The sequence below is a fragment of the Rhipicephalus sanguineus genome, chromosome 4 (assembly GCF_013339695.2).
Source record: "Rhipicephalus sanguineus isolate Rsan-2018 chromosome 4, BIME_Rsan_1.4, whole genome shotgun sequence".
Classification (NCBI taxonomy): domain Eukaryota; kingdom Metazoa; phylum Arthropoda; class Arachnida; order Ixodida; family Ixodidae; genus Rhipicephalus; species Rhipicephalus sanguineus.
The window spans coordinates 42,454,708-42,526,562 of record NC_051179.1 but is presented as its reverse complement, the minus strand read 5'-3'; the positions used below and the strand labels follow the sequence as shown (position 1 = coordinate 42,526,562).

The 71,855-nt window shown below is 47.4% G+C and overlaps 3 protein-coding genes across 4 annotated transcripts in view; 2 read left to right on the top strand and 1 right to left on the bottom strand.

Annotated features, from left to right (window-relative positions):
• Positions 1–4,762: 4,762 nt before the first annotated feature.
• Positions 4,763–35,638, top strand: LOC119389828 (lysosomal acid lipase/cholesteryl ester hydrolase). The gene is made up of 11 exons (XM_037657222.1): positions 4,763–4,783; positions 8,684–8,920; positions 14,720–14,921; positions 18,984–19,095; positions 20,110–20,260; positions 23,726–23,818; positions 28,368–28,523; positions 29,357–29,428; positions 30,913–30,981; positions 32,822–32,959; positions 35,514–35,638. Exons 1-11 carry the CDS (start codon positions 4,778–4,780, stop codon positions 35,631–35,633), a joined length of 1,356 nt encoding a protein of 451 aa, XP_037513150.1. The 5' UTR covers positions 4,763–4,777; the 3' UTR covers positions 35,634–35,638.
• A 1,057-nt stretch (positions 35,639–36,695) lies between these two features.
• LOC119389829 (uncharacterized) lies at positions 36,696–61,984 on the bottom strand. 2 transcript variants are annotated; one of them, XM_037657224.2, is made up of 6 exons: positions 61,767–61,984; positions 49,499–49,897; positions 47,684–47,731; positions 46,817–46,950; positions 45,466–45,758; positions 36,697–38,770 (listed from the first exon to the last, which is right to left on the bottom strand). In XM_037657224.2, the coding sequence occupies exons 2-6, from the start codon at positions 49,770–49,772 to the stop codon at positions 38,314–38,316; spliced, it is 1,206 nt and encodes a 401-aa protein (XP_037513152.1). In that variant the 5' UTR covers positions 49,773–49,897; positions 61,767–61,984; the 3' UTR covers positions 36,697–38,313. The 2 variants fall into 2 exon arrangements, with proteins under 2 accessions (XP_037513155.1, XP_037513152.1); XM_037657227.2 differs by lacking the exon at positions 47,684–47,731 and having other exon boundaries at positions 36,696–38,770; positions 61,767–61,983.
• A 9,539-nt stretch (positions 61,985–71,523) lies between these two features.
• Positions 71,524–71,855, top strand: part of LOC119391158 (uncharacterized) — a 1,581-nt gene continuing 1,249 nt past the window's right edge. The window contains exon 1 of the mRNA XM_037658833.1: positions 71,524–71,855. This exon is cut by the window's right edge and continues 1,249 nt beyond it. Coding sequence (XP_037514761.1) covers positions 71,524–71,855 — 332 coding nt within the window.

Genomic DNA, 71,855 nt, shown 5'->3' with positions numbered 1-71,855 from the left:
GCGATGGTTATATATGCTGAGGAATTTTTTCTGGACTCGTTCAATGGTGTTACCGCTGGATTGAGCAATGCCATTCCATATCACGGACGCATACTCAAGTTGCGGAAGACATATTGCCGTGTACAATTTGTGTAGGGCCATGGGAGACCTGAATTCTCGAGATATTCTACAAACACATCCGAGAGAACGAAGGCCCCGCATAGCAGCACGCTTAACGTGAGAAGAAAAGTTTAACGCGCTGTCAACAACAACACCAAGATCACTGATTTCATAAACCTTGCATAACGGCACAGAATTGACAGAGTATTGAAATGACACGCTAGATGTTTTGCGAGTGATAGACATGAATTTTGTCTTCGAGGTATTCAGAGAAAGGTTATTACCGTCGCACCATTCGGAAAAAGAGCGCAAATCTGACTGCAGCAAGCGACAGTCGTTAACTGAATGAATTTCCTTAAAAATCTTGATGTCATCGGCATACAAGAGGAAAGAAGAATTACGAATGGCAAAAGAAATTTCATTAACGTAAATTAAAAATAGGAGTGGGCCTAATACCGACCCTTGAGGGACCCCACTAGTCACTTTATACAAAGAAGACGTTTGGCCATTTACGGCAACATAACAATATCTATTGAGCAGATAGCTCTGCAGGAGATTCACAACTTACAAGTCAACATCAAAGTGCGCAAGTTTAACCATAATCAGCGGGTGGCTGACTACGTCAAAAGCCTTGCTCAGGTCACAGTAAATTACGTCAACCTGTCCTCTCTGAGAAATAGGTGTGGAGATCTGCGTCATGAAACTAGCAAGATTTGTGGTAGTTGAGCGGCCAGCGAGAAAACCATGTTGATGCACGCCGTAGTGAAGAGCTCCGGAAATTGCGACCGTGCACTTTAACGTTCACTCACACCGCACAGTTCACGGGCCTCTAACATTTCGCCTCCATCGAAACGCTATACCGCTGCAGCCTGGATCGAACCCGCGACCTTTGGGTCAGCCGGCGAGCGCTGTAACCACTGTACCACCGTGGCGGGCAAGATACGCATCGAAGCGTAGTCATTCGGATAAACCCGATATCGTGGAGAGGGCGCCGATCGAATGCGGTGGACCGGACCGCTACAAGCTGAAACGTCACATATACTATACTACTCCATATCGCCAACTCTTGTTCCTATAGGTTTGATCGAGTGCTGCGCATACGATGCTATCATCACATTATCTTTATTTGTTGCATCTCGTTGTTGGTCACTCCTGTTGTCCACTCGTGCCCGACTATTGTGTAAAGGAGTGTAGATATTGCGCCTACTCGGCCATCCAGTCTCTCGGTGACATGTGAACGGAACAAGTACTCATTAACCGAGAAAAACATTTATGACTCAGACTGAAAATGTTACACCGGCGATTAATGTCCCGAGAAGCCGGGGGCTTAGCGAATAAGAAGCATTTCGCATGATTGCTGAGTGCATGGCCTGTGTTATGGCGTGATCTGTCTATGACATGAATTTGCGCGCGGCACGCCGTGTATAAGATTCCGTTCTTTATCGCAAACATGTAGAGTAGCGTGCCATGTGAGCATGCTATACAGTATACCGGCCGCTATCAGCATGATACTAGGGCACAGGCCCGTCGTCAGGAATATCCTTCGGGAGGGGGAGGGGGGGGGGGAGAGTGGCACTTGCTGAAGACCTTGACTATTTTAGGAAAACAGCTATTTTCATTATTTATTTTCGGTAAAACACCCCGTCCATCAGAATTTCAATACTTATTTTTTTGTCATACTAGTAGTTAAAAAAGGAGCAAGGGGGGGGGGGGGGTGCCCTAGGGGCCGGGCCCCTAGGGTACCCCCCCTTGCTAAGCAGTGCAGCATGCTAAACATTGCGTGGCTTGATTGCTATTGCCTTTGCGGCTTTGATATATGTTGCTTGATTACTGAAAATAAGTAAAATCAAAACCACACACCTTAATTGTTTTCTGTTTATTTTTAAAGAGTTACCGTAACTTGCTGGGAGATGTTGAACCTACTCAATGTTCACTGAACAACGAGGCAACATGGCATGATACAAATTTAGTAGAGTAGCATGAGTAGCAGATTAGGAGCATCCAGCAATTCTTTTGGCAACAGCAGTGATTTGCGCAAATATCAGTAGCGCAAAGGTCGAACAAAATTGAGCGACGTAGTCTCAGCTTACATCTTTCGTAGCACGATCTGTCTATGACAACACAAGTGAGTGAGTGAGTGAGTGAGTGAGTGAGTGAGTGAGTGAGTGAGTGAGTGAGTGAGTGAGTGAGTGAGTGAGTGAGTGAGTGAGTGAGTGAGTGAGTGAGTGAGTGAGTGAGTGAGTGAGTGAGTGAGTGAGTGAGTGAGTGAGTGAGTGAGTGAGTGAGTGAGTGAGCATGTGTGTGTGTGTGCCCGCGTGCGCGTGCATGAATGTGTGTGCGTGTGAATCAAGAAATTTTCTTCTCAGTCGATATATTGATTCCTCCCCCCCCCTCCTCGAAAGCTTTCTGCGCCATATGTAATTTTCAGTATCGGAGGCAATTTAAGCTTTCTGCACATCACCTGGTTTTGCACTGCCTCTGTGATCGGCCCACCTTTAACCAAGCGACGGTGTTAAGTGATGAAGTCACGTTATGTGACGGCATAGTGACGCCATAATGGCGGCACAAATTTTTGTTGTCTGTGACGTCATGATGACGTCATCACGTGATGATGATTTTTTTTACATCACTCCTGTTGACGCTGACGTCGTTGACGCCACCGACGGTCAGTTTTCGGTTTTGATAAGGCATCTAAGGCTTTCGCCTGCATAAACCGACGTCTCTTTTGTCGACTACTGCAAGTAGGTCTCTAGTGTGCGCTTCTGTAGACACAGGTTTGCTTGTTTTTTTCGATCTCTTGATTTGTCCGTACACAGGCTCGCGCGCTTGCCTACTGTCGATGTCCTTGACAACTTTTACTGCTTGGTTTGCGTAACGGCGCGTCGGTTTCCTCCTCTCTTTCTCTCAGGCACGCGCGAACGCGTGCGCTGACACAATCCGGAGCGTGCCCGCGGCGACCCAGAGACTGCGTCAGACGTATGTTTATAACCGTCCAGCGAAAGGACACGCGAGTAGTGTTTCGAAGGCCGAGCCACACATCTCTGCGAGGATAACGCGGCAAGTGAAGAGGAAAGATGGCGGCCGCGTGGTACTGCCAGAACAACTATATACACCGTTTCCTACATAAGTCTCTCCCTCTCTCACTCTCGCCCTCTCCTTCCGTACAAGAAACGTGAGGGACACCCGGCTCCACTGAACGAGGGGGGGAAAAGGACTGATATGCAGTTGGTGGTCTGACACCCCTCTTTTAAGCGACGACCGATTCCGGGATAGCGGCAGCGTCTAGGCGAGTGTTTTGTTTTTCCCCTCAAAATAGCGATTGCTGTCACCGAATCGTCTCACTCGCACAGGACGCGAAATCGAGTGTTTGCCGTCGTCGTCGTCGTTGTCAGTGGAGGGGCGCGTCAGGTGAGAGCACTTGACTTTTTTTTTTAGATTGATTTGACAAAATTTGTGTGCATAGGCGTGAAGTGTTCGGCGCGTTCAGTATCTCCTGTTTACCGGCTCTCTAATACCGTCACCTTAACGCTGCACAGGAGAACTGCAGGTTTACCAATACAGGCACGTTAACATTGTGTCAACATTTCTGAGTCGTTAATTCCTTTATACCAAGCTCCCTTTTGCTGGTATCTCGTAACTTTTACACAGAACCTGTACTGTGATCATGACAGTTCCGTCATGACCACAGCGATCCTCAGATTCGAATGCTGCATGGTTACACGATAGTCGCGAGGTTCTCAGCACATCCTAGCAATATAATTCAATTTAATTCACAACATGTTCTTATAGGGTTGAGCTTGCTGCGTGCTCGTTATATCTAAAATCCCGCAGGGTAGGTTTTGTTCGTGCCGAACCGAAACCAGTACAAAGCGAAACAAAACGCGCATTAACTGTATTGCTTTACCTGCCGCGTACAAGTGAACGCCACATCATGGTGAATTAACTGTCATCCCTACGTACTATATTCTGCATTATGCGTACATTTAAACAAGAACGCCATAGAGACACCGCCGTATTGAAAGCCGAGCAGATTATGACGTATACAAAAAAATAGGAACGAATTCATGCTTACTGCCGCGGGCACTTTGCTAAGAATTTCGATGTTTAATAATAATAATCTCTGAGGTTTTACGAGCCAAAACCACTACACTATTGTAAAGCGCACCGTAATGAGGGGACTCCGGATATGTAGGTGCACCTACACATCTAAATACCCGGGTGTTCTTCGCGCTTCGCCCCCACTGAATTGCGGTCACCGTGTCCGGGATCGAACCCACGACCTCGAGCTTTGCAGCAAAACACCTCAGCCTGCCAAGCTACCACGGTGGGTTCGATGTTTACTTCTCCGTAGGAAATCAGCAGAGGCAAAGTGTCAAGATTTTGACTAAGTGGCGGTCACGAGCCCGCAGATATAACGTGAAACGCAGCGCGCACGAGCTTATGCGTAGGCCAATGCGTCATCCGTTGCCACCGCACTCGGCTTTCGTTCTCGGGCCGAGCGTGTTTATTATCGCCCCAAGCGCGGCTGCTCGCAGTTTCCTCTTTCTAAAATATAACTGGCGCAGTAGCGCAAGGGCTGAACATGAGTCTTCGCAACGCCTCACCACGCTGAATGTGTGTAAGGAGCAGATTCTACCAAGAGAAGCTTTTGTGCGACCGCAGCAGTCGACAACTGACCATGCGAGTATGTGCCTTTGAATTTCTATAGTATAAAGACCAGGCAGGGGTTCAGGAGACGATAGAGGCTTGAAGAGATGAAGAGAAGAAATAATAGAGAAGGAAAGGCAGGGAGGTTAACCAGTATAGGACAACTGGTTTGCTACCCTACACATGGGGACAGGGTGGGGGAGATTAAAGATGGAGAGGAAAGAGAGAAAGAAAGATAGCACATGACACTGCACACACAGAATCAGTCGGTCACTCTTGCGTGGTACGAGACATTTCTGTCACAGCCACTTGTCCAAGTTCGTCTCCCTTAAAAACCTCAGCGGTGCCTTCGTCGCCTTCAGCTGTGATGTCTTCTGTTGACGGCATGCAAGAACTGTTTCAACAGACATTTGTCCACTGTCAAGGCGCGCTAGAACGGACGCCAGTGACTGTCTCTGAACATTATATGCCGGACAGTCGCACAGGACGTGGTGTAGCGTCTCCTCGCAACGACAGGCATCGCAAAGAGCGTTGTCGGCCATTCCAATCCGAAAGGAATAGGACTTCGTAAACGCCACGCCTAGCCATAAGCGATAAAGCAGTGTGGCCTCTCTTCGGCGGAGTCCAGTTGGCATACAGAGATGCATTAAAGAGGACAGGTGGCGTTGACGATGAATGTTTAGTGAACACCCGGTGTGGCTGGAGCCACAGTTTCAACAAGTGGTCCTGTCTTCTTCAAGGCTGCAAATGCCTCGAAGAAGTAATAATAATAATTGTAGGAGTTTTACGTCCCAAAAGCACGATATCATTATGAGGGACACCGTAGGGAGGGGGGGGGGGTTGCAAATTTCGACAACCTGGGGTTCATTAACGTGCACCTAAAATTAGGTACAAGGGCCTCAACACTTCTCGCCTACATCGAAAATGCGGCCGCCACGGCAGGGATTCGATCCCGCGACCTCCGCATCAGCCGTCGAGCGCCATAGCCACTAGACTACCGTGGCGGGTACCCCGTGTTCAGAAATATTGTACACAGGGCGATATAACTTTTATTTTTTTCATGGTTTTCTTGAAATTAGGCCGCGGGACGTATACTGTGCGGTCAGGCGGAGACGAAGTGTGATGATAATTATTGCACTGAGTTGCCCAATTAACTAAGACTGGATGGTGAACTTTTTAGTGACTACAGTAACTGGGCGTGCTTGCACTGAAAGGTTGCAGGCAGTCGCATTAGAGGAGCTTTTTGCCAATCCTTGCGACCTTGCATGTATAATCCTGCGAGCCACAATTAAACTTTCCAACCGGACACCTCGGAGCACGGACATGATAGAAGAATTCCGATAAGTGGAACTGTGCACAAGCACGACTGCCTCAAACTTTTCAGTACGAACACGCTTACTTACATTAGTCGCTACAAAGCTCGTTATTCAGCTTCAGTTGATTGGGCGCTAAGAGCGGTAATTATAATCTAGCTCTGTGTCCCCTTAAATGCATAACTTTTTTGCGGAGCTGGACTTCCCGTACCTCCCAGTGCTTGTATTAACGCGATACGCAACAGAAAGACTTTCTCTGAAGGCGGCTTTGCACCTTCAACAGGACTCGTGCTTAGAACTGCAGCACATTCTGGGCCCATGGCAAAACAGCACCTGTGCGTTACGCGCAACGAAAGCGCTGCTGACTTTCTTGCGGGCCACAAGCCTGACCGAAACTTTGTAAACAGTGTAGTCTATGTATGTATGTGTGGTTATCAGTGTATATATCATAATCATCACCCTGGAGCACCTGGAGTAGCATGTCAGGCGAATAGCCAGGCAAACATCTCCAGCTTTTCATTAAAACATTTCTCTCTCTCTCTCTCTAACGCGATAGCGTTAGAGAGCTCGTTTCGCAGAAATTCCGCCGTCGGTGTCGGCGTCGCTTGTGAGCGAAAAATCGTCCGCGACCGAAAAATCGAGAAAGATGCAAATAAAATAAACAACAAAGAACTACGGCCCCATTGAGGATCAAACCCGGGCCGTTTGCGTGGCAAGCAAGTGTCCTACCACAAAACCATGATGTTACTTGCAACTGCTTCGGCAAAAAACTACATAAATGCCATGTAGTGGAAGGAGTCTCGACGCATTTTGTTCGGCAGGTGTCACGACGAAAATGAGCCCATTTGGCGATTTGTAGGCGCATTGGCGAGGCCATCAAACAACGTTTTTTTGCGCGACGCCATGCTTCGAAAAAAGCCGGGATAGTGTAGCCATCGCCGCTAAAAACACACACAAACTTTCAAACAGCTCCAAAAATGGACAACTATGTCCATCTAGCGGAAAACATATCAAGGCAACGCCTCCTTTCTAGAGGAGGCGTTGATCAAGCAAACAGCAAACGTTAGATAATGTGCTGCCATCTGTGAGGCATTGTGAGAAATATGCCTCGACTCTAGCACAGGGAATTGCTTTAGATCGAAAACCTGTACCATTACTATAGATACATCGCGCGCGCGCGCGTGTGTGTGTCTGTTTGCGTGCGTGTGTAACAACACACATTAATAAGTATGCACTTAGTGGTTGAAGTGCGTACTAGGGGCCGGATTTCGCTATCGCGTTCAACTCTTAGAGGCGAAGCTTAAGAGTCCCCCAACTTTCTAATAAAAACGATAATGCTTAATTTTGATCACGCTTCAAAGCACTGAACGAAACAAGGGCAAGTGATAGAGAACCTGTGCTTCTTAGACACTGCCGTATGACAGCAAGCCGACTGGTAATGAAGCAAGGAAAGTGCGCGGTACGTTATGTGAAGTTTTTAATTGAAGTGTATTGATCATAATACAAAGGGAAATGAAAATGGACAAAAAGAAAAAAAAAGCACCTTTCGTCCTTGGATGCGTACCCACAACCTTCGCGTTGACTGCTGCAAAAATTGCACTTTGTGTACACGAGTTCTTCATGGGATGTTACCTTTGCGATTCGTGCGCTTCCGAGAACGCAGCTCTGATATCGAGCAAAAAAAAAAAAAAGAAAAGAAAAGAAAAATCACGAAACTGCAGCGGTATGCATGCACTGCTATGAATCCATTCGCACGTCAACAGGATGCGAACAATGTAGGTATTGTTTTATCTCTGCTGCATTCCTCTCCTTATCATGGCCGCCACTTATGATGAGCAGGTTCCAGGAAAGTTAAGTAAACGGAGTGTTCGGGTCAGACCACTGATACCGATTGAATAACAATCGAATAGCGGGAGAATGGAATTGTTGCCACACCGAAACCCTCTGGAGGAAGATATGGCCATCGTCATTGTTTTCTTTTAAGAGCGGTCCAGCTCTGCCTTTTAATCAGCCTTCGCGTCGTTAAATCAGTAGAAGCTGGGCATATGTATATTTTTAATCCGTATTTATTTATACCTGAAGTGGGCTTTCTCAAGAACAATTTATTTGCAATGCGCTGCTTGAGTCTGGGACGGCAAAGATATTGCGGTCCCAGAACACCCCCCCCCCCCCCCTCCCGCTGTTTTCCTGTGAATTCAAGCACGGAGCCCAGCCCACACCACACCGGTATTTCGCACAAAAGCGTGCTCATGCAAGAAGTTCGGCTGCAACTCTCACCCAACTTGCCGCTCGATTCATTCAAGTAACGAAAAGTTTAATCGCATACTTGCATCGTTTCTTTTTTTATCTCGTCAGCGTTCGGAATTAACTTCGCATGCGTGGCACGAAAACAAACAAACAAAACTGGAGTCACTCAAATTTCAGCGCGTCAGTTGACCTCCCTGCTTATAAGTGATCGATTATGAGCGATGTGAGCGCGTGCGCTGTTTCCGAAACGCGCACAACTGAAGTGCCGCGTAGCATCCCACGTTCCGAGTGTCACCGATAACATGCAAAAGCGTTTTGTCCGGCTTCAATTGTTCGGCGGAGTTTACTTTCTTTTTCTTTTTTTGTACCTCTTGCAGATAAGCGGCAAGGCTTGCACAACCTCTGTTGCAGCGCAGCGAGAGCGGCCAGTGTCGTGTCACACGCAGATCGTGACCATGGCGTTGATCGTGATCCAGGGCACATGTCTGATGGTGCTCACCGCTTCCCTGGCTGCTCTGCTGCTGCTTCTACCGTCGTCCGTCCGTGGTGATGTCTGTCGAGTGCGGGGTTTCGAAAACAAGGGTCCTATCGATCCGGATGCATGCAGGAATGTCGTGAGTGTCCCACTCGGAGTTCGCTTTCTGTATACCCAGCAGAGCTCTGTCATTTGTATAAAGGCTTATTCACACACTGCGACTGTATAGCACGGGTCACGCGACCATTTGCGACTGGCGACCGATGTTCACACCTGCGTGCGACTTACACCCGTCGCTACAGAGAATTCACGTCTGCTCGTATTGCTATTGCCCGTAAGATAAGCTGACGTCCTGGTCCTACGCGTCTGATTGGTTCAGAGGTTTGCGACTGCAGACGCGCGATTGAAAGATCGGGCAGCGAGCGACTGAGCCGAAGCAGTGGCTTTGCGAACAAAGTAACCATGTGCGACTATTTGCGGCCATTCGATTTACGCCTTGGTCGTGCGAACAGTGCTAACGCAGGTGCGACCGAGCTTTAGCCGTATTTTGTAGCTGCTTCTACACAACATCAAAACAGTATCAGATGTTGTCCACTTCTAAGTGGTGATGAATAAGGCGAAAGTGCTGACGAGAGAACAAATCCTAAAGCGCATTTCTGCCACATTTCTTTTTTATATTCGATCATTTTTTTTTCTATTACTACAAGCACCACTACGATTGCATCCGTATAAATATTGCCGCATGGCTATTTTCGCCGATAAGCCTATGATATGCTTCTTGTTGCAAATGTTGCATATACTCCAAAACAGCCATCTAGAAAATGTGCAACGATAATTTTAGTAACTAAGGTTCCAACAAGAGCTGACGAAGCTCGGACAGGAAAGCTCCCACTTACTCGGGATTTTACAGTGTTTGAATGTGATATGGATGAGCAGGTTTAACTCAGAGATACTGGAGACGTTAGGAGTCCAGTGGTTCTCTTAGAATCGATAACGTTCCCTATCGTCGTACGACCGCTGCGGAGTGGCTCAAGGCCAGCTGATAAGGCGAGCACTCAGACTTATTACAGTTGTTGAGCGGTGGCCAGGAAGGGAATCCGAGCTGTCTTGCGACGCGAACGCCTCTGCCACATTTTACTGTGCGATCTGTTCGCAAGCTTTTCATCAGAAGCCAATGCTTTCTTCACTTTGTTATTCGGGAGAAACGCCGCCGTCGGCGCTTGCCAGAAATTTCTTCGCGCGGAGGACTTGCTGGTCGCGTCTGCACCAAGCGGAAAGGTGGCGCCGATGTGTACAAACTGGTTGAAGAAGAACCCCCACAGTTTAAGCAGACTGGCACCACGGATTTTGTTTTTGTGTAAGCCAAGCATTACACCTCTGCAATGAATGTGTGTGCGCAACGCATCTAGTATCCCAGCATCTGTAAGCGAGCATGTTCAGGTTTTCCGAGGCTTCTAGTTACAGCTATAGGTATAGGCAGAAAATGAAGGCCCTCGAGAGAAAGCCAATTCTTATAATTTACAAAAATGTAGTAGTAGTCATGTAAATGAAAAGCGAGACAAGGAAAATTTTTCTGCGCAATACTAGGTCTAAATAATCATCTTCCTGTTTCACTTCACAGGCGAGACGACCAATACACTGTATATATTGCACTCTGCCTTTAGACGTATTATTTGTACATCATTGTACGTTTACATAGTCCTTCTTATCATATTTTTTTCTGTTATTCTTTCTAGCCGTTTCTTTCGTGCGTTTTTCATTATCCATATCATGACGTTGTGATAGCCGGCTCTGAACCCAGACAACGCAAAGGCATCCTAGGGACATCCAAACGACATCCCTTTTGGGAGTTCGGGACTTCCAAAAGACGTCCCACACAAGGTGGAAAAACATCCCAAGTGATACAAGAAAAGACCTTTTTGGGATGTCCCAAAACTGCATGTGTGTGGGATGTTATTGGGACATGTGGCCACTTTTTACTGCAGGATTATTTCGAAAGGGTGGGACATCTGCTCCCATAACATGTTAACTTGCTTCATCGCGCTCGACCACCCCCTACCTGAGAGAGCCAGTTGCCTCTCCAGGAAAGCATATTCCTCGTCCAACCAACCCACTTCTTTTTTTCACATAGATAACTAGATCACATAAAACCAAGTCAAGTGTTCAGAAACCAAGCAACATGCATGGAACATCAAGTGACCAGCAAAAATGATTTATTGCCTCACTATTATATGGCACTACAATCATGCCGAGAAGGACAAAGAACTTGGTATTGATGAGCGTGTAGTCTAAGGTGCACACTCTCGAGTGGAGGGCCTTCCATGGCGTCCAGAAAAAGGGCTTGCAGAGGCAGCTGAGGACAACAAAAACAAAGCCTGCATGTATGTATACGTACTGCACACAACATGCATGAAAATGGTGAACAACAGGAACATAGCATGACTATATTGTCTTATGTCTCCTGAGACAGGGTTAAACCTCATTCCAGGTGCACAAGTGCCTGCTTTTACTTATTGCTTTGTCAACACTAGAATCATGAGAACTCCGTATTTATGAGCATGACATCTGGGGTGCACGCTTTCAAACGCAGAGCGTTCCAGCTGGCGTCCAACAGCAGGGCTCGCAGAGGCAGCTGAGAACAAAAACAAAGCCTTAATGTACATGTCCATACTGCACACACAAACGCACAAAGATGGTGCACAACGGGGATATAGCATGCCTATTTTGTCCTGTGTGTGTGTTAAGAGGTTAAAGGGACCGACAACCAACTTTTATGGTACCTATTTTCTTTAGCGCGACAGAAAGCTTACCAGTCAGAGTGTATAATCAAGGAATGGTGATGTGGAAAATGCCGTGAAACATTTGTAATTCGAATTTTTCTATCTGCGACGGATATGTAGTCATATACACACGTGACAAGACATGCTGCAAACAGTGAGCGTGACAGCGGTTCGTGTTCGAGCGTGGCGGTTTACTGAGTGTGTGTGTACTCGTGCGCATGCGCCGCGGCTCGACATGGTCCACTGGCTACCGCGAAGGCAGCGCCGTTTCTTGTCACCATGCAGCTCCTTTTACCTCATAAGCAGCACAGAATAGAGCGGGGATGGATAGTGATATACATACTAATATTTTTAGGACCAATAATGGCACACATGACGGCATCAGACTGCGTAACTTTGTACAGCAAAGTGATCAACTCCGCAATCTAGCTTCAAGGCTCTTGCGATAGGTTGCACAACATACCTTTTTTTTGTTACTTTTAAACACAATTTAGAGATATAAATCCTACTAACAAGCGAAAAGGATGCTGGAATATGTCAGTATATAGCGCGGTCGTTTCATTTCTGACAGGATCTAATCACAAGTTCTGGCCAGTTGTCGGTCCCTTCTCCTTTAAGCCTGGTTCATACTGAAGTGTTTGTAAACAACAATGCACAATTTTACTTATTGCTTTACCAACGAAATTCATGCCAGGAATGACAAAGGAATTGGTATTTACGAGCATGACGTCCAAGGTGCACGCGTTTAAACACGGAGCCTCCCAGCTGTTGTCCAGGAGCGGGGTTCGCAGAGGCAGCTGAGGAAAACAAAAACAAATCCTTCATGTATGTGCATATCCACTGCAAGCACAAATATGCATGAAAATGGAGCACAAAACAGATAGCACAACTGTGTTGTTGCATGTCTGCTAGTTTAAGAGGATTAAAACCTGCTTCATAATTACTTGCTCATAAGCAGAAATTTCTCCTTTTAGCTTACTCTAATTATGTCGGTTACGACTTTCGCATTTACAAGCATGAAGTCTAAGCTGCACGTTTTCCGTCTCGTAACCTGCATGCCTATGTCCAGAAAGCTGAGCACTTTCTATGTCATTACCGGTAGGCAAAGGTGCAGACATTTGGGGTAAAGGTGCACACCAGGGGCACACTACTAGAAGCAACTGAAAAAAAGAAAAGAGATCATGTAATATGTGTACACAGCTAGCACATGCAAAAAGAATATAATTGAGCAACAGTGCATATCACAAATGTGCTACATTTGTTTGGAAGTAAAACCTACTTGACAAACAGAGTGGGCTAGTTGGTCATTTTGGTTGCGTGAAACTACTTGACTGCTGGTAAAGGATGAAAACAACATGCACTGAAAAAAGGCGGAGGTATAGGGAAGCCAGACAAGGTGCCAGTTGCTAATATGCACCAAGTGACCGAGCAACAGGTTCTGCTGCTTCATAGAGATGTAGCAGAAACACCAACATACATTTTTCAGTTTCTTGTTTCAGTAAGACAAAAGTCATGATCATATCACAAAAGATACGGTATATACCAGTACAAAACTGGGCTGTGCCCTTTTCTTCTGATAACCGGCTAACTGATGGCCAGCAGCAGGACTCACACATGCAACTGAATAAAAGAATAGCATGAATATGCGCTGTTTTGAACATAAGTTCTGGCTTTTCTTACAAATGGTGTCATAATGAAAGCAAAAAATTTGGTACTGGGCATAAACTGAGGGCAAGCCAGTCTTGTGTGCAGCAGTGCTTAATTCATGTCTACAGCCCACTACAAATGGTTAAACTTGACACATGCATTTGACCATTCCCATTTTTTTTTTACGTTTATGTCAGTTGCCGTGAAAAACATGTACAACAAACCTTTGAAGTTTTTTTCTTTGTCGTCCAGGGCTTCTGATTGTTCTCCACGGCACTACGCACGCGCCGGCTTGCAGTTATTCGAGGCAGATCAGCCATGTGTTCCACGATCGCGGTGTCAGTCTACACACGTGGCCGACAACAACAACATATCAGCATTGTGAGCTTAACAGTTTCTGCGGAAGATAAACCAAATCGCGTCACAAATAAAACTTACTCCCACGTGCCATTCTTGCTGCGAGGGTCCAGTTCAGCGTACGCCAACCTGCGCGCGATGGGGAGCCAAAGAAGAAAGTGCTAAGAACGTGCTGATTGCAGTAATCCGGGCATGTCAAGTACTTACCGAAGAGGTGGAAAAACGTTGAAATCGGCAAGATCTTGCAACCAGGCAAACACCTACGGCATGCGCGCTTGTGATTTTTCGACGAAACGTCACGGATCAAACACCTAAAAACGAGGCCAACGAAGAGTCTGATCTATCCGAAGTTCCGAACTCCAAACACGCCGGGCGCCATGATGGCGATGGCAATGTCTGCGCAGTGCTCGCAGCAAATCGTCCACTATTTGAGCAGGTGTTGGCTCGCAGTAAGCGCAATTAAAGAGCAATTGCGTATTAAACCTAAGAAAGAAAACAATAAAATAACAATATTTCATTCAATTCTTCTAAAGTTAATATGTCGGTGTTTTTAGAAATACGACACCACCACAGCACCGCTCGTGCGGCGCAGCCGCCGTTCTCTGATCTTTCACGAAAAGCACGGCGTGCGTGAGCACAGTGGCGCGAGTACATGCGTCGTACCGCCTCTACCAAGTGCAACACTTGCTCACGCAGTCAGCAATCGATCCCTCGTCCTCATAACGGCGCGACATTTAGAAAGAAACAAAAAAAAAAAAAACAAACGAACACTTTCATGTGCATGTAGATATGCTATTGTGCACGCGCGCCAACCATGCTCTCCGGCGGAGTTGCTGTTTCCGATTGTTTAGGATCGCCAATTTTCAACACGGTAGCTTATTTCACCGCTAACTTGAAGTCCCAATCAGATCCTACAAGGGATGTTTTAGGAATGATCCCTATGCACATGTCTAAAGGACATCCTAAAAACCACCTTGTTGGGATGTGGGACGTTTGGACTTTTTTTGGGACGTCCCTGGGATGTAGTGTGTTGTCTGGGAAGTTGCCTACCTTTCCATGTGTTCATATATAAATAGTGCATATAAATCTATTAAGCCTACTATTCCATACTTGTTTCTACTACTGCATATTTGTTTCCATCGCTTCTGCCTCAGACGGAAATCATCAGAGACAAGGGCTACCCCGTGGAAGAGCACAGGGTGACGACCAGCGATGGTTTCGTCATCAACATCCAGCGCATGCCGGACGGTCACAAGGCTCGGCACGCCAAGGGCCCGAAGCCGGTAGTCTTCCTCCAACATGGTCTGCTCAGCTCTTCCGCCGACTGGGTCATCAACTATCCTCCGGAGAGCCTCGGTAACTTGTAAACCAGCTATTATCTCAAGTTATTAGTCAGTAACAGTGGTCGAACGAGTGAGCAACGGTGGTCGAACAAACTATGTACCTCGCCCTACACCCAGCGCTTCTAAGGAGGAACATAGTTTCATCAAGAGATGTAGCCCTGATGGAGACACCTATAGGCTTGTCTAAACATTGACTTCAAGACGCAGGTTTCGTTTGCTATGCCATCGTTCATAACTCTATACTTCGTTTCATACGGTAGGTGTCACGCTGTGGGAGCTATGCAAGAAGTTCGGTCAGCGTTTTAGTCGTTGTAGTCGTTGTAAACGTAGCCTTCCGCGATTGGCTGCTGCTACGCGCTACCGGAACTAAGAGCGGAGGCCACGATACGAAAACAAAGAGACGCTAAGCGATTCAGCACAACGTATTGACAACCGTATAAACAACCGTGTGTGTTTATTTTCAAGGCACAAAGCACCTTCATTCATTACCCGGTTTAAAAACTAAAAAAGAAACACATTGCGGGTGGTGAACTTGTTGAACTATTTCTTGGTGCGAAGGCATCGACTGCAAGAAGCCTCGCCAGCTGCCATAGGGTTGCACCTGATGTACGAAACGGAGTACAAGTACACATGATTCGGGGACCTTCTCGTGTTGTTTACAAGTTGCCGTGGTGAACGGTCAAACAAGACAGGGACATATTACTGTTCATAATTATGTTTCGTGAGTGTAATCATTACATGCCGCTTCTAAACGAGATTAGATGTTCGTCGCGTAGAGTGATTGTAGTGGGCATTCAATCAGAAGTCGCAGACGACCAGCACAAATCGACCTTGATTCAAGGTTTATGCGGCACCGGATGTCGTGATTGGTAAACCATTTCCATACATTGATTAACTAATAAAGTTTTTCCTACATCCGCAGACCCCCACTGTTCCTATCGACATGATCTAATAAACGAGAGACAAAGAGAGAGAGAGAGAGAGAGAGAGATTTATAGAGAGAAAGAAATCAAAAATGTAAATGCAATGAGGTTAACATACTCAGTCCGGAATGAATTACTGGTGTGCTATGATGGAAACAAACAAGTACTAATAATAACTGTGGGGGTTTGACGTCCTGAAAACACGATATGATTATGAGGGACGCCGTAGTGCAGGGTTCCGGAAATTTTCGACTACTTCCATGGGGTTCTTCAACATGCACCTAAATCTATGTACACAGGCCTCAAGCATTTTCGCCTCCACTGAAAATGTGGCGGCAGCGGGCTGGATTCGATCCCGCGACCTTCAGGTCAGCAGTCTAGCACCACAAGCACTAGAACACCGTGGCGGGTAGAAACAAACAACAAAATTCACTCACATGCGTAACGAAGCGCACAATTACCGCCTCTATCTGTCGAGAGCGAAACGAACAGCTGTTTAACAGTTTTCCACGCGAATGTCGGAAAAAAATAATTTAGGGACTCAAAATTTTCCACCAAGAAAAAAAAACCCATCAAAACGATGTAATGTAATGTTTTTTTTACGTGTAATTAACTTACGCACCCGTTTCGGTTGTTGGTTTGGTTAGTTTTACATTTTTCTGCCTATTTCGTAAACTAAAGCTAATAATCGCGTACAGAGGGTCCCGGTATGGTCTTCTGACCTAAGGACCCTCTTGTGCGTGTCATTCACATTGCGATCTTACTTTGAAAAATAAATAAATGTTTGTTTGCTTGATGCGGCGCCACAATGGATGTCTCATTTTAACCTAAAAAAATCACAGCATATCCACGGAGTGAATGATGATGAGTGGGCGAAGCTGCGGAGGTTCATCGGTAAACCGTGAATCTTCCGTGAATTCTGCCCAGTACATCATCACCGACGTGAGATCGGGCGCGTTTATACTAAAGGTTCGATGAGTTATGACGACTTGCTGCTCACTTTAATTTTACATGTACGCTGTGAATTTTCATTGTTTAGAAAACCATTGCTTTAGAAAACATCTGGCGTTTTTCGTTAAGCAGCTGGCGTCTTTTCGTTTTGCTTTAGAAACATCTGGCGTTCTTTCGTTTTGCTTTTAGAAAACATCTGGCGTCTTTCGTTGGTTTATTTCATCAATCAACGGCGTTTTGAACACAATTTTTATTGCTTAATCACGCACAGGAGAAATCTCACCAGGCACTACCTTGGAGATAAACAATGGCTGCTAATGGGAATGAGAGACAGAAGAAGTCGGCTTTTAGCTAACACTTACACTTCTACTTCTACTAACGTTTCCTACTGGAACATGCCAATGGCTGCTAATGGGGAATGAGAGACAGAAGAATTCGGCTTTTAGTTAACGCGCACGCTGCGAATTTTTGATTGTTCAACAACGCACAGGAAAAATCTCCCACCGGCACCACCTTGGAGGTCAAGATCTGGTACTAGCGTTACGACTGGTTACGCACTACGACTACGACAACTACGAGGGACGAACGGGTGCCGCTTTAAGGAGCTTCGCCCCTAAAAAATAAACTTTTAATCGGTTACATCGTTTCTGCGAAAGAGAGAGTTAACATTCTATTTCTCCGCTTGAGTTGTCCGGCTTGGGTATAGGGGCGCACATGTAAGGGCAACTTACATGTATTAACTCTTCCACAAAGCGCAAAGCAACTTACAGGTACTAACAGAAACACGTTTCTGTTAGAAAGTACCAAAATAAACACTTTTAATTTCAGTTTCTTGGTGCTTTCTTTTCGACATTTTATTAAAAAGGAAATAGTATACCATGTAAACAACAGGCACACGTTAACTTTAAACTTTTCGGTCAGCCCACTGCTGGTGTTGTCAATAGACTGACTGTGAATTTTTGTATGAAGACGACGCAGGAAAACGCGCACTTTTTTTTTTCGCAATAGATATTCACCCCGCATTGTAAGTCATTTTACAATCGAGGATCCTTACTGACGTGCACGTTCACAGGCTCACTAATATCCCCTTAATTAAGCTATCACATATTCCGTTTAATCGAAATTCTTTTTACTCCACCGCGTTTCCTGCATTTTCACAATAAAGAAACGACCGTTCCTGCTGACGGAATTAAGCATTTGTAATTCTCCGATGAGTTTTGTTATTTTACAGATTGTAAACGTCATGCTGAAAATATCTGGAGAAACGTCATAATTAAGAGCGTAAATTATTTCCCGTCCACAGTCACCTAGAAAAAAGAAGGGGGGGGGCACTTGATGTAAGACAATAAATAAGCAAGAAGAAAACCCTTTGTATGACGACACATCATCACTGAGATAAAACACACAGTCTACCTTTCAGCTTATATGAAAGCAATTTCGCAAGTACAGTACTCAGAAATTAAAACGCGAGGTTTTTTGTTTTAGTACTAAGAAAGCTATGTCAAATTATTGGTGAATAACCGCGTCATGTCGCAGCAAATCTGGCCGCTAAAGTTACTGTTGGCTCCGATGTAAGCGATCGGATCAAGATTAAGTCGATATATCACGAACCATACAAGCTGGAAATAAAGGTTACGTGTATTACTTAGCCCTAAATTTTCGCGTTTCAATCCGTGAGTACTGTACGTATTATTCAAGCATTCAGCGATATATAGGTGAAAGCAGTAGTGTTTCAATATGTGCGCCACACGTCTTGAATATCATTGTTTTCATCAGCGATTCGCTTTTTGATACTATATCTCTCAGCGTGCCGCGTCTGCAGGAAATAGGCAACCATTTCTTCGCGCAGCGTCCTCGACACGGCGATGATTATCAGCGAAATGAATGGTTCCTTCTCGGACGAGATCAAGGTTGATAAGTGCTGCCATGATATAACTGATAACACCGCCACTGTTTCGGCAATCCGAACACCAGCCTTGTCCTTCAGCTGTTATCGCTGCGTATGAAAGGGGCGGGGGGTGTGGTACTTTACCTTACTGGAGGTTTCGTTGGTTATATTTCGTTTGCTGACAAAACTTGGCGCTACGGATCTGCAAGGACGCGCATTTAGATGAAAGGGAAACAACCACGGATTAAAAGATCTTGTTTCGTTGAGAGGAAACTGGCAGAATTACTGTGCTTCTCTCGTTATCAATTTTCAGGTTACATCTTGGCCGATGCCGGATATGACGTCTGGCTGGGAAATGTTCGTGGCAACACATACTCAAGCCACGTCAAGTACACGCGAAAGGACAAGCAGTTCTGGGACTTTAGGTATGTATAGACGAATCTACAGAAGGCGCATGGGTGCCGCCACCTTGGGTTGTTAGACGAATGTTTTCTTATTTTTGTATATCGCGACGTGAATTGATGAGGTCCCGAATCGTCGAACGCACCAACACAAGCGTTTGTATGCTTGTGCGTCTACCACATCACTGTTCGTTAAAGCAACGCCTTATCTAAAGATAGGGGAGGCGTTAGTCAAAGATACAAAATGGCGAGGCTATAGCCGTTCGTAAACCATCCGTAAAATAGTCTATAGAACATGAGATGACAGACCTATAGATTCACGTGTCGGGCACGTTGCGTCTGAGTACACGTGTTCTAATTGTTGTGCCTCTGGCTCACTGGGGACCTCCACTATCTGTCCCATACCATAACGCCAAGAGAACAGAACACGCTATAGTACACAGTGCAGGTGCACGTACGCCTTGAATGAAGTTTAATCCATATAATAAGCTGCATCTTTTATCCTGCTTTAGTTGACTGCATGGAATATTACCACGTTGCCGTAGACTAAGCGTTCCCTTTGGGAAGTCCCACTAATTACTAATAGGAAAAGGGGTAGCGACAATTAAACACATATATATGGCCTGTACAAAAAAAAAATTAGACTTTTACATTACAGTAAACTGGGGCAATCTGTCGTGGCAGCTCAGCGGCTAAGGTGCTAACATGTGGCCGCATGCTGATGGGAACGAAGTGGAAAAGTAAAGAAAAGAACACCCGTGTACTTAGATTTAGGTGCACGTTAAAGAACCCCAGGTGGTCAGAATCAATCGGTGGTCCCTCACACACGGCGTGCTTCATAATCATATCGTGGCTTTGGCCCGTAAACAACCGCAATTTAGTTTTCTTTAACGTTGGGGCTGCTCTCCTAGGATCGTGTGATCTTCAGTACAACGTAAACTAGATTGTGCGCTTTCTAAACATGGGTCACTGCAATTGTAGCTTCCTTACTTTCTCGTCGTGGAAGCGATAACTTGCCCTTCTGCAACGGGTCCGCAGTTTCGACGAGATGATCAAGTACGACTTGCCGGCGATGCTCGACTACGTCCTGAACACGACGCAGCAGACCAAGCTCTTCTACGTGGGACATTCGCAGGGAACACTGATACTTTTCGCACTGCTCTCAGAGAGGCCGGAGTACAACAAGAAGGCAAGTAAACCTGTCACCGTCATATATATTTTTTGTTTTAAGTCTGAGAGGATAGTCTTTGGGCGTGTTGAAATATAAGGGGAGCGGTATGTACAAAAAAAATCGTTGTACGTATGTGGCCGTTCGTATAAGAGCGACCATCGCCTGGCCGTTCCAGCAAACATGCTGAGACGGTGGTCCAATGATAATACAGTAGTTGGGGTTTTACGTCCCAAAACCACGATATGATTATGAGAGACGCAGCTCCGGAAATGTCGACCACCTGGGGTTCTTTAGCGTGCACCTATATTCAACTACACGGGCCTCTCATTTCGTCTTCATTGAAATGCGGCCGCCGCGGCCGGGTTTCGATCCCGCGACCTAAGGGTCAACAGTCGAGCCCCATAACCACTAGACCACCGCGGCGGACACGACGGTAGTCCAAAATGTAGCTCAACCGATCATTGTCAGAAGCGCACAGTTTGGAAGAATACCTTGATGTTCATTATCTGGCAAAGTCCTGGTAAGCCACTTCTACACACAGTCATCATGCATTGTGTTCAAAGGTGTGCTCCCTCCTTTGACAGTGTGCCCGAGCAAGCTAACGAAGCTAATTAACAAAAAAAAGGTGCCACGAGAGACGAAGATGCGACTAACGGTGCTTTCTCAAAGGTCGCCTCGCGCTTGTATACTGGCAATAATTTTGTCAACGATTAGTTCTATAAGGTCTTGATTCTGGAACGTTAAAGACATTCGCCAATTAAGAGATTGATAATGTTTGGCTAACACTCGCTCTGAATGGATATACGTTGGTCCCGGGTTCGATCCCTGGACCAGGACGAATTTTTCGTCAACTTAGAAGTCTTCTTTCTGAACAATCCGTATCGATTTGCTCGTAGCTTTGTGCTACGAACTGGTATAGTTTCAGTTTTTCGTTTCGCAGCTAACACTTACTGTCTGGACTACCTAAACCGGCTCGGGGCTTCGAGAAAGCTTTTTCTCGCTGCTGCTTCCGTCGGCTTCACTTGCCTTCTCATTGACAAAAAAGAAGGATAAAAAGTAGGGGATATCCATAAAGTATGATGGATGTGTGTCTCGCCCATTATAGAGCTCTTTAAGTCTTCTTTGATAGTTATCGATCATCTTGGTTGCTACGCGACCGCTGTAACCCACTGCGTTTGACTTCCGTCACGATCGATGTGGCCCGCTTTCGCCGGACGTCTCACGATTGCCGGTTCGCCGAAAAATGACGTCTCTAAGCTCTACTTTCTATTTCTATCTTTGTTTGGTTTTGTAGTATAGGGTGACACGAACCGCTTAACCACACCGAATTCTTTTAGCTTTCAGATAGTCTTATAGGGTTTGCGAAAGATCACCAGAAAAAAGAAAAAAAAAACGTTTCCCGGCTATGCTTTCGCAAATGAATAATTTATTAGTGCACGTCTAGGTCACGAGCATGAGGAATCAGGAATGCTTTCAGTCTTAAGGCTATAGCCTTAGATGCCTCATCGAACGCGAAAGTTGACTATCCGCGTCGGTGTCCCTCGGTGTCGGCGTCAACACGAGTGATGTAAAAATAATTAACACGTGATGACGCAAACACAATACGTCACCATGATGTCACAAGTCACCAAAATTAGTGACGTGATCATGACGTCACTGTGAAATCACAATATAACATTGTTGCTTGATCAAAGTTGGGCCGATCACGGAGGCAGTGCAAGACCACGTTAGGTGCAGAAAGCTTTCAATGCCTCCGATCCCTGAGGCAATGCAAAACCACGTTACGTGCAGAAACCTTTTGGAGGGGGGTGAGGGAGGATCAATACATTGAAAAAAATGTCCTTCGCATTCGAGTAGTGTTAGGTGAATGCATAAAAGACCATTTTGAGGTTTTTTTTAACTCCAAATATATACTGCCTTTAAATATCGAAACTGGTTTCTAAAGGACTTCACTGATACGCCTCTGATCCGTGCTGGTAATATCCGGGGCCTGAATCTCTACACGCCTCAGCTTTCGCACACATTCCTTTGCCCTTATGTTTAATTTATGTCATTTTAGTTTTGCAGTAATACCATATGTTACTCACATTTGCATCGGTGTTTCGTTTTTCATTCACACGCTGGCCGATAGCTATAATACTGATTGATAACCTGGCCTGTTCATACAGATACTGTGGCAACTTAAAAGTCATTTAATTAATTACTACGTTAACAATGGTGTCTGACTGAAACGGTTTAGCTCTCCGAGATATTTATTATGATTGCCATTTTTCTTTACCACTACCTACGATAATTAGGATTGATGTAAATACATCCGAAGAACCACGAGCTCACGAATGGGATGGAGTTATCGAATGAAATAATTATTTGCTCGTGGAAGTTAATCTACATTTGAGGCGTTTTTTTCGAAATGAGTCAAATCCATTCAAAGAGAACTTGAGAAAACGGCAAAAATTTGCTGTGTAAACTAAATACAACGCTGTCAAAGCTATTCTATGATATGTTTTACATGTCGGCTAGGGGAAGTTTCTGGCCACAATCAATTAACAAATATGCAGCGGATTTCACCATTTCTAGCATGATAACGTTGGATTTGGCTCATATTGAATTGAGACATTGAATTCAATGCGGTATTCTTGAAAAAACTTTATAGAAATTCCGGCAGCAGCACATTCTTGCTTCGCCGGCGTCGACATTACTTCTGTTCACGATGTCGTCGATGTCTGGGGACAGATCTCTCACCGATCTCTTCACTTCCATCAGAATCCATGATAATCCAGCTCCGAAAGGGCAAACAAAACTTGCAGAAACACCCAGAAAACAGGCAGAGCAGTCAGGCTAGGCGGGAAATCACACGGAGGATTCCATGTTTGCTGAATCACGTGATCGCTGAAGCGCTCTGCTATTGGCATACTGGATTTGACTCATTTCGATCCATACAGCGCATGGATCTGGCTCAATTTCGTTTTGAAACAAGATCTGTGAGCACACGTAGCTGTTGGTATTTGACCCATTTCGTTCTGATAACTATTAGAGGAAAGTTGAGATAATGTACTTGCCAATGGAGCAGTATTTGAGCTAGTTTCGGTTTCTGGATTTAGTTCATTTCGAAAAAAAAAAAAAACGCCACGTTTGTATATTGGTGCCCAGCAAGAAAGCAAGTAAATATACGCTGTTGTTGCAACGCGTATACCACAAGTGAAATTAGTTGAATTAAAGTAAGTTTTTTCGCCATTCTTAAAACAGTTGCCTCGTGCAGTGCACCTAACTAAAATGAGCGTTTTACGCGCCAAACCCGGTATATGAATATGAAGCCCGCTGTATTAGTAAGAAATCTATGTTCTTTCTTTAACACCCAGGCTGCCATCTGGGGCTGGGAATCGAAACCACGTCATTATTTAGTCCTATAGTGACTCTCTGTAAAACAATGGCATGCCATTAGTCATTGCATTTTTCTCAACTGTCACAATGCTTTCATTTCAGATCCAGCTGTTCTCTGCGATGGGACCAGTGACGAATGTGACGTACATGACGTCACCGGTGCGACTGCTGGCTCCGTTCGCGAAAGACGCCGGGGTGAGTATCGTAGCACTCTATGCTGTTTATCACTTTCCTATCGTCCGCTCTTTCTACGATGCAGTTGATGTTCCTACCAATGTTGACACTAAAACACACACACACACACACACACACACACACACACACACACACACACACACACACACACACACACACACACACACACACACACACACACACACACACACACACACACACACACACACACACACACACACACACACGTAGGCATACGTATCAGAGCTGTTAGGTATGTCAGTTTTCAAGGCGCGGGCGTTATCAGCAGCGCTGCTGATCGATTGCTGAACGATTGCTATCTGTTCCACTACGCGATTCCGTAGATAACAGAGCCGAACACCGGTCATTCTAAAATTCTGGGAGCTTTTCGTGCCAAAGCCAGGATATAATTAGGAGGCACTCCGCAGTGGGGGACTCCACAAAGCATAGGCATGCGCAGTGTTCTCCATTTGGGGGGTCCCAAGGTTCATCAGCCCCCCCCCCCCCCCCGCCAACACTCTTCCTCCATTTTTTATCGGAGGAGTCCCAAAGACAAAAAGCTTTGCAATATTATAGGTGCAAAAATGAAAACGACGCGATGATGCGCTTCCCATAACTGCCTGCCCTTTGTTCCCGCGGCTTTCCGGGGGTTAAGGTGGGGAAAGTAAGCAGTTCTTGGGATGCAACATCGAGGGTCCTCGGCCTCCACTGTCGTCAAAAATCTACGTGGTCATGTCCCTGCTATTAACAATGACGGGACAGGTCCCAGTGAGTAAAGGTACGAGGCCAGCCTTTGCGCTCACAGAACCGCGACAGGCCTGCCCATGTGCCTCTGTGAGAGAGTCTTACCGGATGGTTTCTATATACTAGAAGTGTAAGTACTTTCTCTCTGGTTAATGTAAATGCCAGACATATACGGAAATAAAGGTTCGTCGTTTTTTATAAAAATATTTTTTGTTTGGCTCAGCACTAACTTAAGGAATATCGGCCAATGTTTGCCGGAATGTTCAAGTTTGCGGCCCAATACCATCGACACCAACGTATCTCTGCATAGTTATGTGAACTTTCTTGCGACACAAATTGCGTATGTCGTTTTACCTTTTGCTGTTTTTACGAGCTTTCATTAACGCCAGTGGCAGGATAAGAACAGTAAGGATTTTGTGGGCTCCAACAGCAGTCCGCGGTCGTGTTTACAGCTCGTACCAAATTGTACCTGTTAATTATGGTTCACCATTTTTTCTAAGCACGATTGATATTCAGTTAACCGTCTGTGATATAATAAATTTCTCTAAACACAATGCTGTATACAGCCATGGAGGAAAAAAAAAAACAAACTAGGAGGGAGCGTCACAAGACAGTTTTGAAGCCCAGCCGTAAAAAAAATACGAAACCGGAAGCGGCTGGGAATTGTGACCATGTTCATGGAGAACGAGGGGGGAGAGGCGTCGGAGGAGGATGGCTTGTGGACGCTAGGCGCGCTCCCTCCTAATTGTTTTTTTTTTCCTCCGTAGCCGTTCCACAGAAACCGTTCACGATTTGTTCCAAGAGGGACCGCTTATCGTGCTCCCGTAACAGTGTACACAGTGCTGTGAATTGTTCACGTGTTTATCTGGACAGCTGGAATGGCTCATTGCCCTCCCTAGACCACTAATGAATACTCTGATTACTCTACATTTTCTCTAAACACATCGTGCAAAATTTTGTTTGCAAGAGCAGCTGCATGCAACTCTCCCGCAGTAGAGTACGTAGTACTCGTAATCATTCACTCTTTGTTGTAAAAACAGCGTGGAATGCGGCGATATTGTAGCGCAAGAAGGAACACCGAAAACAATGTAGTTGTAATTTTATTTGGACGGAGAAACCCATGGAGTTCGTGCAGATTCTGGAGGAAAAGCTGGGCCGAAAGAGCGCCGACCGCAAGAACACTGACGCTATTCTACTGGCGCCATTGTTTCCTTTTCTATTATCTACAGATCGGCTAAAATTAGCGCTAGTTAATGTTAGTAATCCTGGCGATATAAATCAAACACGGACATTTCGAGGAATTAGAAACGTGCGGAGAGGGTTCAGTGTTCAGTTAGAAGATTTTTAGGAAAGACTCAAGACTATGTAGGCAATTTACTGTGCGCAAGATTCGCGGCGCCGGAAAATGCGTTTGTAGGCACTTTTGCTAGATGGCGCCACCATATCCACTTGAGTTCGAGATCGCGGCCACTTGCGCGTCTTCTGTCTGAGTTGTGAGCCGTAGTGCGTCGTCTTCGCTTTTCTGTTGACACGTACTTACAACTCTACTCCACGTGATCTGACTTTCATTAATTACGACTTAAAGTGGATGCCACCGTGAAGTCTAGCACGCGTTGAGGGGATGTTAACGCTCGCACGGCAGTGTAATGGCGGCAATGGCGTCGCCCCTGTGGTCGGAGATTGTAATGCAATGGTCCTATGGGGAGCTTTCCCTCTAGAGTCTGTACTAACGCTATGGAGAAACCAGCTTCTGCTTCGGCACGAGCGACACACATTGGCGATTTCCGGCATCACGAGTGATATTTGGTCATGTGACGGTTACGCGAGTGGCAGTACGTTATTATTGGCTTGACACTCCAAGCCGAACGTAATGTCCATGTGGACACAGCTTAACCATGCTAAAATACATAACGCTAAAAATATAAAATCAATTATATATTTACACCTCATTATATAAAAAAAATGTTTCTATTTTGAGATACAGTAAAAGCAATTCGACACCGTTAATTCGGAATATCGGATTATTCGGACGTGTTATCTGGTCCCGGAAAGCATGTGCATCGTTCAATGGCCTCGAACTCTGGTTAATTTGGACATGTTTGGACGCAAACCGGTTAATTCGGACGATTATCAGAGCGCACCGAGCGCGAATCGCCGCAAGTGTGCGACGCAAAGGAGCGGAAACGGCGTTCGCGGACAACCGATCATCAAGGGGGCGCAGTCTGAATCGCCATTGTCATCAGCACGAACCATTTCAAAACGACGGACGACGGTAACGACGGTAACGACATTTCGGGTTTGCACCTTTCGTGTTAGTTCAGACAGTGAGGTGTTGAGCCGCGGTGACATTGTGAACACAGTCAGTAGTGGCGAAAATTGTGGCTTTTACAACGCTCTTATGCAAAGTAAGTACACTTTTTGTTGAATACGTAAGTATACATCGAGAAAATGAAAGTCTATTGACGTAATACACATTTGTTTATTGTTTTCTTGAGACCTTCGATAGTTCGGAATTCGGTTAATTTGGACATTTATTCCGGTTCCGTGAAATCTGAATTAACGAGCTCTTACTGTATAGTTTGAAAACAATTGCCTCACGACACTAGGCGCTCTGCGTAGCGCTTTGCAAAGGTCACCATCAGGCGAGACTTACGGTATTTCTCTAGAAGTGGCGCGCGGTGATTGGAAGAAACCAGTGACGTCAATGTGAGTGTGAACTGAGAAAGCGGACGTTTTCTAGAGCTGTTTTCTCGGTTTTAGAAAGTTGGAGACCAATAACTTGTGTCCCCGTTCAACAATTTTTGTGATCGTTTTTGTGTTCCTCTGAGTGTTCCATTCTACACCCACTCGGAAGCTACTGAAGGCAGTCGAAGAAACGTTGCAGGAAACCTTTAAAGCACGCTGCAGTACTTGACGTCATAATAACGATAGAGCGTAATTGTGTGGATCGTCCATACAGATTCTCTTTGGTTGAGACAGCAATAGCTGTGGGTGGAGCTAATAATTTTTCTTAGGTTTTAATCGACTGCAGTACGCTCCAACGTGAACATGTCCTTGCTGTCCCACCTGATTTTATTGGACATGGGCTGTCCGCAGCTTTTCCTATGATTCCTTGGAGGGTAACTTTCCACGCTAAAAACCAATTATGGTGGAAACGTACTCGTGAGGGGCTCTATCTATGCTCCACCACGTTTCCTGTGTCTTCAAAGGGGCCCTGCAACACTTTTCCAAGTAATCATCTAATGACTTCATTAAAAGAGCTTGTCGCCTCACGAATCGACTGCCGCAAAAAAATTTTAGAATCCGTCAAGTACAAGCGGAGTTACAGGGATTTCCCGCGCGCTTTAAGCGCTTTCTCTCTCCTTTCGTACCAGCGAGCGCTCTGAAAGCTACGCAGGGAGGGAGGTGACAAGGGCGCAAGAAAATGCGTCCCTTCGTCAGCGCGCCTCACGACCTTGAGCACGTTCTTTTCATTTTTTTTTTCTTCGAGCGCGCGGCGTACTTTCAGTGTGATCGCGAGCGAGCGCGCGAGCGCGTGGCGGCATCTCGCAGCGGTCATGGTACCTATGCAGCCCACGGTGCTCAAATCAGCCAACGGCCGTGGACTTTGGGTATATCGTATCATTTGGCGAGAGAAACGGGAGCGATATCTAGCTGACTTTGAGAATTCATTGTAAATTCCAGGCCGCGTGCTGCGCTGTAACGTTTGGCTCGCGCGTTCTCAAGAGCCTTGTGACACTTGCTACTATTATATATGGGTGAACTTGTGACAACTATATCTTAACGCGTTACGCGTATCGCGCAGGTGCTGTTCCGACTTTTCGGCGACTACGACTTCTTGCCCAACAACTGGTTCATGAGGTTCCTGGCCAAAACCATGTGCAAGTACCATGCTCTCCGGGAGGTGTGCGAGGACGCCATCTTCCTCATTGTCGGCACTGACATGCATGAACTCAACGTGGTAAGGTCCCGGCTACAATGTTTTGCCGTGCGTATTTGTTCGGACTGTAAATGGTACAATAAATGAGCAAGTTAATCAAAATAAAAATCATAGGGCTAACACATCGCTTAAATCTTGGGACTTATGTTTTAGAGTTTGGTTTCGCATTTCGGTGGCGTCGGCATAGTTCGTGGGTGTACACAAATAGGCCATCAAAGGTACGCCGTTTTTCCAATAACTGATACTCTTGATCGTGGGCTTGTCAGCGATCAGCTCTTTCTGATGTGGCAATCTGATCTTATATCAGGGTCACTTGCCGCTTCACGTTGCCACATTTCATTGTTGCACTTCATTGTTTCACGCATGATCGACGTTGTTGCCTGTAGCAACAGAAGTGTTGCGTTGCTAAGTACGTGGGTGTTGGTCCGACTTCCGGCATGGAGGATGAAAAGAGTTAGGAGGGAGCATTGCACAATGCGACATAAATAAATAAATAAATGCGGCGAATTACACTGAAAACTAAAATGGCCTCGGGTTGTCCCATCTTGTCGTTGCTCATTTGCAGGAGCTCGCACTTTCGGTTGCCTTGAAAGCGCTCCGTTGGCCAGTGCGTGCTCAATTTCTTTCTTGTGGCTCAAACAGAACAATCCGAGCTTGTGTAGGCATTCTCAGCAGCGGTGCTGGCGTTGTCCTTCTGTTTGTTTTCCTGCATAGATCTCATTTCTCGCTGTTTGGGGGTCTCTTTCGCAAACCGACGAAACGCGTGCACTCTGAACTGCGAGTAGAGCGTGACAATTAACGCATGCGATAACCGATCGTGTTTCTTTTGTTTACGTGGTTCTTTTGTTTTGCAGACCCGCCTGCCTGTATTCATCAGCCACACGCCAGCGGGAACATCCGTCAAAAACATGATTCACTTCGCTCAGGTAATGTCATCGGGCAATATCAGTCGTCGCCCGCGAATTTATCTTCTCGCCTGCTACTACGTCACACGTTCGAGTGCGCAGTTCGGGCCTAAGCCTTCATATACACTTCCTAAGCTTATAGTTAAACCTGCAGAAAAGGAAGCCAAAGGACGCTTAGGGGGCGTTATTTGTAGGCATTAGAGAGAGACAGAGAGAGAGATAATAAAACGAGAGAAAGGCAGGGAGGTTAACCTGAATTGTAGCATCCGGTTTGCTACCCTACAATAAGGGGAGGGGAAAGGGAAAGAAAGATGGAAAGGCTTTAGCTGTTGTATTATAATCATGAAATAAGTGAAAAGGAATTAAAGTGGATAAAAATCAATTTGCCGCTGGTAATGACCGAACCTACAACCTTCGGATAACGTGTCCGATGCTCTACCAATTGAGCTACAGCGGCGGTCTTTTTCCCATCCACTTTATTGGGTACACCTTGGTTGATTTTATTGAGTATTTCTCTGTATGTAATCCTGGGAGTGCTCGCCAGTGCCGCTCGTAGCCATGACGGCTTGTGTGGAACACTTTTTGCCAGCTGTCGTCACGCGGAACATGATATTTTACGATCTTACAGCTCACCAATAAACCTTGACATGCTACCTAAAGGCATCAAGTCTGACGCGACGAGACCCTCGCTATGTCTGTTGTTTTAATGATATTGTCTATTGCTTTAATTATATGTATTTAACATAGAAATGAACCCTTAATTCATCCCCTCGCTTGTTCTTCCTAAGCTCAGACATGCATGCTGAAGCTTCTTAAAGGGGCCCTGAAACTTCTTCAGCCTGGTCACAAAACGCTGCCGATTGGTAGTCGAGCCTCCTGAGATTATGTGAGCCAAACACTATAGCGCTGCACGTGCCCTGGACTATAGAATTAATTCTCAAAGCCAGCTAGAAATCGCTCGCTCTTTTCTCGACAAATGATGCCATAAACCCAAATACCGCGCCATAAACACAAAGTGCACAGCCATTGGTTGATTTGAGCACAGTGAGCTGCACAGTTACTGCGGCCGCCGCGGGATGCCCCGATGTGCCCGCGCGCTCGCTCAAGATCACACTGAAGGTAAGCCGCGCGATCCCCCGGAGCAGAAAAGAAGAAAATGAAGGGCTCAACGTCATGATGCGATATGACGAACGGACGTAGCTTCTTACCTCCCTTTGTCATCTCCCCACTCGCTGCGTAGCTTTCAGAGCGCTCGCTGGTACGAAAGGAGAGAGAAAGATTAAAGCTTAAGAGAATTACCTGTAATTACACTCGTACATGACGGATTCTAATAATTTTTGCGGCAGTCGATTCATCAGGCAATAAACTCCATTAATGAAGCCATTCGATTACTGCTTAGAAAAAGGTTGCAGGGCCCCTTTAAATCCTCGGTTATGTAGTGCTTTACGTTTTGATCGCTGAATATACATTTATGTGTTTCCTATTTTTTTTTTGTTGCCACGCAGCTAGTTCGGGAGAAGCGGTTCCAGAAATTCGACTATGGTAGCTCCAAGAACATGGCCATTTACGGGCAGGTGAGTCTTAAGAATACTGTCACATATATTATGCACGTAGTAAGCGCGAACTTCTGTCGCAGGCTTCGATAACGCGCCATACAGAAGGCGCGCGCTTCACTACTGGTCAGTCGTTTCGTGCTGTATTAATGGGCTAAAAAAATTTGCAGTGGCTTAGCTCGGCTATGCCAGGATATACGTAGCGTTAGCAAAGGTTCAGCTGATTATTCTGAGCTTTCCAGATTGTCTAGGATTAGCTTGATTGTCATGCTTACTGCTGCTCCAATGACACACATTCGGCCACATCGTTCAGAACCGGTAGACCTGGCGGCATGGCCGGGTAACGATACCCATTGGTAACGCTAAAGAGCGGAATGTTCTGCTTAACGAGAAAGTTCTTGCACGTTGTACAAACCCGCGCCACGGTTTCACCCCACTAAGGCGCCGCCACTAAACTCAACGTTTCACGCATGGCACTACTTAGCGGCGTCAAGTCTTTCATGTGCCATAGTCTTTCACACACGTCGCACACGTATCCAAACGGATTGTTTACGAAGTCCGTCTCGAAGGTCCGAGTCGCACTGGCGCTTTCGCTAAGTTTCACAGTATAGGCAGTCGATCGGCGAGCCTTGACGTCATCGACGGCGTCTTGTTGTTGCTGCTGCAGAGGTGGTCGGGCACGTGGCTCAGCATCCTGGCGACGCCGCTTTGCTAGACGTTCCTCCCTTTCCTCCAGTGTATCCGCAGCACGTTTAGCATTCCTCTGTTCATTGTTCGTACTCTGAACCGCTAATTGCCAGGCAACTACTTCGGGATCAGATGACATAAGCTTCTCGGCTCTTCTGCGCCGTTGAGCAGCATTTGCGCTCTCCTTCTCCGTGGCGTTACCCACCTGCAAACGCCAGTCAGAGGCGCTATCAAGCGGCACCAGCGCATTGTCAGACGGCGACTGCACAGCGAAGGCGAACAGCTGCGCGCGCCACGGCTACGACGTCACCCCTCTCGAATGCGCAGAGCAGCAGCGGCGAGTCGCGCGCGCCGGCGCCACTCTGTCTGCCCGGCTACGACGCTGACGACGCCACTCCACCCGCTCTCCGCCACCAGCAGCGCCGAGCCGCGCGCGGCGGTGGCGGAGAGCGCGTGAGATGCCGGCTCCGCACTCATCTTCGCGCATGCGCAGCACGGCTCATGATGACCCACGCGAAATTGGCTCCGGCTAGGCAAGTGTAGCTATAACGCTACAAAAAACAAATGCGTTGGCTTCTATGAACGACTCACTCGGCTTCTTAGAAAATGGTGGACCGTCCAGATAAGAACCTTTGGTTGGGAAATTCCCTTCTAGCGCATGCTGGAAGGAAATTTTTAGAATTGTCAATTTTTTCCCCTTATATTTCGCAATGGCTAGGGTAGTATACTGTGGACGTGTTGGTACAGTCGGCCACAAAATAATACGGACCACGCGAGTGCGTGGCGAAATTGCCGTCTAGTGGCAAGCAGTCTGATTTCGACAGCGTAGCTCTGGCCGCTTATTCGCCAGAGCAATGCTCTCGACAGCAGACGGCTTGCCACTAGGCGGCAATTTCGCCACACGCTCTCGTGGTCCGTATTATTTTGTGGCTTACTGTACATTGCAGGCGCAAGAAAACACGGCACGCACACACTTGGAGTACCGGTATGTGTGTATCGCGCCTATTTATGTTTTTTCCTTTTTTTGCGCTCAACATCTTCTTATCAAAGCGGCTAATAGTTGCAGGTAGGAGTGCAAAACACATACCTGCTTGTGCCTTCGATCTCTGTACACGCTTGACGTGAGTCGCCGACCCGTCTTCTTCACATCATTTGCCTCTTCTGGTATGCGCAGAAAATCCCTCCCGTGTACAACGTGTCGGGCGTGAAGATCCCCGTGGGTCTCTTCTGGAGCCTTAACGACTGGTTCGCTGATCCCGCGGACGTCAACATCCTCACAAAGCAACTGCCTAACATCATATTCAACTACCAGGTACGTTATCCTTTCTTCTGGCCGTTTAGCTCTGTGCAGGCGTGGACGAAATGGTGCGAAATATTCGTGCGCGTTCAGAACAGCCTTCCTGCATCCTCCGATCAAGCAAGTGCCCATTATGTATTACCTGGGCGCATGCGCGTTGTTTCGTGCTTATGTTCTTGTAGATGCGTGCACTTCGAGTCAGCGTGCTGTCTAAGTAGCGATGGAAGATAAAGGTGCAGCTGTAGGTGGACCAGTGCCGGTTTAGGCCGGCTGTGAATTGCGTGCATGCCACTGAATAAAAAAAAAACAACAGTGCCTTGATTTGGGTGAGTTCGTCCATTTTTAGGGGGTACTCGAAAAGCGCGAACGATGAAGACGAGAGAAACACAGTGCTAGTCCTCTAGTAGCACTTAGAAAAATATTAAGACTATACAATCCGTGCGACTCTTGGCCGATCCCCGTGAGTGGGTAGGTGCCAATGCTCCCAGGAGCATCATCTTCATCATCCTGTTGTGTGTGTTTCCTTCGTTTTCGCCGTTTGCGCTTTTCAAGTACCAACAAAAAAAATATTTCGATGAATTCAGGACTTCGAGTCTCATCACGCGAGTGCGCTCTCCCGTGCATAAAATTAAGTTAAATTATGGGTTTTTACGTGCCAATATCGAGATATGATTATGATGCGCCCCGTCATATTGCGGGCTATATTGGCCACGCGTAGTTCTTCAACGTGTACCTAAGTCTAAATACGCGGGCATTTTGCATCTTGCCGCCACAGAAATCCGGCCGCCGTGACCGGTAATCGAACCAACGCCCTCCTGCTTAGCAGCACAACGCCACAATTGCCAAGCTACCATGGCGTTTTTTTTCTTTATAATGCCGAGCTACCACGGAGTGGGACGTGCACAAAATTTAACGAATCAAGTTCACCTTCAATTTTCTTTAATTCTCAGTTCCGACGTGTTATACCTTCTTCCAGTGTGTCGCACAACCCTTGTACAACAAGGGTTCTACAAGGGTTGTGCGAAGCACCAGGCGATACCGTCCCCACAGTTCTTTAATTGTACAGCTGCCCAAATCTTCAACAGACGTGCGCGAGCGGTTACTTATCTGCGCATCAGCGCCATATGAAGGATCCAAATTTGCAAACAGGGCGAGTGTAATCGCATGCCCAAAGAGCGCACTCAGGCTCATCGTTTGACAGACAGGCAGCAGGAGTATAGTGAACCGGTTTGTTCATATTTTATGTTGCGAAGGTAATCGCTGCGGAAAGAAATCTAGGAAGTAAAAGATACTGCTCATTATACTACTACATATATTTTAAAAAATGCTACTCATGAGAAAAGCCGAAAACAAGGTTCTTCTGATGTGCGCCACTATGGGGTGACGTTCTCAAGAAGGAACTGCCTAGCAGACGATGGGCCCAACTCAGCGCGCTTTGTGGGCATGCGCTTACCCTCGCCTTGTTTGCAATTTGGCTCCGTCATTCGGCGCTGCGGAAAAGTGGCCGCTCGCGCAAGCTATATAGTTAAAGATTTGGGCGGCTGTACATTCACTACCAATAGTAGACTTAGCGCCAAAAATACAACCATAAGAGAAGAAAAACACTGCAGGACGGGCGCTCTCTGTGTATGTGTTCTGTCTGAGCGGCAGTCCCGTGAATGTCGTGGTCGCGTGTTTATGGCCTTATAGGAGTAATGATACGAACTTTATCAATTTTCGCATTGTTGCTCTAAATAAAAAGAGAGCTGTCGAGAATCCTAAAAAGAGTATCGGGGTGCCTGGGAACACATTGAATATATTTTGAATACCACTGCCTTTGGAAACGACGTACATTTGGTTTCAATATCGAGGGGGTTGTTTCACCGTGACGTGTGAACACAGTCGGACGTACAAGGGGGATGGAAAGAAACGCAAACAGCGCGGCGCGCTGTTTTCATCACGCTTTGGCCTTGATGGCAATAAAAAGATGCTAGATGGTTCTCGATTGTATCATGGATGACTCTAGTGGCTTTTTATCACCATCTAGGCTACAACCGCTTGAAAATCAATGCGAAACAGCAGAGAATGTAGATGCCGCATGTTCGCGTTTTTTTCCATCCCCCTTGTACGTCTAAGTCAGGTGGGGACAGCAACTCGCGACTTTGCTAGCAGCAACTTTGTCGTCTGCTGTCAGTTGCACATGGTGCGCGTAAAAAAAAAACGAACGAATTGCCGTCCAGCTACTCCGACAGCGATTTCGATCGCACACAGGATGCAAAGCTTGCAAACCCAGCGAACTGTGTTGACTCGTCGTGACAATGTCCATTTCGGTGGGGCTGGATTGCCGATGTTGGGCGATGGAATTTTTAGAATTAAAATAAAATATTTTAGACGTGTTTCCTGGTTCGGTGTTTTGGGAGTGTTAACACTGCATGCTCAGCAAACGAAAAACTTTTCCTTTGCGATGCCTCAAGATCGTGTCATTACTCCTTTAAGCCTACTACTGATGTCGAAGATGCGCCAACTAGCCCAACAGCAAGTACTAGTTTAATTGTTCTGGTTGATCTCCCTCTCTCTCTCTGACATGCAGGTGCCGGACCCGGAGTTCACGCACCTCGATTTCATCGTGGGAATCCACGCAAACGACATTGTCTACAGCGCCATGATGAAGCTCATGGATCGACACAGAAAGAAAGCCTACCGGTTCTAGTCCGATCGCAGCTTCGTCTCTTGGATCTCGTGTAAAATTAAATCGCATCATCAATTATCCTTACTCCACTCGAGGGAATAAAGTTCCCTCGTTCAAAGCGCACCAACAAAGAACCGGTGTACTCGGCAGATATGCTTTGGAAGTGAAATGCCACAAAGGACTCCTCAACGAAGGCACTCCCATCGAGGACTCGTACCATCTGTGTGCTGACCGTATTCCCGTGGTGTTTTCACGGTCCGTATTCGAATTCACTACGATGCTCCAGGGCGTCATTGACTGTGGCCTGCAGAATCCCATGGATGAGCATGGCTGGACTGCAGTGCAGGACCTAACCATCCTGTACAGTGTGTTAGAGACTAAGAATAACTATAGTCTCCGCCCACCACCGTATCAGTCCCACGCAGAAAGGATTTTCGCACATGCTGCAACCAATTATGTTCGCTTATTTTCGTGACATCATGTACTGCGGAAGACAGTCGAACTTGTCCATACAAAGACACGTTTGTGCCGCTGGTTTTAGATATGACGCTTCAACGTGACGACAAATTTTACCAGAGATTCTGACACAAATATTGTATTTCGGAACGTAAGTGCAAACGTGCCGACGAAATTTATCAGAGATTCTGACGCAAATATTCAGTCAATTATAATATTTTGGAACGTAAATGCAAACTTTCATTTTCCAATATGCTTTATTTTCCAAGTCGCAGCTGGTGCGACTCTCTCACGGAGCTGACGGACAAGCGCGCCATGGTTTTGTGGGAGGAGCTCATATTTATTCCTAGCTTGTAACTGGCTCTAGATACAGAGGCCAGTATTTAAATTTGAAATAAAAATGTTTATATACCACCCTTCCGACTCCTATTTCCTTATATAGGACGGTGATGACCTACCACGACTGTTTTCTGGCCGATGACACGCGGAGAAGCAACGTACGAACTGCGATATTTTACTACCCCAGCGTTAATATTTTCTGCTTTCATGGCACAGAAAACATTTAGCAGTCGTAAAGTGAACTCACGTTTGACGGCACCTCACCCGTCTTCTCACGCACCTCGATCGCTCGGCAACGGTTGGTGTGCAATAACTCGTAGCAGGTTGTCGACCGCAATTCATGTTCGCAATACCGAACCACGTAGAGCGCTTTGGCCGGCGTTTCCTGGCGCTGCGTCTCTCGGCGTCGCCACATGAACGCCGACAGAAAGGGCGAGCAACCACACGAGAAGCGCGTAGGGGAGCTATTCTCGATGTATCCATGTAATGGACTGCCCATTTAGGCCGTCGCTGACTTGCAAGCGAGCAGCGCGCCCCCTGTTCCCGGTTGTTCTTCCGCAACGTCATTTTGACGTCACGGAGCTTTCACAACTCTGGACACAAATGAAAGGGACGGAATGCGCTTCAACGCAACGAACGCAGCCTCCAGAGATCCACTTTTGGCCGAGCATGAACTCCGATTCTGTGATCGCGTTAGCTTTCGAATTAGATTTAATGCGACCGCCCGCCTAGCGCACCTGTGAAGGTCGGTACGGATTCCCTGCATCGTTCTCAAGCATCTGGGACGCGCTCATATGGACAGACTTGTCAAGTTTGTTTAATGTTGTGTTCCTGTACATTTAGTCCAGTTTCTTCTTACGCTGGGAGTGTGCTATGCGGGTTTGGTGCGTCGACGTGGTCAAGAGCGCGATGATGTCACGGCTCGTCGCTTTCTCGAGTAACAGAATGTGCTCCGCCGAAATGAACAAGTCCATTAGATAGACACATCGAGAATGGCTCCCCAGACCGGCATTGCACAATGTTGACCAGGTAGAAAACCCTGAAAGCTCTTGAAGAACTGTGTAATATCCGTCAATGGAGCAACAAGAAATATTATCGATTATAGCTTTTATGCCTTATTTGTCATTGTTGGTATGGAAAATATTCAAGGTGTTGCAAAGTAAACACATTGACACCGAGAGATCATTTTTTTTATCTTTTCTACTTATGACGCCAAGTGTGTAGAATAAAACAAACCCGCGAACTCGTAATCAATGGCCTCCAAGGTTGCAGTGATACCCATTGTCGCACATCTTTGAGGCCACGTATGCGGTCAATGCGGCCACTCTTGCTAAGCCTGCATTTGAAGTTGTGTGCGGATCTCCGAAACAGTACAACAAGGCCAGGAGAGCTTTGCTGTCGAAGCTTCTGTGGACAAAGCTAAGGCAGATACGAGCATCAGTTGAGAACTTGCGGGCCACACTGTGATGGCCCCAGCTTCGGTAGCAGCGACGACGCCATTACGTAAGCGGAAGTCACTGCCAGCCGCGCGCTGATTGGTTCGCTTAACCTGTACCGAAAGATAATCCGAAACGAAGACGCTATGCCGTAGTCCGAAGTGCCAGCAATTGGTTCCTCATACGTATACCCATACATTATCCTTCTGTTTTGGCAGAATGAGCGCGTGGGTGTTCCATAGATTCTTGTCCCTGTAAGGACTATGGACCTACTTATTGTTACACGCCACGGCATCAAGGTTATATTATAGCTTAGTCTATACATTAAGTATTCTTTTGAAACTTCCTATGAAACCACAATACGCTGTGTCTGGACAGAACTACCGCCAAGTTTCCCGCATACAGTCTCAACAACACGACGGCCGTACAAGCGGTCCCTTTTAAGAAATAGTCTATTGAAAGAACGATCATCACTTGGTGGACACTTCGACCACCCTGCCGCCCATCTTCTTGGGTTTGAGTTCGGGCGACGGAACGCGGTCTATAGACAGCTCCTCGTCGGTGCTAAGTCCGGAGTCGCAGTGCACCGCGGTGAGATGGTGATGGACGAGAGACCGAGCCGGGAACGCCAACGCCCGGGTCGGGTCGACCAGGGGCGGTAGCCGCAACTGGGCTCGCCTGCGGTCCGTCTCGACGGCTCCTCGTGCTCCCGCTTGGTCTGATTTCTTCTTGCCGCTGCTGCCCACCGATGATGAAGATGAGGCTCCGGCGACCGGCAGGCACTTGGCCGACGCTGCCCGCGCGCCGGCGTTGTGCCTGCGCGGAGTGACGCTCCTGGAGGTCGTCCCGCTCGACAGCGACGACTGGACCACCGCGTCGTCGTCATCGTCGTCGTTAGCGGGCCGGTCACGTACAATTACGGGTAGCCTGCGAGGGTTCGAACGCTGCAGTGAAACGCAAGTTCGACCTCAACCAGGTTTGAGAACAATAATAATAGTAATAATTGTTGGGGTCTTACATCCGAAAACCACGATATGATTATGAGAGACGCCATAGTGGGGGGCTCCAGAAATTTAGACCACCTGGGGTTCTTGAACATGCACCTAAATCTAAGAACACGGATGTTCTTTGCATTTCGAGTCCATCGTCATGCGGCCGCCGCGGCCGGGAATCGAATCCGCGCCCTCTAGCTTGGCGGCGCGACACCCTATAAATGCCGTCGTAGCCTAGCACGTATACGTGCTAGGCTACCACGGCGCGTAATCAACTACCAGGTTTGCTCTCAAATAATTTTCTTCTACCCATAGCTACGAATTACGGTAAATAAACTGCCTGTTTCAGTGGATCTTCTATTTGAGACAGTCTTAACCCTGTCTTAAAAATATTACCGTTGAACCGTTTCAGATCGTCTTTGGTAAACATACCTTATTTTCGTCACATTAATTAGCCTATTATCTAGTTTTTGCGTTGTCTTTACTGATGCTCTTCTATGTATGTACTTTTTATTAATTTAATATATTCGTATACAGTCAGTCCAAACCTGTATAAGCAATCCATTCTTGTGCTTACTAATGTTGCTTTGTCCGATTCTGATAGGAGGCCCTCCCAAAGATCTTACTTTGGAGCCTCCTTCTGATGATGTTGCAACTTCATATAAGTACTTCGCGATTCTATTAATAAACCTGAAACTTGAAACGATGGTGGGGATGTGGCACTTGTTGGTGTGATTACACTAGCTCCACGTTAGTGGGTCGAGTCTGAAGTTGAATCAACTAGACACAATACGACTGCGCATGTGTGAACCTTACGAAGCGGGTTGGAGAAATCGACTCGCCCCAAGCATGCGAGGTTGACCGTAGTAAACTGTACGTCATGTCGGCGCGACAGGATGAGTCAAACCTATTTTACCGAGTTCAAGAGAACTTAGATATTGGAGTGCCTATGCGAGATAAGAGCGTGTAAGTACTTAACTGGGCACGTAAGGCATGAGACTGTCAGCTAGAGTGCGGAGAATTATTCTTTCTCTCCTATTGCGCGCTCGCGTCTAATGTGCTGCACTAATATTGTTACGGAGATGAAGTGAAGGAAGACGAAGTGCTGGACAGCCCGACTGGCGCGCGAGTGTGCTGGTCAGCCAGCTTGACTCGTCTACCAATTCTTCTTTGTAAATATACATTGTATATACCAAAACAACCCCGTATCATATTGGTGGACGTGCGGGGTACTGCAGCAGGCAACGGAGCTCCGCAGCGGACGTCGCATCGCCCTCCCAACCATGGCTAACGCTGAGGCTTCCGCATCAACGTCGCTGTCTCCATCAACGTCGCCGTCCCCACCACTTGTTTTCGTACCACCTAAGGATCCCGGTACGTTCTGTGGGACCGATGGCGTCGACGTTGAAGACTGGTTGGCCATGTTTGAACGCGTGAGTGTACCGAACAGATGGGACCCCACACTTCAGCTGGCCAATGTGCTGTTTTACTTGAGGGGCACCGCAAAGGTGTGGTTCGAAAACAACGAAGAAGAACTTACTAGCTGGGACCGATGCAAAGAAAAGTTGCGAGAGGTCTTTGGTAAACCCGCCGGCCGTAAGATCGCCGCCAAAAAGGAATTGGCCTGCCGTGCCCAATCTTCCACGGAATCATACCTCTCCTATATTCAGGACGTGCTGGCTCTCTGCCGAAAGGCCGACAATGACATGACGGAAGGTGAGAAGGTCGGGCATGTGCTGAAGGGGATCGCCGACGACGCATTCAACCTCCTGATGTGCAAGGGCTGCTCTACCGTGGATTTGATCATCAAGGAGTGTCGTCAGTTCGAACAAGCAAAAAGCCGCCGCATTCTCCAACCGTTCGCCAGACTTCCAAACACCGCTGCCACGTCGACGTGTGAAGACCAGTCGACACCGCAACATTCTTCGCCGCCGGAAGACCTTACACGAATTGTTCGTCGCGAACTGGAAGCGATGGCGCCCTCCGCATTCTATTCACGCAGCACCGATGCCCCTGTTACCGTTCCTCTCGTTCAAGCCATCGTTCGTCAGGAGCTGGAAAATATCGGAGTGCATTCCGTGTGTTCTGTTGCCACGCCCAGAGTCAGCGAACGTCCTTCTGCTATGTCCTTCTCAAACCGACGATTCTCTGCACGTTCTCGCAACCCGGCTGAGTGGCGAACTGCAGATGACCGCCCAATATGTTTCACCTGCCACCGCGTTGGACATATTGCTCGTTACTGCCGCAACACATGGTCCTCGGTACCTCGTGCAACGACCAATATGACCCGTTTTGACGGTAATGCTCACCATTTTTCTCCCGCTCCCGAGACCAACGCCGCTGACAACGCCGCTAGGAACACTTGGTACAGCCGCTCGCCTTCGCCACGTGGACACCAATCTCGTTCGCCGCATACACGTCGCCCATCGTCCCGTTCGCCACAGCCACGGCGTCTATCGTCCCCCGTGGCTTTCGGCCGCACCATGTCGGAAAACTAAGAAGTGCAGCCCCCGGAGGTGGTGCTGCATCGACGACTACGGCAGCAAATCCTCTCTCTGTACCCACTAGACGAAGTGTCATTGACGTTAAAGTAGACGGCGTACCTGTCCAAGCACTTGTCGACACTGGAGCGAACATATCGGTAATGAGTTCAAGCCTACGCAAACGTTTAAAGAAAGTACTCACACCAGCAGCTACGCAGGTGCTCCGTGTGGCCGATGGCGGCACGCCGTTGGTTCTTGGTCTGTGCACTGCCCGCTTAAGTATAGTCGACCAACCTACTTCATTCATCTTCGCCGTGATTGACCGCTGCCCTTATGACGTTATCCTTGGACTGGACTTTTTATCGGATCATTCTGCTCTCATCGATTGCGCTACCGGCGTCCTTCAGCTAGAACTGCCTCAGATAGTCGCTGCTCCTAACACTACACCACCGCGACTGTGCTCTCTTCAAGATGTACGTCTATCACCTCAGGCAGTCACCTACGTCGTTTTGACCGCAGAGCCGCAGGTTCCCGACGGTGAATACGTCCTCTATCCCCTCGTTGACGTTCTTTTGAGCCGGAACGTCGCCATTCCACATACACTCGTGACTGTCACCGCCAGCCGTACTTCGCTACCACTTCTAAACTTCAGCTTGTGCCCTCAAGTACTTCCCCGTGGCATGTTCTTGGCCAACATTTCTGATGCTGACGAATTTGAAATTGCAACTCTCAGCACAGAGACTGATTTACTTACGCCTACTGCGACTAACAGCTCATCTTCCTTCCCGGATGATTTCTCGAAGATGATTGCACCAGACCTCAACCCTGCACAGGCCAATGACATCCGTCGCCTTCTCGCGTCGTACAGTGACATTTTTGATCTTGACGACAGACCTCTAGGCCAAACATCCGTCGTTCAGCACCGTATAAACACCGGTGATGCGAGTCCTATTCGTCGGCGCCCCTATCGTGTCTCCCACACTGAGCGCAGAGCGATCCAAACGGAAGTCGAAAAAATGCTCAGCAAAGGTGTCATCGAACCTTCCGACAGTCCTTGGGCCTCCCCTGTCGTCCTTGTAAAGAAAAAAGATGGTAGCTGGCGCTTCTGCGTTGACTATCGCCACTTGAACAAGATCACACGAAAAGACGTATACCCGCTACCACGCATCGATGACGCGTTGGACTGTCTGCACGGAGCTACATACTTCTCGTCTATTGATCTTCGGTCCGGCTACTGGCAGATTTCTGTCGATGCAATGGACCGCGAGAAGACTGCCTTCATAACACCTGATGGCCTATACCAGTTTAAGGTCATGCCCTTTGGCCTATGCAATGCCCCTGCGACATTCGAACGGATGATGGACTCTCTACTGCGCGGTTACAAGTGGTCTACTTGTCTTTGTTACCTTGACGATGTGATTGTCTTTTCTTCCACCTTCGACAGCCACCTCACGCGTCTCGCCGCAATTCTCGCAGTATTCAGAACGGCCGAGCTTCAACTGAATTCCAAGAAATGCCAGTTTGGCCGCCGTCAGATTACCGTACTAGGCCATCTTGTGAACGCTGACGGCGTGCAACCAGATCCTGAAAAGATTCGCGCCGTTCGCAGCTTTCCTGTGCCTCGCTCTACTTCTGACGTGCGGAGCTTCATCGGCCTCTGCTCTTACTTTCGCCGTTTCGTGAACAACTTCGCCGATGTTGCTAGGCCACTAACAGATCTGCTGAAGAAGGATACCACATTCTCATGGGGCCCTGAGCAGGCTCAAGCGTTCACCGCTCTCATCGGCTTCTTGACTACTCCTCCCATACTTGCCCACTTTGATCCATCTGCTCCAACAGAAGTCCGAACCGACGCAAGCGGGCACGGTATCGGCGCAGTTCTCGCTCAACGGCAGCACGGTAGACAGTGCGTGATAGCGTACGCCAGTCGCCTGCTCTCTGCTCCCGAGAGAAATTATTCCATCACCGAAAGAGAGTGCTTGGCTTTAGTCTGGGCTGTCGCCAAGTTCCGCGCATACTTATTCGGCCGCATGTTTACCGTCGTTACGGACCACCACGCTCTCTGCTGGCTCACTTCTCTGAAGGACCCGACCGGACGTCTTGGTCGCTGGGCTTTGCGGCTCCAGGAATTTTCGTTTACAGTCACGTACAAGTCTGGACGTTTGCACAAGGATGCAGACTGTCTTTCACGTCATCCGGTGGATCCTCCTGACCCCGCTGCACATGATCCGGACAGCTGCGTAATGGCTTTTACTGACGTGAGCGATATGCGCACCGAACAACGTCGGGATGAGTCATTGCGCGCTATCATCGACGCCGTCCAGTCTGGCAGCACCAACGCCACATTCCGTATGTTCGTGCTGTATGACGGCATCCTCTACCGCCGCAACGTCAGCATTGAAGGCCCTGAGCTCCTGCTTGTCGTTCCTCGCCATCTACGGCCTGTCATCCTTGAACAACTTCACGACGCACCGACGGCGGGACATCTCGGAGTTACGCGCACATACGACCGCGTGCGACGTCGGTTCTTCTGGCCTGGACTATACCGCTCTGTGCGTCGTTATGTTGCTACTTGCGACCTATGCCAACGCCGGAAAAGGCCCCTCTGCCGCCTGCTGGATTTCTCCAACCAATTGAAGTTCCCTATGAACCATTGTATCGCGTCGGCCTTGACCTGCTTGGCCCTTTTCCGACGACGACTCTGGGAAATAAGTGGATCGCCGTCGCTACAGATTATGCGACACGTTACGCCATCACGAAGGCCATGCCAACTAGTTGCGCCACTGACGTCGCGGATTTTCTTCTTCACGACGTCATCCTCCTCCATGGTGCACCCCGCCAGCTCCTGACGGACCGCGGCCGCTCTTTCTTGTCCAGAGTTGTCGACGACCTCTTTCGATCTTGCGCCACAGAGCACAAGCTGTCAACTGCCTACCACCCGCAAACTAATGGTCTTACTGAACGTCTTAACCGCACACTCACGGAGATGCTTTCGATGTACGTCTCTCAAGATCATCGCGACTGGGACGCCACGTTGGCTTATGTGACTTTTGCGTATAATTCCTCTCGACATGACACCACGGGATTTTCCCCTTTTTATCTTTTGTATGGTCGCCACCCCGTATTGCCGTTTGACACTGTCTTGCCTTCCGCGCCATGTACTACAATGTACGCTCACGACGCCATTGACCGGGCTCACATGGCTCGTCAAGTCGCCCGATCTCGTCTCACCACGTCGCAGGATATTCAAAAAGCCCGCTATGACCAACGTCATCGTCATATGAAGTTTGCCCAAGGTGATTGGGTGCTCCTTTGGTCACCATGTCGCCGTGTAGGGCTCTCCGAGAAACTACTGTCCCGCTACTCAGGACCTTACCAAGTTCTGCGTCAAGTTAGCGACGTGAATTACGAGCTTGCGCCGTTGCACTTCAATTCGTCAAGTCCGCCACCTGTTGAAATTGTGCATGTTTCGCGGATGAAGCCCTACTTCTCTCGCACTTCATCGCCGGACTTGCGCCGAGACGGCGCTACAACGCCCGGGGGTCCTGTTACGGAGATGAAGTGAAGGAAGACGAAGTGCTGGACAGCCCGACTGGCGCGCGAGTGTGCTGGTCAGCCAGCTTGACTCGTCTACCAATTCTTCTTTGTAAATATAGATTGTATATACCAAAACAACCCCGTATCAATATCATCATCTCCTTCTTCGTAATATTTTTCTTCAAGTTCTTTTAGTATACATGAAGGAAGGAAGGAAAGAAGGAAGGAAGGAAGGAAGGAAGGAAGGAAGGAAGGAAGGAAGGAAGGAAGGAAGGAAGGAAGGAAGGAAGGAAGGAAGGAAGGAAGGAAGGAAGGAAACAGAAAAAGAGAAGGCAGGGAGGTTAACCAGAAAATCTTCTGGTTCGTTACCCTACACTGGGGTATTGGGGAAGGGAAATAATACACAACACTGGTTAGGTCCATAGTCATTGGCTGGTCATGGGGTTTAAATAAATAGGCAATTACATGAACAGGTTGTGATCGCCAAGCAGATGTTTTATGAGTACAATTCAACAAAAATAAGAGGAGGAAATGACGATAAAGTGAAACAGAAAGAAAACGAACATATTTATGATAAGACAGTCGTGAGAGCGTCGGATTGTGTTCGTACCTGTGACTGCCCTTGCGTGCCGAAGTGGACGCAGCGGATGCCTTCCCAGAGGCTCCGGCCGGGAGGCTCCTCTGGGACGGCGTGCGCGTCAGCTCGCAGGGCTCGACCAGCGACGACGATGACGTCATCGAAGCGGCCAGAGGTCCAGCGGGGCCGGACATCCTCCTCGTTCCGGCCCGGCCGCGCGTGGACATCTCCAGTTCGGCCAGTGTTCGACATTTCCACTCGAGCTCCCTCTGCAGGTTGGCGATGATGGAGTTCTTCTCAGACAACTCCGCCTGGTGCTGCCAGTCCTGCAGGTGGCGCAGACAGGAGACATTGCACACTCTTCGATTTGAAGGTTATAATGACTGATTGCGTCATGAACATATCAAACGTGTATGCATCTATAGGGTTCACTGCAAGATCCCGCGTACGAACGTCAAATGAATAATCACATTTTAAAACAGCGCGAACACATAAGGACAGAGTAAACAGCGGACACACGAGCGCTGACTAGCAACTTGACTGCTATGTGATCCAGCAATTTGACCACACAAAAGATGTCAACAGCGGGACTTGAAGATTCCACAGACTACGAGCCATCCTTAGAAACCTTAGTCTAATTTTCTCAAGGAGGTTAAAAAAAATTGAATTTTCTAACAGTTTCGCAGATTACTGACTGAAACATGTACTCCCTCCCTTACTCATATGGCGCGGTTCAACAACTTCACGGGTCATGCGGTCTTTGTCAAGTCCGTGGATGATGTTCGTATCAGAAAGGACAGGGTACTATTTACACTCCCTGCTTTTCACTCTGTTCTTGTGTGCTTGAGCCGTATACCAAGATGAATGTACACCAACACGCCCAAATCGCTACGCTACTCAAGTTTATGACTAATCACGCTATGAACAAATCAAACGTGTCCATCTGTGGCGCTCGCCGTGCAATACCCCGTACAAAATTAAATTCCGAGGTTTTACACGAAAGTACGAAAACATGCTAATGAGGAAAGTCATAGAGAAAGACTCCGCAATAATTTTGAACACCTTGGTTTCTTTAACGTGCACCTAAACCCAGCAATGTCTTGTGGTCTTCTTTTGCACCTAAATCTAAGTGCACGGATGTTCTTGTACCCAACGCGAGCCGAAACTAATAACTTTCGAAAACTTGTGTCAGCGTCTGTCTCGCTACCCATGTTGATTCTTTGCCGACTGTACTACGCGATATTTCACCACACTACCGACTTGAACTTTTATAAATAAATCATGCGCAATCTGCCAAGTCGTCTTCTTTTCTTTTTTTCAGTGAGATACGCACCTGGACTTCAATCTGGCAAATCGTTTTTTTTTTTCTAGTTTTGATACGCACCTGGACTTGAAGCCGCTGGTTGAGCGACACGAGCGCGTTGTTGGCCTGCTCCAGCTGAGAGCTGAGGAATCGACAGTGGCAGCACCACTTGTCCAGGTCTTCTTCGAGCTGGGCGATCTTTTCCTGGTACGAGGCTGCGGGACAACACTCTGTAGTTAGGCACAACCGCTCATTCCTATAAACCCCTTCATATTTCAGCTCAGTTAAGTCTTACTTTTCTAACTACCGACTTTGAGGGTGTCAAAGGGGTTCCTTAAACACCTTTAAAGTAATCACAGACTTACAATACTACAGGACTCTGTTGCCTCACGATCCCTCTCAATACGACGTCATACTACATAAGAAATAGATGCAACATAAAAATGTCAGCGTCATAACATTTTTTTAAAAGAAAATAAGACTAACACGTTCGGGGCGGCTTTGTCAGGCAGCTTAAGAGCGGAGAAACGCATTAGGAGTAATTAAAGGAGCTTCATCTTCATCCCATTAAAAAACAAAAAAAAATGGTTTATGTTGTCCGAAATGCCATTGTAAAACAAAATTATGTTATATTTGGACCCAAACTAATTTACTGCTATAAGACCAATCAGTGTTTGCAAATTTTGTGAAGAAATAGGCAGGAAGTACAGTTCAATTTATTCCTGCATTTTCCGATCTAGGGATTGCGAACTCATCTATTGCGAAGATTTCACGAGGCACGAGCCGGCAGTTACTAATTCACCACATTTATGAAATGTATCTTCCAGCGGCCTTGGGCGTAATAGAAATCTAAGGATGTAAAAACGAAGCAAGAACAATGGGTAGCAGCAACGTTCTTTTTTTTTCACATAGTTTGTTAAAGTTGACCCAAGTGATGCACAAACTTACCTTCGTCCACTAGGGTTATCCCGTTGTTAAAGAGAGCAAACTGCATTTCTAAGGGAAAGGAGGAAATAGATTTGAAGGGAAGGAAGAAAAAAGAGAGAAGAGTGGAAGACAGTCAGTGACGAAGTTCCAGAGGCAAACTATCCTAGGCATTTCTGCAAATATTTCAGGCGTTTCTGCTTTTGTTCACTTGCATTCTGCAAGACCCACGGTCCCTCATTCATTCGCCTAAAACGACTCGAAGGCGAAAGCCATCTTATTTCTTTGCAGACGATTAGATTGATACCCTCCCCCCAAAGCCTTCCCCCGAAAGCCGAGAGCCTACCAAGGTTTTCGCACTGCCTCCAGCATCGGAGGCGTCGCCACTTTCGGCACCTCGCGCGATTTCGCAGCATTTCCTTCGAGATAGGCCCATGTTTGACTATGTCGTGTGATGAAACGTGCGACATCAAAGTGACGTCACGATGATGTCACAAATTGTTGGCCGCCTGTGGTGACGTCCACGCGTGATAATGATTTGTTTGCATCACTACGCGTGGACGACGACGCCGCCGATGGTCAGTTTTCGTGTTTGCCGAGGCATATTTTGCTGACGCGTTTCTACCATACCTCATTTAATGCAGGATGGAACATCATCTAGGTCATATAAGAAAATAACGAGAGAACGCCTAAATGAAGGAAGCGATGATTTTCTTGATCGTTAAAATCTTGAAATCATAGATGTCTTGTATTTTTTTACACCTTGTTCATCATGGCATTGTGATTGTTTATTACATTACTGTTTGTTATATGTAAGAGTCAGTAGGTAAAACTTCTTTCTGCTTCAGTTTCGTTTAATGAACATTTTACTGGTTTCACCTGTAGGGCATAACTTAAGCGTGCCCTAGTTATGTCGTTTCATTTTTTATTAACTCGTTTTGTGAGCATTGATTGTTAGTATTCCCACCATTCTATGAGCGTTGTGTTTATATTTTTGTGCAGTTTACTCACAATAGAGTCGAGAAGCTTTTTTTATGACTTTTTTTTGCCTGAAGTATAGTATATTCACGCGTCCGCTCAAACCACTCATACCAGCCACTACTCACACGACAGCTGTGTTTATATTTGTGTGCATTCTACTCATAATTCCGTCTAATCTTGGAAACCATGCAGAACAATATGTGCCACTGCATTCTGTGCTAATAATCCTTGCCGGTGTGTGTCTTCTGCTTTGCTGCGAGGGTGGCACGACCTAGTCAGGCGATTACTCAGCCTTTAGTCGTGTCCCCCAATGCAATTTGAAACAATCTTGCCTTGAAAAAACCAAATAAAGCAATAAATCATATAGGGCTTTCGCCTTAATAACCCTAATGATCCAGTGCACATACAACAAACTCTTGGAAGTAGTTGTTTGCGTATTTATTAGAACACACATAGAGTAACGATATATAGAGAAATAGGGAGGGAGGAGGCTCGCAACTGTCCCGAGAGGGGCAGGGACGTAGCCAGAATATTTTTCTTAAAGGCAACGGGGGTATGGGGGTGTTCGGCGCTCTTCATGTATGTATGTTTGTGCGTGTGTCTGTGTGTGTGTCGCGATGTGGGTTTGAAGCCTCCCAGACCTCCGCCTGGTTGTGCAACTGGAAGTGTGAACAATGCTTCAATACAGTTGACTGAGAAGAAAAAGAAGGGCATGGCTTTCGCCTTCGATTCGTCTTAGGCAAATGCATAAGCGACCCTTTGAGGTTTTTGAACTACTCCTCTGCACATGACGAGCTATCACAGACTCGCCCATGCAGTGCGCGGACAGTACTACAAGTATTCAGGAAAACGGCGCACCTTTGACGGTCTTCTGCAGCTTGGCGACCTCGGCGTGCAGGCCTCGGAGCGTGAGCCGATGCTGCGTCTGCAGGAACACCAGGTCGCTGCGCGCCGAGCGCAACTGCGCCTGAAGCCTCGCGGGGTCGTCCTCCACCACCGCCGGCAGCCTGGACGAGGAAGCTGCGTCTTCCTCGCCGCCACCGCCGCCGCTGCTGCTCCGACGGGCCACAGACTTGGAACTTGCGTTGCTCCGGCCATCTTGGCTCGTGACCACGCTCGGCGCGGCGCACATTCGTCAGCATGCGCCCAGAGCCACCGCTCGCTCCCGTCTCGCCGCGGCCCCGTCCCCCAAAGTGGCTCACACACGTCAGCAGGGTTGTCTTCTTGTGTGGCCTTTATTGGCCATAGTCGCCGTGTCTGCAAAATGGTCAGGGAAAAAGAGAAGAGTGTAAGAAGTGCGAGAGAGAGAGAGAGAGAGAGAGAGAGGGAGAGGCAAAGGGAAGAACATGTAATCTTGACATACTAAAGCCCCTCACGACGAACTGAACGTTAAACTCAATCACCGAAGCCACAGCGTTGAGAACACAGGGCCCAAGGAAGACGCCAGGAAACGCACGTCCTGTCCTCTTCCTTGGTCCCCGTGTTTTCAGCGCTATGGCTTAATTGAATGTACCGAACGAACTCGCAGAAACGTTTGTTTGTACTCTTTGAATGATAAACGCTTCTGTATTGGTTGGGCAATCGGTTTGTTGTTCTTTAGTGCAACGGCTCAGCCGATTGTAAATTACCTATAATGAATTTATTTGTACATAGTAGAGTTCAAGAAACAGAATAAAAAAAGGAGTTAAGAATAATGTATTAACTAATACAATGTAAAACTAGCTTATGGAGATATGAAACGCGTAAATTTGAGTAAAAAGCTAAGGATATTCAGGATAACGGCAAAACTCAAAACGCAATCTTTCTGGTCTTCACGGGGAACTGAAATTTATGGAATCACAACTCAATCCACAAGGAGCCCTGCAACACTTTTTGAACCTGGTCAGACATTGCTGCCGATAGGTAGTCGAGGCTCCTGCAAACGTGTGGGCCAAATATCATAGCGTATAGCGTGCGGCATGAAATTTACAATTAAGTTTCAGAGTCAGCTAGAAATCGCTCTCTCTTCTCTCGACAAATGATGCCGTAAGCGCAGTTCGGCTCATGACATCAATTTGGCTTACGGCCATTGGCTGATTTGAGCATCGTGAGCTGCATAGTTACAGCGGCCGCCGTGGGGTGCCGCCACGTGGCCGCGCTGCGCTCTATAGTTGTAGCAACTCCGCTCGTACTTGACGTATTCTAAAGAAAAATTGCGGTAGTCGATTAGTGAGGCTATAAACTCCGGTAGTGAGGTCATTCGATGATTAATCGGAAAGGTGTTACAGGGCCCCTTTAATACAATGAACAACGTAGCCAGAGGGCACGGCGTACAAACCCAGCCCCCCAAAATTTATACATTGCGTATGCGTACGTATACACGCCTACGTAAAAACATACGTGGGACCCGCCACGGTGGTCTAGTGGTTATAGTGCTCGACTGCTGACCCGAAGGTCGTGCTGTACGACGTCGGCGCATGTAAAACTCGGAACAGTAGCGCAAAAAATCCCACAGACGACAGAGCAAGACGCAACTAGCACTGTGTCCCGTCTTGCTCTGTCGTCTGTGTGATTTTTTGCGCTACTGTTCCGAGTCATGCAATACCAACTAGCCCACCATGCAGTCTGTCCTTTTAAGCATGTAAAACACCAGACGGTCGAAACTTGTATCGTGGTCTTGGGAAGTAAAACCCCCCGAAATATTATTAAACATATGTAGGAAAATGCATAAACGGGTAAGGGACCCCTTCCTCGTCCCCCCCCCCCCCGAAAAAAAAATTCTGCCTACGCTCCTGGTCAGGACAGGGCGAGGGAGGAAAAATGGTGCAGCCTGATGTGTTCGAGCGCTGCCGCGTAGCTGGGAAGGGTGTCCCACCGGATATCGTGTTTCAAACTGCGTCGTTCTCGCATGATGGACCACGGATACAAACATGCAACGACATGGGAAGCCCCTACATAGAGACCAAGGCCGAGCGTGACCCTGTATGCTTCGCACACGCAGCGAGAAAGAAAGAAAGAAAGAAAGAAAGAAAGAAAGAAAGAAAGAAAGAAAGAAAGAAAGAAAGAAAGAAAGAAAGAAAGAAAGAAAGAAAGAAAGAAAGAAAGAAAGAAAGAAAGAAAGAAAGAAAGAAAGAAAGAAAGAAAGAAAGGACAGCGGTACGGTGCGGCACGGGGCAACACGGATCACGCCGGTTAGTTTCGGGCACGTTCGCGACCTGCCCCAAATGCAGTCCATTTGAACGAATGCGTCGGCCAGGGTTTCGGACAGCGAAGAGCTAGGACCCCGCGGATCCGCTCCGGTTCGCCTGCGCGTGTACGTGGCTGGCCCATACAGTCAGCGTGCTCACGATTGAACGACTGCAGTATGGCGGGCTTGCCTTTTGTAGTAAAACTGCGTATTCGTGAAAGTAGCACTGTGTGTATACATAGATACACACAGCAGGGCTCTCATCCTTGTTCATTGGGATTCAGGAAGTGTAGCCTCATTGGGGCAAACGTGGCTGCGTCGTTTGTCCCGTGGCGCGGTGAAGAGAAAACTGGAGCGTTTTAGCGTAAATGAGCCACTTGTTCATAAACGGGCTTCATTCGTAAGCTGCGGTGCGTGTACGCATATTGGCTCAGCATGCGCGGAAAGTAACTCACTGTATGCGAATTGAAGTCAAAGGCGATATTATTCAATCAACGTAATCATCACTCTCACGTGTCGATTGGGAATTAGTGCAACGCATACGCGAGTATATGCGTAAGAGTATTATTGCAGTAATGAATGTGAACATGTCATAATTTCGAGATGCAGCTGTATACGGAGTGTACGAAGTGATGTTTCTGTCAAGTTAAGTGGTTTTTAAAACATTGTCTGCTCGCTTAGGCAGGCAAAGAGTGTATTCCAACGTAATATGCACTGTCGAAACTAAACGTGTCACGTAAACATGGTGATGATGAAAGGAACTTTATTTGGTCCTGGAGAACCCCGATAAGACAACCCCCGATGGGGGGTCCGCCGCAGTTGCTGGCCGCGCCCACGCCGGCACTGGAAGACCGTAGCGGTGTCTGTGTGCCGCTAAAATTTCCACCAAGCAACCGTGCCTACAAAAGGCGGAGTACGGCTATCATCACATGCTCCACGTCATAGTGTAATTTAAAGCAGCGGGAAGTCGGACCCGTCTGTTGTGTAGTTGGAGCGTCATTGCGAAGGAGAAAACGAACAATTATTGGCGTTTATTGCGATAGCAATTATATGGACACTCTCGGTGGGTTTTTGCCGTCGCCGTGATGTTCCGTATAAAGTCCAAATCGGTAACATCCCCTTGCGCATCGTATTTTCTAGCTCCTGCACGCTGGGCGAGCAGGAGATATCACTACCTGCTCGCCCAGCGTGCGAGCAGGTAGCGATAGCTCTAGCGATGAAGGACCCTTCGCGTCCTGAGATATTCACTGCATCAGGGTTGCCGTCCGGGCCTTAATTCGCTTCGGGGGTGGTCTCAATAGAGGCTGCCGCTATTCTAAGTTCGATGGGTGTAGTAGGGTTTCACACAATTACCTGGTTCCCGGCCCACATGGGCTCAGGGGTTCATCCAACAGTTGCCAACGTCAACGAAGTTGCACATAACCGTGCGCGAGAAATCACGTGCCGCGGCGGTCCGGGCGGGTCCGGAGTCGGGTTCGCGGAGAGCTTCAGGGATCAACTTGGCCCCTTTCACGAAGCTACGTCTCACTATCAGCTGTCAAGGCGAAAGTACCCCCTCGCGCATTCCAAGCTCACTAGGCCGTAGTCGTCGGCTCTCCGGAGGCTGCAGGCAGGTTCGTTCCCGTCTCGTAGCAAGTTTAGTCACTTTGCTGAAGACATAAATCCAGGTTGTCGTAGCTGTGGGGCGGATAACTGCACACTCGCACTGGCGCTCGACTGCTGACCCGAAGGTCGCGGGATCGAATCCCGGCCGCGGCGGCTGCATTTTCGATGGAGGCGAAAATGTTTGAGGCCCGTGTACTTAGATTTAGGTGCACGTTAAAGAACCCCAGGTGGTCAAAATTTCCGGAGCCATCCACTACGGCGTCTCTCATAATCATATCGTGGTTTTGGGACGTTAAACCCCAGATATTATTATTATTGCACACTCGCACACATATTCTGGCAGTACCCGGCGTTATGTAGCGCAAAGTTCAGCATAGAACAGGACTGGGAGAGGGCTCTTAAAAGCCGCGAGCTCTCATTCCAGCTGTCGGCAGTCCAGGAGGCCTGCGAACGGGCGGAGGGCCACGGCCTTCCAGTACCGGCATGGGAGCGGTCAGCAACTGCGGCGGACCCCCCTTCGGGGGTTGTCTAATCAGTGTTCTCCAGGACCAAATTAAGTTCATTTCACCTCACCCCACTACAAGCGCGCGAGCGCTGGCGACGAGCGCGGCTGAAGCAGAGATAAAAGGAGCCGGTCATCTCCGTTGCACGAAGGGCATATGCAGTAACATCGCCCAGCGCGCGAGAAGCAGACAGGAAACGCCCCGCCCATCTTTCATGGAACCTTTCTTGTATAGTATAGTTGTGGCCCTAGGCAACCGTGACTCGCAACATCTGCGGGTGATTGGCAGTACAATGGGCGGTTATGTAAAATGTTACAAAAGTTAAGAACAGGGTAATTAACTTACGAATGAGAAATAGCGAATTAAAGTTGAAGGTTGAGCGCGAGACACAAAGTAGAGCAACCATTTATACAATATTCCTAATTGAAAAAGACAAAAATTTATATTTAAGTATATGTGTATATGTACGAAAGGATATCAGAAACTTGCTTATCTAGGCAGCCGATTAGTCTCATTAATATAATTTTCCACCGCCAAGAGAACATTCGCGGATCAACTCGAAGTTCTAGCGTTTTTCATTTTTCTTTCGTACACGTGTCGAATGGACACTGTACCGATACTGTCAACAAGTCTTCACCGACACACCGCACGAAAAAAGCAGAAGAAAAAAGAAGGAAAAAAAAAGTAGACAAAGAACTTAACGATGTGTCAAAGCGTAATGGACAGGGTTTCCTCTTCGTGTTTCTCCGTCTCTGCCCTTTCGCGTTTCTTTTGGCATTTTCGGGCAAGCGCAGTTCGTGACCCTCTATTTCTACGGGCGGTGCCGCTTCGGCGGTTGCCTGGCAACCCGACTATATTTACTTCCCGTGGGCGTGATCCGTATTCAGTGTGGGACAGATATAAAGGAAACCCGGTAGGGGAATATGAAAGGAGTAGACCGCTGAACAACGTGTCGGCACGCAAGCCTCGATAAAATGCTTCGGCACTAACGACACGAGGAAGTGAAATGCAAGGTTTGACGGCCACCCGCCTGGCCGGGGGAAAAAAAGAACATATTGAAGGACCTCCAAAGTGCGCACCGACCAAAAGAAGAAGTAAAGATTTAATGACGTTTCGGCTCCCCATACGGGAGCCTTATTCACAATAAAAACCTTTTAACTGCGAATCAGTTTAAGGGACCGCCTTCTCGTCGTCTCATGCTTCGCGCTGGCGTGACGCAGGTCCCACGTTTGATACACATTAGTCGAGCAGCTTGCACGTTTGGAACGCCAGCGCTTGCTTGCCCGTGAACGCCAGAGTCGCCGAAGCGCTAATTCGTCTGTCCGAGCCAGCGAAGCGGCAGCGAAACGATAGCGTCGGGAGCAACAGACAGTAGAAAGGAGACCATAGACCGGAAAATAGATAATCGCAAAACAAATCAAATAATCACACGAAAAGAACAGAAAAGAGCGGATAAACACAAGATAAACACAAGAGAAACATAGGCGAAACAATGCTCTACAGTTCGTCAACTTTCACTTGGGGTGAAACTGGCTTTGACTTTTCTTTTATTTTCTTGCGAACAAGGCTTCCCTTTAGGAAGCCCAAACGTCATCAAATTTTCACTTCGATTGGTCGGCGTGCAGTTTCGCGATTCTTCGACACGAGGAAGTGAGCTGGCCAAATTAATGATTTATCGTTAGAATACAAACGCGGTGCCAAGGCTTCATTTAGAGGAAGCAACCGATAAGCGGAAAGTGCGAGATGACGAGGCTCGTTCACAGCTGCGGCTAGCACCGGTCGCGCGACCGAGTTACTCCTAAAGGGACTGGTCGCAAATGGTCGCTTCGGCCGAATAGTGACGGTTCTGGTTCAGTCACTCACCGTTCGGTTTTTTCAGTCACGCGACTGCAGTCGCAAACCTCTGCATAAGAAGGCATGTCCACGAACGTGGACGCAGATTGCGAAGAGGTTAACAGCGATAAACGTCGCCACTTCAACGCTCTAAAAAGAAAAGGCATGCTTGGAACGTCGTTCTGACCCACAACGATAACCTTCATCTGTGTCGCGCGCACTAGCGTCTCGCGTTATCTTGGCGAACCCGGTACTTCCAAGTAGTCGCGAACGGCGTGCGAACTATCAGTGTGACCTCTAGCATTCTTCAATGCGCGCTGATTGCAGAATCACAAGAACACACACAGAAACGGGTTAACAGGTTAACAATGTGTATTCTTGTGATGTTCCAATCAGGACACGTTCAAGTTAACGTTAACTAACTAGCCCCATTCATCGCTTTTTTGACAGGAAAGTTGCAAGCGCCGAGTTTTCGAGAAAGGAAACACGAGGATTACGATGATTGCTGTGGGACAGAGGTACTCCCGAATTGATAATAATTTTTGCTGGCTTGCATAGCAAAAGCACGGATATAATATGAGCAGACTTGGTAGTAATAAAATTACAGTAATGGCATTGCTGTAATTAACCTTTTGCTGCAATGAGTAATGTTATGAATTGTTTTGTGGGCTGGTAAGTTAGTAATTTAACAAACTACTTTAAGCGTTTAAGTTGAAAAATATTACTCGTTACATTCCTAATTTTTTTTGGATAAAATATAGTATATCAGCTTCCCTTATGGCAAAAAAAAAATGACCGAAAACGAAAAAAAAAAGAAAACAAAGGCGAGAGTGCCAAGCGTCAAGCAGGGAACGATACAACAAAGAACTCCGAGATTTCAATGTATGTGCTGTAAATACAGTGTACACCAGTTAGTAGAATGATGAACCTTTGTTAAAGTTATTCCAAAGTAATGTCAGAGGACTCCGGTAACAGTAATGTAACGTCATTACTTTCGGCCAGCTGTGATTTGTAATAAATTTCTATTACTTTGGAACAATTCTAGAAAAGTAATTAATAATGCAGTTGTATTACTATCTAGGAGTGGCTTTGCCATCTCTGATTATGAGGCACGCCGTATTGGAAGGCTCGGGACAATTTCGACCACCAGGGATTCTTTTAACGTTCTTCACTGACATCACATAGTACACGGGCCTCCAGCGTATTTTGCCTACATCGAAATTCGAGTGCCGTGGCCGGGATAGAACCCGCGTCTTTCGGGTCAGCAGCCGATCACCGAAACCACTGTGCTACCGCGGCACCGCGGCTGTGTTATTGACTCCCGAAATGGTGCAAACAGTTTTATAGGTGAGTTGCGAGTTAGCGTATAGTTGGTGGATGTTCATCGCGGAAGACTTCAGACCAGCATAGTTTGAAAACGGACAATGTAAGAGCGCAGTACACATTAAGAAAAAAAAGAGAGTCATTTGACTCTTTTTTGAGAGTCCTGGTTTGCCACATATATGACTCTCTTTAAAGAAACACGTCAACTCTCTTTGAGAGATCATTATACTACCTTCGGAGAGTCGTATATGTGGCCTACAGGAGAGTTAACGTATCTCTTTAAAGAGTGTCATTTACGTGGCAAGTCACGACACCGAAAGGAGTCACATATGCTCTTTTTTTTTCTTATAGTGTAGAAAACGGTACACTCTAAGAACTGTGACTCTCTTTTTATGCATCTGAGAGTTATATGTGTAGCACTCCCTTTAGAGAGGCACGCTGACCCTCTTTAGGAGAGTCGTGCAACGCACCTAAAAAAGAGAGTCAATGCACTACCCTCCTAAAGAGCGTCAATTTGCCTCTCTAAAGGGAGTGCTACACATGTGACTCTTACATGTATAAAAAGAGAGTCAAAGGACACCTTTTTTTTAGAGTGTACAAGACAAGACAGAGTGTAGAAGACAGTACAAGAGAACTGTCCGTTTTATAACTGTGCTGCGCTCGTCGCACGATGATGGGGAAGCTTGTGGGCGGCCTCTACGCGCTGAATATTGCAGAGTTTGTTGGTGGGATACGCCTACTCGCAGTTTGCGCAAACGAAGGGGATAAAGGGCAGGGTACAGTAATACGAGGAATGGGAGGGGACGCGGTTTCACCCATTTTCGAGACATTACAGCCACAGCGCGGTCAAGCAGAACATTGTCTGGTTAAGAGAGATAGCTTTCATTATTTCGTGATTTGCTGCCTATGTGTGCGGAGAACAAATGAATTGTTTCCGGGCACACGCTCGTGAGGCGTCGTAGCATTTAAGAGGAAGGGCGCGAAACAGGAGATTATAAATGACTAAAATAAATTACAAAAGATTAAAATGGCGCGCGTAAAACACCTGATAATTTATGGAATATTACAGAAAATGCTTGCTTTGCACAGACGATTCGCCAGTAGGGAGCTTCTGCTTCATTTGTTTTTATTAATTTTTTCTGAACGCGGCCGCACCCAACATGATCGGTGACGGTCACTGAAGTCTGGGGTGGTTTGCGAAGAAAGCTCTCTGCCCGTTGCTAAGTTGAATCGTGCTCCATGCGAGCCACCCTTGGCACACATCCGTCTCCTCTTTACCTTTTGTTCCTTCTTAATGACAGTGTCCAAAGGGAACAAAGGGCGGTGACGACGCTATAGGCCTCGGCAACAATGCAACAACACCAACAAAAGTAGCATCCTTTGAAGCGGCTCCGTTGCTGGCGTGTTGCGGGGTGAGACGGCGTTGTGCAAACGGGACTGAGGTTTTCCGGCTTCGCTTAGCGTCCGCATGCATCGATCGCTTTGTCGCGCGTTGCTGTGTGGCGAGTGTAGTAGCAGCGTTTCCCCCAGCTGGCGCGTGCACTACAGCGTTGTCGCGTGTCATGCAAATCCATCGACGAGTTGGCGAAAGTACTGGCACGCCGGCGCCGCCGACTTGACGTGTCGCGCTTGGTTACGTGGCTGGGGTGGGGGGACGGTGACACTCCGGCCGAAGGCGCGCGTCAGTGGACGCCACAAGGATGACGTCCCCAGCCAGCCGCCAGCCTCGCGATTACTCAGCGCGAGCGTTTTGCGTGATTCATGAGGTCTGGCTGGACAGAAGGAAATATCCCGGCCCCTGGTATACCTATACGGCATAGCGTGACGTCAAAAGCATCAAATTCCTTCTACGTCAGGCATTTTTTTTATTTTTCGGCGGGGAGAAGGGCGTGAAAGGAGTGCAAGATGATCCAGTTTTCTTTGCGATACTTACTGATCTGAACGTTCTTGGTAAATTTTCCTTGAAATATCGTATGTTGTTATCGCTTAACTTGCCTGCTATAACTTATTAATAAGTCTAAGTTCGTGTCTTTTGGCTAAACGTATGATATTTAAGACAGTTGTTTTCTTTGACGCTCGGCCAGGAATGCCCGATGTGGATTCGGCAGGCCATGTTATGTCAATTCGTAACACCGCTTACGAGCTAAACTATACTTAAACGAGAACAGTGCATCGGAGAAAGGGGGGCTCTACAAGACGTTCTGATATACCACGCACTTTGCACACAACTCATTAGTGGTAACCATCTGGATTGGCATGCTAGGCGCAGTGCCACGCAAACCTCTTTAGTACTCACCAAAGAACACATTCCATGCTAAGCACTTTGTAGACTTGCTATGTATTATAGAAGACCTGTGCTATGGTGCTTGGTAAAAAAACAAAAAAAGAAAAAAGAAGGATAAGAAGTAGCGCGCAATAAATGCCTAACATGCAGTCACACACAGTGCCAGTAATTCTGAATGGAACGAGGCGGCAGAAAAATTTGCTGGTAATGTATGTGACGTAGCTAGTGGTTAATCCGCAGTGACAAAAAAAAAATGAAGCGATGCAACGACGCTCAGTGGACAAAAAGAGGGAACAGATACAACAAATATGCTTGCATGTGTGCCCTTTCTAATAAACTCTTAATTGGAAGTCAACACTGGTATGTGTTCCCTGTTTTAGTCCCCTGTTGGGCTGTCTTTTTAATTTACAATTGCAAGCGATCTCAAATGTGTTCTCTATCCCCGCAGGTGATTGAATTCGAGCTCTGTCTATTGTCGGAATAGCTGTACGACGACGAACATTCCATCGTGTTTTGCTACACATGACACGCTTGTATGACAGTATACTGTCTCAGAACAATGCTATTTGCTCTTGTTGTTCAGCCGGACTACCGTTAAGCTATCTGAGATGCGCAGTTTCCTGTAACAGATAGCTTGAACAGAACATAGTTTTTTTCTTTGTTATTGTTTTTTTTTATTCAAATGCGAGAGTGCTTACATAGGTATCTGCCCTTTTTAATAAACTCTTAGTTGCAAGGCAACTCTGGTCTATGTTTCCTGTTTTAGTCTCCTGTAGCGCATTTTTTTTAAATTGACGACTGCGAGCGATTTCACATGTTCAATCTATCCCCCCAGGTGACTGAATTCGAAGTCTCTGTATTGTCGGAGCAGCTGTACAACGACGGACATTCCAGCGCGTATTGCCACACACGGCATGCTCGTATATCAGTATACTGACTGACCCAGAACAATGCTATTTGCTATTGTCGTTCAGGAAGCCTCCCGCTATCTCAGTCGCTCATTTTCCTGTAACAGATAACTCAAACAACAGGGCACATTGCCTATTTCTTTGAGCGAATACAGCCATCTGCAAATACGCGTTACAAGTGCAAACCATGAAAGGAGCTAGCGGGAGTGTATTAACGAAACTGAGTGACGCAGCATATTTTTTTCTTTTGGCGTTGCGTATCATTCGTACTCTCTTTTGAAAAACACGTAGCGCAAAAGTGTGGGTTAACGAGTTAAAACTATGTTATTAATTATTTAACAAAAAATAAAGACAAAAAAAAATCAACCGCGAAGTACACGACACATAGCAGTGTCTTTTGAGTATCGATGGATCATCTGCGGATCAGCGCCAAAGTGTTGGATCCCAATAAAAAGATACGTTTAAGGACAAAAAAAAAATAAACATGTTCATACACCTGCAATCAGTTCCAGTTATTTCTATGAAAGCTAATATCTACAGATGCGAAATTCAATTGAAAACCACCCGTGTATCAACATTTAGGTGAAGGCGAAAATGTTTGAGGCCCGTGTACTTAGATTTAGGTGCACGGTTAAAAAACCCCAGGTGGTCGAAATTTCCGGAGCCCCTCCACTACGGCGTCTCTCATAATCACATCGTGGCTTTGGGACGTTAAGCCCCAGATATTATTATATTAACATTTTAGGTGCACGTTAGAGAACTCAACGCGGTCAAAATTAATCCGCCCACTATTTGCGGTGTGGCTCGTATCATACCACAGTTTTTACACATACAACCACGGATAGCAGAAGATATCAAATTAAAAAAAATACGGCAGATCCCACGTACTGTGGGTATCGATGTAATGCGAAGCAGCCGGCAGAGAGCTGCTTACGATTACGGTTTCTTTTTAGTGTAAGAAAATGGGTTCAATAATCGCATACGGGCACACAGGATCTCGAACAGGTTCTCACTATCAGTGCATTGCGTTGGCACTGGTGAACCGACTTCCCATGGCAAATCATTTCTCTCGTGTTGTCGGTCAACGAGGCACTCTAAGCACCGAAACATGCAAAGGTCAACAAAGCTGGTGTCCCTGTTACGGACCGCATCGACTGTTTGGTGTTCGCTGTGGTAGGCTACACTGCGCTTCTCAAGCCGAGCCCGTTTACAGTGCACCCAATTTCATCTCCGAAATGCATTTCGAACCAGCTGCGTTCAGTCGCGGCTTCATTGAACGGAGACGGGACGACACCACGATGTTCCTGCAGTTGCGTACACCTAGGGGATACTAAGAAATGGAATAGCGCACCGATGAGTAGCGATTTTCCTTCATGAGGTGGTCGATAGCGCACCAAAAATAGCCGATGTCCGTGCTTTGACGGACCCCAGGCCAACCTCCGGCGTCAACACTACGCGATTCGTTAGACCGCGGGCGCACGGAAAGCGAAATGAGCGGGCTCACCTTTTGTCCCCCGGTAGCCTGAAGAATATTGGCCGAGACTGGAAACCTGCGCCTTCGAAGATCGGGTCGCGGTCGCGTGCGGTGGCGTACCGATGTAAATGCATCAGACGCGATGTCTCGTTAGAAAACGTATCATTTCCAGCGCTGCGAAAATCCAGGGGGATAACGGTAAATAGTGCGGCGCGAACGAAGCCGATAGGAGGAGGCAAGGAGGGAGTTACAGCTCGGGCGGGCGAGAGAAGCGGCAGCACCCGTTGCCTGGGCAACGATTGCCTTGTTTCACTCCATCGACGCCAGGCGTAGAAGTAGCGCCTCGATTGCGAGCGACGCGAAATTTTGCGTTCGCCAGGCATGTCGCCGTTGACCGGCCATTATCAATGCCGTGAGGCAGGGGCGTAGCCATAGAGTTTCTTAGGCGTAGCCAGGGGGGGTTGTGTGGGAGGAGTTCAAACATCCCCCCCCGTAATTTTTTTAGTTTTGCTTGCGTATATATACACGCACACATACAAACGCACGCACGAACATACATAAAGTATGGTTGACCCCCCCCCCCCCACCCTCCCGAAAAAAATTTCTGGCTAAGCCCCTGCCGTGAGGTGATGGCCTTATTCTGAAAACTATACGTTAGCAGAAATAACTGTACTAATTAATGCGAGATGAAATGAGCCACAAGACATACTCGTACTTTTCGTTGCTAGACAGTTTCTATATTTGCTTTCCCCGTGCAAACGAAGTCTCAAGTATGTACGAACTGCTGTTATATATGCAGATTCGCCCGGGTACTGTATTAGCGCCGACTGCATATTCATTACAGGCAAATTATATTACAGCTCTCAACACAACATTTGTTTAAACATGCCCTTTTTTTTTAACCGCCGAAATAGGGTGTATGCACTCATGGTATCATGGAGGAAGGAAAAACTAAGGAGAGGTCCTATCGTATCCCAATGCATTGCGAAAAGTGTGGCGGAAGTGACGTCAGATTTATGGGGTAAACAAACCGATATGGGGCAAACAAAACAGCAGACAGCTCGCGGCGTGCTCTCCGCGGTGGTTCGCTTCTGCTCGGATTTGTAGTCCCGTGTAAACTTAGCGGGTATTGTGCGGTTCGCACGCAGTAAAATGTTGCAAGCAGACGTTTACCGGGCTGTTCGTGCGTGGCAGGCCCGAGCGCTGCGTGCTGAAGTTCTTCGTTTTTGTGCAACAGTACAGGAAGTGCCGGTACGTGCCGTAATCAAAAACATTCAGCCCCTGCCTCATCGTATTCGAACTCACCTAGCAGTGACCTGCGCGTTCTTCTGGGCGTTAGGCCTTTCTTTTCCTTTTTTGTAGCCCGATTTCCAGATCTATTGCCCGATTAGCGGTTCTTTGCTCGTGTATATGGAGTGAGCGCAGTAGCTATTCGGCGCAATGCCAACCTATAGTTGACGTAACTTCACGCGAAAAGAAGACACCGCTGTATTGTATACGCGATCGTGCACGTAAAGTTTGTAATTCCAGTGCGCACACAACACAAGCACGCAGCGAGCGCACACCGCACAATACATAAATCACGTAGTCCGATAACAACGACAAAAGTTTATTGCCCTTTCGTTTGGACGACACAGCCTCTAAAACGTACGAAGCCTTCAGCGCATGGTATGTATGGCGCGTCAGACGCCAAAAACAAAATTTCACGTGTCTTTCGAGTTAACACAACCGGTAAGAAGCAACAGAGCGCACTTCCGAGAGCTCCGCATGCAAATACCATGCCTTAGTGATCAGTAATGAAGCGAACGTATACGTACACATGAAAAGTGACACCCGGTACTGTCCGCAGTGCACGCGATTTGCACAGGGTGTACGCAACAGCTGGGGATTGCGTAGCTTTCCAAACCAACGCACAAAAGGAGCAGCACGCGTAAATCGACTACACCGCTTGCACGGCGAAAAACAAAACAAAAAATCACAGCATATCCACGGAGTGAATGATGATGAGTGGGCGAAGCTGCGGAGGTTCATCGGTAAACCGTGAATCTTCCGTGAATTCTGCCCAGTACATCATCGCCGACGTGAGATCGGGCGCGTTTATACTAAAGGTTCGATGAGTTATGACGACTTGCAGCTCACTTTAATTTTACATGTACGCTGTGAATTTTCATTGTTTAGAAAACCATTGCTTTAGAAAACATCTGGCGTCTTTCGTTAAGCAGCTGGCGTCTTTTCATTTTGCTTTAGAAACATCTGGCGTTCTTTCGTTTTGCTTTTACAAAACATCTGGCGTCTTTCGTTGGTTTATTTCATCAATCAACGGCGTTTTGAACAAAATTTTATTGTTTAATGACGCACAGGAGAAATCTCACCAGGCACTACCTTGGAGGTAAACAATGGCTGCTAATGGCAATGAGAGACAGAAGAAGTCGGCTTTTAGCTAACACTTACACTTCTACTAACGTTTCCTACTGGAACGTGCCAATGGCTGCTAATGGGGAATGAGAGACAGAAGAATTCGGCTTTTAGTTAACGCGCACGCTGCGAATTTTTTATTGTTCAACAACGCACAGGAAAAATCTCCCACCGGCACCACCTTGGAGGTCAAAGCGTAAGAATGGTTACGCACTACGACTACTACTACGACTACGAGGGACGAACGGGTGCCGCCTTAAGGAGCTTCGCCCCTAAAAAAAGGGTGCAAAAGTTTCGCGACTCGCTCGATGCGCGCATGCGCTTGCAAACGAGGCAACGGAAATCGCGAAATGTTTCGCTGCGCCTTCGCTAGGAGGCAATGCGGGCGTTTGCGATGCGGAGGCTTCACGAACGTGACGTCAGGGTCTCTCCTTAGTTTTTCCTTCCTCCATGCATGGTATGCACTGACGTCATCGCGGCCGCGATGATGTTCTACAACCAGCACAATGAAAAGCGCGCTTTATATTGATCTGCTTATTTCCAGCACATCGAAGCTGCGAATTGGACAACCAAATGGTTCACGTTGACTTCACGTGAATACTCCCTACATATTTGTGCAGTCAGTACTGTAGCCTACGCTGAATGACGCACAAACGCCATACTGATACACTGAACTCGGGCGCAGGATAGCAGCACGCGTTCTGCCAAATACAGGTACACACACGATCAAGGTGCTCAGCAATGCTCGTTGTAGGAATGTGTCAAAATCCCGCCTCATCAATTAACGTTCACACGTGATCAGAATAAAGATAAAAAAGAAACAGGTAAATTGCGATGAATGCGTCAGGGTCAGGGTGAGCTTAGTGAAAGAGAGACCACCAAAGTAAGTTCAACAATAGCTTGTTCTGTTGTGGTTCGCATATTCATAGGCAAGAATCTACGTTGTCGTTAATGCAGGGCACAAACAGGGTCGCACGTCTTCAATCATACATATAGTATCCACGGTCCAGGTCAACGTAGGTTCAATCAAGTCCCGCGTCCATCGATTACACTACAAAAATAAACCTTTTTTTCCTCACGTAATAAAGGTATCGGAAGTGCGCACAAACAAATGGAAACAATGTGGATACACAGCGCCGGATCCATCTTGGCGCATTGTGCGCGGCTAGAAGCGACGCGTTTCGGGTTTTATATATGTTGAATGCAGAGTAAACATTGCACGTCTTGGTCATGCACTGCTCTATCTCCGTGCGAGAGCTGCCATTGACCACGAGAGTGACCCCTTCTTCGCTGAACGGTGTCCACTTGGCAGCGACCTTCCTGCGTCCACGAGTGAGAAAGGTCAAGAAAAAGCAACGAAGCAATAAAACGGGGCACATATCTCGTAAGCACACAAGAAATAGTTAATGTACACTCCGCATTCGAGTAGCAACCACTTCCTTTTCTAAGCAAGGAACGAGAAAATGAAGAGACCATCTAAAGGGTCCAATCGGACTTTCATTTTCCTCTGCCGCCCTATGACTTTTTGGTAGAGGGGCCGCAGCTTTGCGGGATGGTCCGAGGGCACCGGGACCACCAGAACTAAAGCCTCTGAGATCGAAATGCGTGCGTACGCCTACCACAGCGTTCCACTACTTTCCCGCTAGGGGAAAGGCGCATGCGCCGTGACACCACGAAAAAGGCGAATTTGTGAAGTCAAGAAAAGCAATGAAGAAAATTACTCCTTTTTTTCATGAAATGTACAAATACGGGAAGGAAAAGGAAAGCAGACGAAAATTCGGCAGATCCCACGCCTTCTGGGAATCGGTATCATGCGAAGCAGAGCTCCATTTCTTGGTTTTAAGCTAAGCGCTACGAGGTGGATCGACGTGTTTTTTTAATGTTGCAGTTGTGTGCACATCGTGGGCTTACCAAGCATGCGACAACACCGGCGTTTAAAGGGTAGCTTATGGTCTGACGTAACGTCAGCGCTCACGTTACAGTACATACGCCAGTATTATCGAAATGAAGTGCACTTTACGGTGCGATGATGTGAATATCATACGTAACTTTTTCATACGTAAGTGTTCATACGAATATCATACGTAAGTTTTCTGCGTAGTTGTGCAGATGAAGCGAACAGCGCATATGGGGGTCTGTGCTTACGCTTGGGACATTTTAGAGCAATAGCTATACTCCTATCAGCCTAGGTCAACGCCGGTGAAAGGCCTTCAGGGAACATTAGTGTGGTACGTTCACGAAAACGAACAGCGGCTGTAGGCAATTCCGGGGGGGGGGGGGGTGGCACACCGGGCCCGTGCCCCCCCCCCCCCCGGTATTCTTTTTTTTCCGTGGGATACAGAGCACAAAATGACACTCGACCTCACTTATCTGCCCAGTCCCAATGTCAGATCGGGGGTGCCCCCCCTTCCCCCCCCCCCGAAAAAATTTCTGCCTACGCCACTGGCTGTAGGGGAGTCTCGTGCCGCCACTGCCAGTGGCGCTGGCTCCACATAGTTCACCGCGCGTTCGCGCCGAGCAGCTTGTATGTGTTGTCTTTTAGTGCAACTTGTTGGCTCCCTTGTCGCGGCGTATAGTCAAAGCATGTACACTTCTCGACGACCTTGCCTAAACTAAGGCATGCGATAAAGTTAAATCTCTCGAACCAATAGTCTCGTCATTTCCCAAAGCAAGCAAAACCAAGCTATCGCTCGACAAACCTGGTTTAACCGCGTTGAACCATGATTGAATCGTGATATGAACCATGATATGATTTTTATAAATTGTAATGATGTATTATATTGCTGGTATGTTTGTGGTCAAATGCTGAACCAAGTCCAAGATACACGCGGTGAGGGCTTTGTCCAGCTGCCTAAAAGCAGCTTTTTTCTCTCACTCCTCACGATCTGTATTGCTCATGAAATGTCTATCTATCTATCTATCTATCTATCTATCTATCTATCTATCTATCTATCTATCTATCTATCTATCTATCTATCTATCTATCTATCTATCTATCTATCTATCTATCTATCTATCTATCTATCTATCTATCTATCTATCTATCTATCTATCTATCTATCTATCTATCTATCTATCTATCTATCTATCTATCTATCTATCTATCTATCTATCTATCTATCTATCTATCTATCTATCTATCTATCTATCTATCTATCTATCTATCTATCTATCTATCTATCTATCTATCTATCTATCTATCTATCTATCTATCTATCTATCTATCTATCTATCTATCTATCTATCTATCTATTTTTAAATATGCGCTACTGTTTGCTGAGGGAAAAACTTGTTGGTACAGGCTGGTGTCCCTTGCTGCGTCTGGTAATGAACAACAAAAAAGCGCCGGTGGCGCAGCAGCTCGAAGATTTGAGGGGTTACGGTTTACGTAGCCTATAGGGCGCTAGCGGTTTTCCCAAAACTCGGTATCTCTCGAAGCTCACCGTTTGGCGCCGATCGATTTGTAGGATTTGTCCGTGTGCAGTAGCCTGTTAGTGTTGTCGACCGTGCGTCTGATGGTCCCCTTGTGCGTCGCTTCGTACCACTCTTGGAACGCGCACACTTCGAACGCGTGTCACGATCAGTCTCGGCTCCCAGTTGGCTCCTCAGCGAAGCGATGCCGAACGGAGACTGCAAGCTCGTTTTTTTTCTTCATCTTAGCAATCAGCCAAGCGATGCCAGAGCGAACCATCGAGTTCAAGCTTTTCCTCGTCTTCGATCTGGGCGACCCGACGTCCATATAAGACAGCGGCTTCTGGTGCTTCTTCGATTCGGCAGTCGTCGTCGGTGCGATGGCGAACGGAGACACCAGGCTCATCTGTGGGGCCGGCTGCCGTTCGGCGGCTTCGGAAACCATCGGTACTCTGGTGGCGGGGGGAGAGGTCAGGGCCTGCTGTTGCGGAGCTGGCTGCGGCAGGATCACGGTGCGCGGCAGCGACTTGCGCTTTTTCTTCTCGGCCGTAGATCACCTCCGGGTCGGGCGTTCCATCGCCGCTGAAAAGGTCGGACCGACGAGTGAGACGAGTTCCGGATGATGATGATGATGATGGTGGTGGTGATGATGATGATGACCTCTTACTAGTGGCGCTTACCCACAAAGGGGTATGGGCCAGGAACCGGGTGGCAGGATTTTGAGGTAAATACTTATGAGGCTAAAGATAAACGTTGTAATTTTATAATAAAAGAGATTAAAAAAAACATAGCTAATACTTGAAAATTCTGCAGAGCACACAGCCAGACTATCAGGTGTGATGTTTGACGGATGTAACAACGTTTGGAATTAGTCCGTCGGCGAGCAGCAGAAAGAACGACCGCACGTGCCAATCTTCTCTTCTTCATTAGCTTTTTTGATAATGATGGCACCACATGGCACGTACCCACCCTGGTGGACATGCCATGAGTTGGTTGGTTGACAGAAACATTTATTGAGCGTCCTGCAGATGCCAGGGGTTGGGTTGCTGAACTTTACGTTAGCAGTGTAAAGGAGCGAATACCAACGCAGATAAAAAAAAAAATTGGGGGACCCTTAAGCTTCGCCTTTAAGAGTTGAACGCAATAGCGAAATCCGGCCCCTTTTGCGCACTTCAACCACTAAGTGCATACTTATTAATGTGTATTGTTACACACAGACGCACACAGACACACACGCGCGCGCGCGCGAGAATGGTACATACAGGTTTTTAATCTAAAGCAAGAGTCGCATGGCCTCCAAGATGCACGCCGCGCGCTTGCCATCTCGGAGGCCATGAAGCGTCTCACAATGCCTCACAGATGGCAGCACATTATCTAGCGTTCGCTGATGGTTCGCTGTTTGCTTGATCAACGCCTCCTCTGGAAAAGGCGGCATTGGCTTGATATGTTTTCCGCTAGATGGACATAGTTGTCCATTTCCTTTCTCGATTTTTCGCTCACGGATGATTTTTCGCTCACAACCAACGGTCCCCGCGGTCCCGACACCGACGACGGAATTTCTGCGACACGAGCTCTCTAACGCTATCGCGTTAAAACGTACGCAGGTGAAACTGCACGCGTGTTGTGCAATTGGGCAGTCAGACAACATACGGAGGTTGACCTTCAGTGTGCAACTAGGATATGGTGGCTAGCATAACTAGGAGCAGTACCGATCGCGGAATTTACCACGAAGAGAGCTTACAGGTAGGTAGGTAAACAACGTTAATGATTTACGAGAGAATCATGAGAAGGGGGCAGAGCGAAAAAGAAGCCGGATGACGATGGGCCTTTGGGCCACTCAAGATGGCTCCACTCTTTTGTTCTTCGGCTACCCTAGAGTCACTGTATATGCTACCTTTACGTAGCAGAGTTGCGCATAGGTCCGGCTAGCAACCACAGCTATGCGGTGAAGTCGCACTTCGTTTTTGCAGGCGACATGCCTACCGTGACGCCGGTTAACCTGTCTGGCGTGTCGAAGACCGGCGATAAACATTGGCTGTCGATGGCTAGTGTTAGTGCAGTTCGCTGCAGCGGCGGCGTCGAGAAATAAAAAAAATTGGCCCAAGCGGCAGCTTCTCCGCAATGCATGGTTGCTAGCGGCGTTGGAAGACAGATGCGCAACTCTGCTACCTAAAGGTAGCATATACAGTAACTCTAGGCTACCCCTCTGGCCCAGCACTCTGTCTGAAGTTGTATCTCGGTTGCGAGCTGCGCAGAGCAGCCTTCTATCGCTGGTGTTCTGACCCTTGCCACGAGGGCTTGGGTTTGTTCGGGCAATTTAGAAACAAGTGATTAAGATTAATGTTCTAGGACACAAGTCGCAGTGAGGAAAGGTTTCACCGTGTGTTATGAGGAAGAGAAGGAAAGGGGCCGTGACTGAGGCCGTTTGAAGTCTGTGTCACAAAATCTGGTCACTTCCAGGAAGAGAGTTATTTATGTGGTGGAGGGTACGTTAGGCTGGAATTTCTGTAAAACAATGCGACATCGTGGTAGCTGAGGAGTCGATCCCTGGCACTGCGAAGCCAGAGCAGGTCGCTTTCAGCCCAGTTGACGAGCGCTCGGGCTTAGGTGTGAGCGGCCGTGTTGCCTGGGTGTCCACTGTGTCCTGAGAACCAAAGGAGGGTGATAGCGTGATGAGGCGATTAGGTGGAACAGATGACTCAAGGATTCCAGCATCCTGAGAGGGGATATTGAGATTGGCATAATTACAAATGGCGGTTACAGAATCGGAGAAAATGTACTCAGCGAAGATCTCCTGAGCTTCCAGGCAGTCTGTCAAACTTGGATTCAACGCACTAATGATTGGGTTTTGGAATCCGTATACAAAGGGTAATGCGAAAGCTGGACGGTGTGGATATTCGGCCTCGTCTATGTAAACTGCCGGAGTATGAGGAGGGTACTGCTTGTGCAGAGCCTTGGCTTTAGCTTCCCGCCTCGCTCGATTATGCTCTAGGTGAGTGTTTTTGAGAAGTGACAAGGTACAGAGGTATAAGGATAGTGAAAAAAAAAAAGAATGGTTTTGATTGTATAAGAATTTGTATAGCTCCAATTAAACCACAAGAGGATTGGAACACGTCCCTGTGTTTGAAACCTAATACCCATGCTCTAAAAGGAAGTGCTATTTCTGAATTTTGGTTCAGCCCGACTTTACCGAGTGACCCTTCAAGTAAGTTTTGTGTTCTACGTACCCTACATGAATGAAGACGTAATGGTCTGTAGCTTGCATTACATGGTAGACTAGGCACATGGGCGACGTCGCTGGTCTTCTTGGCTTTCATTTTTTTGCTTACTTGGAAGTGACGAGAATAGATGAGGACGAAATAAACTAGAAGAGAGAATCAAGCTATGCAGCCATCGTTTGCAAGCAAACTTGTCGTGAAGCTATTCACCGCGCTCTTTGCCTCGCAGTTTTATAGCACGACACGTGACCTCTGACACGCAGCGCATTGGTCGAGTTCGGCTGCGCTGTCGGTAAGTTCAGCAGCGCTTCCGCACCTTCAATTGCGTGAATTGCACGTGCACTGTGATTTGTGAATCACGCATTGGACTTAAATTCGTGTTTGTAGCTCTAATCCTGTTGTGCTACGCTGCCTTCACATTTTCCTTTCCTCTGTATGGCGTAAACTACAGCGCTGCAAGATGGTGACGATGCCTGTGGAAGTTTTAGTTGTGGTCGACTGCCGTGATTAAAATATGTTCGCCCGAGTCGTCATCGCTGGCATATCTAAAACCAAATGTCCCCGAAAACAATCTTCGAAAAAAATTTTGTTTGCTTTTCTTTTTCTGTTTGTTCCGCGTGAAACCATTCCAAAGTTTTACGAATAACAACGATTCGTGCCGATATTTTTGGGCAATCTGATATCCCGCGTGTGTCCGTCAAGTGAAGAAGAAGAAGAAGAAAGGGCCCAGGGTTTAGGTCGCCATGTACTGGCCGTCCCAACCGAAGACTCCCAAAAAGCGCGAAGAAAACGGCGAGGACATCGGTAGGCGGGAGCCTCGCTTCTATGTCCAGAAATCCTCGACTACGTCGAGTACGAGGTCGCAACCCAGAGCGCCGGCCCGCATTCCCCTACCATTGCAACGCATTCCAGTTGTCAACAAGGCTCTTGCGAAACGCCACGCACGGAAGTCAAGTGCTCGAGGTACGTCTGTACCCAACGCAGCGCCTGAGACGCCGCCCGCCCAGGATATCAGAAGCGACGCGGACGACAACTTTCTCTTGCAGCCGGATTGCAAGCCGAACAACTGCGTTCA

Coding starts and splice junctions, on each gene's coding strand:
- LOC119389828 (XM_037657222.1), top strand. Junction 30,982..32,821: donor ACATGGCCATTTACGGGCAG/GTGAGTCTTAAG, acceptor TGGTATGCGCAG/AAAATCCCTCCCGTGTACAA. Junction 32,960..35,513: donor ACATCATATTCAACTACCAG/GTACGTTATCCT, acceptor TCTGACATGCAG/GTGCCGGACCCGGAGTTCAC.
- LOC119389829 (XM_037657224.2), bottom strand. CDS start 49,772: ATGTGCGCCGCGCCGAGCGTGGTCACGAGCCAAGATGGCCGGAGCAAC. Junction 46,951..47,683: donor GATAACCCTAGTGGACGAAG/GTAAGTTTGTGC, acceptor GTTGTCCCGCAG/CCTCGTACCAGGAAAAGATC. Junction 38,771..45,465: donor GCACGCAAGGGCAGTCACAG/GTACGAACACAA, acceptor GAACCCTCGCAG/GCTACCCGTAATTGTACGTG.